This window comes from Arachis stenosperma, chromosome 1 (genome assembly GCF_014773155.1).
Source record: "Arachis stenosperma cultivar V10309 chromosome 1, arast.V10309.gnm1.PFL2, whole genome shotgun sequence".
Classification (NCBI taxonomy): Eukaryota; Viridiplantae; Streptophyta; class Magnoliopsida; order Fabales; family Fabaceae; genus Arachis; species Arachis stenosperma.
This window is the reverse complement of record NC_080377.1, coordinates 12,151,260-12,220,571: the sequence shown is the minus strand read 5'-3', so window position 1 is coordinate 12,220,571 and position 69,312 is coordinate 12,151,260. Positions and strand designations below refer to the sequence as shown.

The 69,312-nt window shown below is 35.6% G+C and overlaps 8 protein-coding genes and 1 non-coding gene across 12 annotated transcripts; 3 read left to right on the top strand and 6 right to left on the bottom strand.

The window, feature by feature from the left end:
• Positions 1-25,373: 25,373 nt before the first annotated feature.
• On the bottom strand, positions 25,374-28,211 carry LOC130982652 (GDSL esterase/lipase At1g20120-like). The gene is made up of 5 exons (XM_057906733.1): positions 27,935-28,211; positions 27,525-27,655; positions 26,647-26,880; positions 25,902-26,157; positions 25,374-25,567 (listed from the first exon to the last, which is right to left on the bottom strand). The coding sequence occupies exons 1-5, from the start codon at positions 28,209-28,211 to the stop codon at positions 25,374-25,376; spliced, it is 1,092 nt and encodes a 363-aa protein (XP_057762716.1).
• Positions 28,212-34,846: 6,635 nt separating this feature from the next.
• On the bottom strand, positions 34,847-38,793 carry LOC130975327 (GDSL esterase/lipase EXL3-like). Its single transcript, XM_057900140.1, has 5 exons — positions 38,487-38,793; positions 38,246-38,376; positions 37,864-38,097; positions 36,481-36,736; positions 34,847-35,040 (listed from the first exon to the last, which is right to left on the bottom strand). The coding sequence occupies exons 1-5, from the start codon at positions 38,791-38,793 to the stop codon at positions 34,847-34,849; spliced, it is 1,122 nt and encodes a 373-aa protein (XP_057756123.1).
• A 2,271-nt stretch (positions 38,794-41,064) lies between these two features.
• On the top strand, positions 41,065-44,707 carry LOC130969659 (rac-like GTP-binding protein RHO1). Of its 2 annotated transcripts, none has more exons than XM_057895507.1 (8): positions 41,065-41,298; positions 41,551-41,829; positions 42,507-42,594; positions 42,693-42,802; positions 42,966-43,029; positions 43,863-43,927; positions 44,027-44,092; positions 44,367-44,707. In XM_057895507.1, the coding sequence occupies exons 2-8, from the start codon at positions 41,731-41,733 to the stop codon at positions 44,466-44,468; spliced, it is 594 nt and encodes a 197-aa protein (XP_057751490.1). In that variant the 5' UTR covers positions 41,065-41,298; positions 41,551-41,730; the 3' UTR covers positions 44,469-44,707. The 2 variants fall into 2 exon arrangements, with proteins under 2 accessions (XP_057751490.1, XP_057751481.1); XM_057895498.1 differs by having other exon boundaries at positions 41,083-41,214.
• Positions 44,708-45,693: 986 nt separating this feature from the next.
• On the top strand, positions 45,694-50,032 carry LOC130939879 (cell cycle checkpoint protein RAD17). Of its 2 annotated transcripts, none has more exons than XM_057867948.1 (12): positions 45,694-46,103; positions 46,395-46,452; positions 46,699-46,784; positions 46,865-46,912; positions 47,300-47,356; positions 47,656-47,758; positions 48,011-48,321; positions 48,402-48,756; positions 48,838-48,963; positions 49,094-49,292; positions 49,377-49,437; positions 49,635-50,032. In XM_057867948.1, the coding sequence occupies exons 1-12, from the start codon at positions 45,903-45,905 to the stop codon at positions 49,845-49,847; spliced, it is 1,818 nt and encodes a 605-aa protein (XP_057723931.1). In that variant the 5' UTR covers positions 45,694-45,902; the 3' UTR covers positions 49,848-50,032. The 2 variants fall into 2 exon arrangements, with proteins under 2 accessions (XP_057723931.1, XP_057723935.1); XM_057867952.1 differs by having other exon boundaries at positions 45,934-46,103; positions 46,395-46,442.
• A 98-nt stretch (positions 50,033-50,130) lies between these two features.
• Positions 50,131-52,578, bottom strand: LOC130938406 (protein POLLENLESS 3-LIKE 2). The gene is made up of 4 exons (XM_057867153.1): positions 52,309-52,578; positions 51,979-52,191; positions 51,689-51,844; positions 50,131-51,460 (listed from the first exon to the last, which is right to left on the bottom strand). Exons 1-4 carry the CDS (start codon positions 52,474-52,476, stop codon positions 50,489-50,491), a joined length of 1,509 nt encoding a protein of 502 aa, XP_057723136.1. The 5' UTR covers positions 52,477-52,578; the 3' UTR covers positions 50,131-50,488.
• Positions 52,579-54,524: 1,946 nt separating this feature from the next.
• On the bottom strand, positions 54,525-56,261 carry LOC130960796 (uncharacterized). The gene is made up of 3 exons (XM_057886261.1): positions 56,171-56,261; positions 54,993-55,106; positions 54,525-54,903 (listed from the first exon to the last, which is right to left on the bottom strand). Exons 1-3 carry the CDS (start codon positions 56,186-56,188, stop codon positions 54,772-54,774), a joined length of 264 nt encoding a protein of 87 aa, XP_057742244.1. The 5' UTR covers positions 56,189-56,261; the 3' UTR covers positions 54,525-54,771.
• A 56-nt stretch (positions 56,262-56,317) lies between these two features.
• On the top strand, positions 56,318-56,391 carry TRNAI-AAU (transfer RNA isoleucine (anticodon AAU)). Its single transcript has one exon. It is a non-coding gene; the product is annotated as a tRNA-Ile (tRNA).
• Positions 56,392-56,922: 531 nt separating this feature from the next.
• On the bottom strand, positions 56,923-59,661 carry LOC130941553 (proteasome subunit alpha type-7). The gene is made up of 3 exons (XM_057870108.1): positions 59,391-59,661; positions 58,207-58,621; positions 56,923-57,243 (listed from the first exon to the last, which is right to left on the bottom strand). Exons 1-3 carry the CDS (start codon positions 59,561-59,563, stop codon positions 57,082-57,084), a joined length of 750 nt encoding a protein of 249 aa, XP_057726091.1. The 5' UTR covers positions 59,564-59,661; the 3' UTR covers positions 56,923-57,081.
• An 861-nt stretch (positions 59,662-60,522) lies between these two features.
• Positions 60,523-67,520, bottom strand: LOC130973689 (histidine kinase 1-like). Of its 2 annotated transcripts, none has more exons than XM_057898319.1 (13): positions 67,100-67,520; positions 66,433-66,675; positions 65,119-65,925; positions 64,770-65,017; positions 64,495-64,654; positions 64,263-64,389; positions 64,066-64,155; positions 63,706-63,900; positions 63,464-63,533; positions 63,214-63,256; positions 62,841-62,981; positions 61,622-62,734; positions 60,523-60,885 (listed from the first exon to the last, which is right to left on the bottom strand). In XM_057898319.1, exons 1-13 carry the CDS (start codon positions 67,289-67,291, stop codon positions 60,667-60,669), a joined length of 3,648 nt encoding a protein of 1,215 aa, XP_057754302.1. In that variant the 5' UTR covers positions 67,292-67,520; the 3' UTR covers positions 60,523-60,666. The 2 variants fall into 2 exon arrangements, with proteins under 2 accessions (XP_057754302.1, XP_057754311.1); XM_057898328.1 differs by having other exon boundaries at positions 65,119-65,922; positions 67,100-67,519.
• Between the last annotated feature and the right edge of the window lie 1,792 nt (positions 67,521-69,312).

Sequence of the window (69,312 nt, the reverse complement as noted above, 5' to 3'; positions counted from 1 at the left end):
TCTCAATTACCTATGTCTAGCCAAGAGTACTTTTTCCCTTATTTTATTAGTTCTTGTTATTTTACTTTCTTGTCATTTAATTTCTCTTGCCATTTATTTTCTTGCAAAAATATAAAATCAAACCCCCCTTGCATTTTCATAGCCAATAATTAAGCATTTCATTGCAATTCCTTGTGAGACGACCCGGAGTTTAAATACTCCGGTTAATTTTCATTGGGGTTTGTACATGTGACAACTCAAATTTTTGATGTGGGAATTGTTTGTTGGTTTAGAACTATACTTGCAACGAGAATTCATTCATTAGCGGAATTCTAGACTACACAAAAGTTCTATTATCAGTGGTGCTCAAAGCGTTTGGCGTACTTTGCATTTGATCTTGACTCTAAATGTTTTGTCTCAAGGATTACTTGATACAAGAACACCACAAGCATGTCACTAGGGAAACAACTCTTTGAGCTTTTAATCATGTCTGACCTCCCTAGTCATTGATGCTCAGAGCCTTGGACCTTGTTTTTATTTTTCTTTTGTTGTTTCTTTTGCTGCAAGGATCAAACTTTCATTAATTTCAGAGAAATCATAATAATTCTCTAAATTCTTGTTCTTTATACATCAACATTCTTTGATTCAAATTTAAATATGCACTGTTCATATCATGCATTTAGAATTACAAAAAATACCACCACATCTAAGTAAATAAGACTATTCTTCAATATAAAATCACTTTCTCTTGCAATACATCACTTCTGTATTTTTTATTTGAATTCAAGCTCAGTAAGTAATACATGAGACATCTTTTCGGAATTAAAGCAATTAAGAGAAAACTAAACTAGACCTAGGATTCTAACTAATAAAGGATCATGCAACAAGCAAAGCAAAATAGCAGAAAACCAGAACATAATATAGTAAAAGCGGGAAGGAATATAGAATGAAAGGAACACAATCACCTTAGTTATCCTAGTGGTCGTTTTATTCTTCAGGTTGTGCTCCTTCGTGAAGATGATTCACCTCCCTTTTGGTGCCATAAAAAATAAACAGAAAACCCATAAGCAAAGCGTCAACACCAAACTTAAAGGTTTGCTTGTCCTCAAGCAAAGAAGAACTGAAAACAAAAACAAATAGTAAGATGAAAGAAGAATAAAAGGATAAAAGAACAAGAGAGAATTAGGATTGGGAGAGAGAGAAAGAAAATTAAAACTGGGTGGCGAACTAGTGTAATTATGCGACGTAGGCGACGCGTACGCGTTGGTCGCAAATTTTCTTTATGACGTGTCAACGTCAGGCACGCGTCCGCGTACCCTAGGTTTTGCGTGATTCACGCGAAGGCAGCCGCGTACACGCACAACTCTCTGTTCGCGTGGCTTGGGCCCCAATATTTTCATACGACGCGTGGATGGCCATTTGTGCAGATGACGCGCACGCGTCAGGGATGCATACGCGTGAATAAGTTTTGTGCTTCTAGCACACTTCCAGCCCTAAGCCAGCACAACTCTCTGCCAAAACACTTATTTACGTCAATTTTTAAGGTCACGCATACGCGTCGATAACGCGTACGCGTGGAGTGCCAAAATCACGAATGACGCGCACGCGTGGGGTACGTATACGCGTGGGCTTGTTTGTGCAAAAGGCATCATTCCTGTGCCACTCCCGCGCAACTCTCAGTTCATTTTTATTTTTCATGCACACCCATCTGATGTGTACGCGTCAGCGACCCTTGCGCGTCGGGTGATTTTTTTTGTGTCAGGCTCCTGTTCTAAGATAGCTGCATGATCTGAAAAATAGTAAAATTAATAAAAATCAAATAAGGAAGAAAACTACTATTACGAAAAATAGCTAAGGATACGAATTTATCGGGTTACCTCCCGACAAGCGCTTCTTTAGCATCACTAGCTTGACGGTCAGTTCTGCTAGTTCAGCAGATGAGTGGACCTCTGGCGATCAATTTCGCCTCTACGATAGTGCTTCAGCCTCTGGCCATTCACTGTAAATTTTCTGTCAGAATTCTCTTCCTGTATTTTGACATGACCATGTGGTGAAGCTTTGGTAACCACAAACGGTCCTAACCACCAGGATTTCAACTTCCCGGGAAAGAATTTGAGCCTTGAATTATACAGAAGCACTCTTTTTCCTGGTTCAAAGACTCTGATAGCAATCTTCTTCTCATGCAGTAGCTTGGTCCTCTCCTTATAGAGTTTGGCATTCTGATAAGCTGAATATCTGAATTCATCAATCTCATTCAACTGAAGCATTCGCTTAATTCTTGCAGCTTCTGAATTAAGATTCAGATACCTGATTGCCCAGTAAGCTTTGTGCTCCAGCTCAACTGGCAGGTGACAGGCTTTGTCATAGACCAACTGATAAGGGGACACGCTGATAGGAGTCTTGTACGCTATTCGGTATGCCCAGAGAGCATCGTCAAGCTTCCTAGACCAGTCCTTCCTTGAAATACTGACGGTCTTCTCTAAAATCCTCTTAAGTTTCCGATTGGAAACTTCAACCTATCCACTTGTCTGAGGGTGATAAGGGGTTGCCACTTTATGACGGACTTCATATCTCTACAGAAGAGAGTCCAGCTGTTTGTTACAAAAGTGACTTCCTCCATCACTAATGAGTGTCCTTGGGACACCAAACCGGCTAAAGATATATCTCTGAAAGAAGCTCATTACCACCTTGGTATCATTGGTGGGTAGAGCCACAACTTCCACCCACTTGAACATATAATCAACTACCACTAGAATATAGTTCTTTGAATGTGAGGGTGGGAAAGGTCCCATAAAATCAATACTCCACACATCAAACAACTCAACCTCAAGGATCTCCTGCTGTGGAATTTCATGGTTGGGAGGGAGATTTGTGGCTTTTTTACATCTGTCACAGTGTTTCACAAATGCTTTTGAGTCTCTGAAGAGAGTCGGCCAGTAAAACCCGCTCTGAAGGACCTTTGTAGCTGTCCTTTCACCACCAAAGTGGCCTCCATACTCAGAACCATGACAGTGCCAAAGAATCTGCTATTTTTCTTCATCTGGGACACATCTCTGGATGATTCCATCTAAACACCTTTTAAAAAGGTATGGTTCCTCCCAAATGTAGTACTTTGCATCAGTCAATAGCTTCTTCACTTGTTGCCTATTGTACTCCCTTGGGATAAAATTCATGGCCTTATAATTTGCAATGTCTGCAAACCATGGAGCCTGCTGAATGAGGAACAATTGCTCATCCAGAAATGTCTCAGTCACAGCTGTGGGTGGTTGTACTCCTACTTCATGCTCAATTCTGGAAAGATGGTCAGCTACTTGATTCTCTGACCATTTCCTGTCTTTTATCTCAATATCAAACTCCTGAAAGAGCAACACCCATCTGATTAATCTTGGTTTAGAATCCTATTTGGTTAGAAGGTACTTCAAAGCAGCATGATCAGTATAAATAATAACCTTAGAACCAAGTAAATAGGACCTAAACTTATCAACAGCATACACAATAGCTAATAATTCCTTTTCTGTAGTTGTGTAATTCTTTTGGGCATCATTTAACACACGACTGGCATAGTAAATGACATGTACAAGCTTACCATGCCTCTGTCCTAAAACAGCTCCTATGGCAAAGTTACTAGCATCACACATTAATTCAAATGATAGATCCCAGTCAAGGGGAGCTATAATGGGAGCAGAGATAAGGTTTGCTTTCAGAGTTTCAAAAGCATGCAAATAATCAGAATAAAAGACAAAAGGAACATCAGCAATCAACAGATTGCTTAGAGGTTTAGCAATTTTAGAAAAATCCTTTATAAATCTTCTATAAAATCCTTCATGACCTAAGAAACTCCTGACTGCCTTAACATTAGTTGGTGGTGGTAATTTTTCTATTACCTCCACCTTTGCTCTATCAACCTCAATTCCCTTACTTGAAATCCGGTATCCAAGAACAATACCTTCTGTAACCATAAAATGACATTTTTCCCAATTTAAAACAAGGTTTGATTCTTGACACCATTTCAAGACAAGAGATAAATGCTTAAGGCAGGATTCAAAAGAATTACCAAAAATAGAAAAGTCATCCATAAATACCTCAATAAACTTTTCAACCATATCAGAAAAAATTGAAAGCATACACCTCTGAAAAGTTGCTAGAGCATTGCAAAGTCCATAAGGCATTCTTCTGTAGGCAAATACTCCAAAGGGGCATGTGAATGCTGTATTCTCTTGATCTTGAAGGTCCACTGCATTTTGGTTATATCCAGAGTATCCATCTAGAAAGCAATAAAATGCATGACCAGCTAACCTCTCAAGCATCTGATCAATGAAAGGCAAGGGGAAGTGATCCTTCCTTGTAGCAGTGTTGAGCCTCTTGTAGTCCATGCACATTCTGCATCCTGTGATTGTCCTTGTAGGAATAAGCTCATTCTTTTCATTCTTGATCATTGTCATCCCCCCTTTCTTGGGAACTACCTGCACAGGACTTACCCAAGTACTATCAGAAATAGGGTAAATAATACATGCTTCCCATAATTTCATTACCTCTTTTTGGACCACATCTTTCATGGTTGGATTGAGTCTCCTTTGTGGTTGCACAACTGGTTTAGCATCATCTTCAAGAAGGATCTTGTGCATACACTTGGTTGGACTAATCCCCTTCAAGTCACTAATGGTCCACCCAAGAGCTATTTTATGGCTCTTGAGCACTGAAACAAGCGCCTCTTCCTCTTCAGGCTTCAGGGAAGAGCTAGTAATCACTAGATATGAATCATTTTCACCCAAGAACATGTATTTCAGAGAAGGAGGTAAAGGTTTTAGCTCAAGCTTGGGGGCTTCCTCCTCTGCTTTAGGCATGTAAACCATAGCCTTCTGGGGTGATGAATCATCAACTTCAACTAATTCATACTCAGAAATAGGATCCAGAATGTCATCAGGTACCTCAGCTTTCAATACCTCTTGAACAAGTGGTTCAATAACATCTATTTTCATGCACCCTTCAGAATTATTAGGGTGTTTGAGAGCCTCAAAAACATTTAGGACCGCCTATTCTTCGTTAACCCTCAGGGTTAATTCACCCTTTTTCACATCAATCAGAGCTCTACCTGTAGCTAAAAAGGGTCTACCAAGTATAATAGAGGATTTTACCTCCTCTTCCATGTCTAATATAATAAAATCAAACGGGAAAATAAATGGTCCTACTTTAACAAGTAAATCCTCAACAACATCCACAGGTAATTTAACAGAAAGATCAGCAAGTTCAAGAGAAATACGAGTGGGTTTTACCTCCTCAATTTGAAGCTTTTTCATCACTGAAAGTGGCATTAGATTGATGCTAGCTCCAAGATCATATAAAGCTCTCTGAATGGTGACATCTCCAATGGTGCCAGGAATTATAAAGCTTCCTGGATCTGGCATCTTCTCAGGAAAGTTGTGTTGAATAATGGCACTGCATTCATTAGTTAACACCACTATTTCTTGTTCCTTCCAATTCCTCTTGTGGGTCAACAATTCTTTCATAAATTTAGCATAGAGAGGCATCTGCTCAAGAGCCTCTGCAAAAGGAATGTTGATCTGTAGCTTCTTGAAGACATCTAAAAATTTAGAAAACTGCTTTTCTTTGGAAGCCTTCTGAACCCTTTGAGGATATGGCATTTTTAGCTTGTATTCAGGAGCCTTTGGCAAGGTAGGATAAGTGTTAAGAGAATCAGGGAATGGGTTGTCTGCACGCTTAGAGGGGCGCGCTCTACTTCTTCCTTCTTCTCCTCTGGAGCTTCTTTTTCAACTAGTTCTTCATGTCCTTGGTCTCAGGGCCAGCTACTTTACCACTTCTCAACTGAATAACCTTGTAATCTTCTCTTGGGTTCACCACTGTATCACCTGGTAATGTACTTGTAGACCTCTCAGGTATTTGCTTGCTCAGCTGGCCCATTTGTACTTTCAAATTTCTAATGGAGGCTCTGGTTTCCTGCATAAAACTCCTCATCATCTCCCAATCAGAATCTTCTTGGGATTTAGAGTTAGCCTGCTGAGGTGGTTATTGCTGCTGAGACTGAAATTAACGGTTATTGTAATTGTTCTGTTAGAAGCCGCCCTGAGAATTATTGTTGAAATTCTGAGGTCTCTGAGGTTGGTCTCTCCACCCAAAATTTGGGTGATTTCTCCATCCTTGATTATATGTCTGAGAATAGGGGTCATTATTGGGATTTCTAGAACCACTCCCCATGTAATTGACCTGTTTAAAAGAGGATTGAGCATAATCATAATTATCATTTTGCATTAAAATTCCTACCATGTCATAGGAGACCTCTTGAGGTGGATTTTGGATGTTGATAGCTGAGACTTGCATGTCACCCATGTGTTGAGTAAGTAGACTTATTTGCTGAGACATAAGCTTGTTCTGAGCAAGAATAGCATTAAGAGCTTCTACTTCCATGACACCCTTCTTCTGAGGAGCCTCAGAGTTCACAGAATTCCTGTTAGAGGAGTATAAATATTGGTTGCTAGCAACCAATTCAATAAGCTCAATAGTCTCCTCCGGTGTGTTCTTCTTATGCAATGAACCTCCTGCAGAATTATCTAAGGACATCTTGGACATTTCACCCAAGCCTTCATAAAAGATATCTAGTTGAGTCTATTTGGTGAACATGTCAAGAGGGCATTGCCTAGTCAGTAGCTTGTATCTTTTTCAAGCTTCATACAGAGTTCCACCATCCTTTTGTCTGAAGGTTTGAACCTCTACCCTAAGCTTAGTCAGCTTCTTTGGTGGGAAAAATTTAGTAAGAAACACAGTAACAACCTTGTTCCAAGTATCCAAACTCTCCTTGGGTTGGGAATCTAGCCATAGCTTTGCTCTATCCCTCAGAGCAAACGGGAAGAGCATGAGTTTGTATACCTCTGGGTTCACTCCATTTTTCTTCACAGTATCACAAATCTGCAGAAAACTAGAGATAAATTGATTTGGGTCTTTGTGGGGAAGACTATGATACTGGCAGTTTTGTTGCACCAGGGTGACCAGTTGTGGCTTCAACTCAAAGTTGTTTGCAGCTATAGGAGGCACCACAATGCTTTTTCTATAAAGATCCACAGTAGGAGCAGAGTAAGAGCCAAGTACCCTCATTTGTTGGTCATTCCCATTCGGATTTGCCACATTGGCATTAGCAGCATCATTAGGATCCATAGTGGATTCTACAGTCTTGTAAATTCTTGCCTGTTGTAAATATCACCTGAAAGTCCTTTCAGGTTCAGGATCAAAGTCTAAGAGATGTTCTTTGTCTCTATTCCTGTGCATAAACAAACAAAAGACAAGAAAAAATTGGAACTCTCTACGTCAGAGTGCAGAGAATTCCCAGTGAGGTAACTTGAACTAGGAAACACCAAACTTAATTTCAGCAATTACCAAAAATATTAGTGATATTAAATTTTTTTTCAAAAATATTTAAAGCAAAATTTAAATAAAATTAAAAATAAAATGCCTAATCTAAGCAATCAAACAACTAATAGTTGTTAATCACTATCAATCCCCGGCAACGGCGCCAAAAACTTGGTGTGGTAATTTACAACCCACAAACTAACCGGCAAGTGCACTAGGTCGTACCAAGTAATACCTCAGGTGAGTGAGGGTCGATCGTACGAAGATTAATGGATCAAGCAACAATAATTGAGTGATAGACTTAGTCAGGCAAACAGAAAGTAATGTTTGGGCAATATAAAAGACATTAAACAATATAAAGAATATTGAAGGAAGGCAAGTAAATAAATTGGGAAGACTGGAGAAAATAGTTAAGGTTTCAGAGTTATCTATTTTTCCGGATTAACTTTTCTTACTAACTACTTTAATCATGTAGGATTTAATTTATGGCAAACTATATGTGACTAGACCCTAATTCCTTAGACCTTTCATTCTAGTCTCCTCTAAAATTCATCAACAGCCAATTCCTTGGTCAATTAACTTCAATTAGAGGGTGAAGTTCAAATTCCAGTTTATATGCCACAGAAATCCTAATTATCCAAAAATAAGAGGATTATATGTCACGTATCCTGTTAAATCCAGATAATTAGAATTTAGGAGAATGTGTTTTCAAGTTGTTGTTCAAGTAAAGAGCTTTTCCAGGTTATACAAGAACTCAAATAGAAAGAGGGTCATACTTCCGTTCCACCCAAATTCATAAGATGAAGAGCGAAAACAATTTTTAAATTATAAATCCATACATGAATTAAAATAGAAAAAGCAATAAAATCAATCCATACAAATAGACAGAACTCCTAACCTTAACAATAGAGGATTAGTTACTCATCGTTCAGAGAAGAAAATAAGGATTCTGATAAAATGTATTTTGGTAGTCTGGAATTGAATGAAAAGTTCAATGTTGCATATCCTTTTATATCTAATCCTAATAAATTTAAAATCTATCTTCTAAAACTAAAATAATATCTTTTCCTCAAAATAATATTTGAATTTAAATTAGAATTAATTAACAAGTCTTCAGTTGATGGGTGGGGACCACTCGTTTTGTCCATTCTGCAGCTTCTAATATGTGTTTTCTAGGCTAAAAACTGAGTCAAAACAGCCCAGAAATCGCCCCCAGCGTTTTTCTGTGTTTTCTGCACGTGGCGTATGTCACGCGTACGCGTCGCTGGTCTTCTTCGCGTGTCACGTGCACGCGTCAGTCACGCACACGCGTCGCTGAGTAAATGTTCAAATCACGCGTACGCGTCAGTCACGCCCACGCATCGCCATGGAAAGCTCCAAATCACGCGCACGCGTCAGTCACGTGTACGCGTCGCTCCTTGCTGTCATCTCCTTTTGTTCTTGTGCTGCAAAAACTCCATCAAATCCAGCCGAATGCTACCTAAAATAAACAAAATTGCAAAAGACTCAAAGTAGCATCCATATTGGCTAAAAGATAATTAATTCTTTATTAAACTCAACAACTTAGATGCAAATTCACTAGGAAATAATAGAAAAGATGCTCACGCATCAGTAGTAAACTGGGCTAGGAAGGCACGGGTGATATCTGAGAACACCGCCATCGAACCTTGCAGGAGGCTGTTGAACCACCGAATTGCGAGCCCCGTGGTGCACGAAATTGTGATCTCTAACAATGGCACTCAACTTGGTATGCGCATTTATAACTCAGCACTTTCTTCACAACTTCGCATCACTAACCAGCAAGTGTACTGGGTCGTCCAAGTAATAAACCTTACGTGAGTAAGGGTCGATCCCACAGAGATTGTTGGTATAAAGCAAGCTGTGGTCATCTTGTAGATCTCAGTCAGGCGGATTCAAATGGTTACAATGGTTTTCAAATATAAAAATAAATAAAGCGTAAAATAAAGATAAAGATACTTATGTAAATCCTTGATGGGAATTTCAGATAAGTGTATGGAGATCCTTTGTCCCTTCTGAATCTCTGCTTTCCTACTGCCTTCATCCAATCCTTCATACTCCTTTCTATGGCAAGCTGTATGTAGGGCATCACCGTTGTCAATGGCTACTTCCCATCCTCTCAGTGAAAATGGTCCAAATACTGTCACAGCACGACTAATCATCTGTCAGTTCTCGATCATGTCGGAATAGAATCTATTTATTCTTTTGCGTCTGTGGTGCACGAAATTGCAATCACACTTTTGCAATCCCGTACAACTAACCAGCAAGTGCACTGGGTCGTCCAAGTAATACCTTGCGTGAGCAAGGGTCGATCCCACGGAGATTGTCGGCTTGAAGCAAGCTATGGTTATCATGTACTTCTTAGTCAGGATATCAGAAATTATCAGGATTGATTGCGAAAAGCAAAAGAACATGAAATAAGTACTTGTTATGCAGTAATGGAGAATAGGTTGAGGTTTTGGAGATGCTCCATCTTCTGAATCTCTGCTTTCCTACTGTCTTCTTCACCAAACACGCAAGGCTCCTTCCATGGCAAGCTGTATGTAGGGTTTCACCGTTGTCAGTGGCTACCTCCCATCCTCTCAGTGGAAATGTTCAACGCACCCTGTCACGGCACGGCTATCCATCTGTCGGTTCTCAATCAGGCCGGAATAGAATCCAGTGATTCTTTTGCGTCTGTCACTAACGCCCCGCCTTCAGGAGTTTGAAGCTCGTCACAGTCATTCAATCATTGAATCCTACTCAAAATACCACAGACAAGGTTTAGACCTTCCGGATTCTCTTGAATGCCGCCATCAGTTCTAGCTTATACCACGAAGATTCCGATTAAAGATCCAAGAGATATCTACTTAATCTAAGGTAGAACGGAGGTGGTTGTCAGGCACACGTTCATAGGTGAGAATGATGATGAGTGTCACGGATCATCACATTCATCCGGGTTAAGAAAAGTGATATCTTAGAATGGAAGCAAGCATTGAATAAGAAACAGTAGTAATTGCATTAATCCATCAAGACACCAGAGCTCCTCACCCCCAACCATGGGTTTAGAGACTCATGCCGTGGAAGGTACACAAAGAAAACGTGTAAAGTGTCATGAGGTACTGATACAATGTCAAAAGATCCTATTAATAGTAAGCTAGTAACCTAGGGTATACAAAAATGAGTAAATGACGTAAAAATCCACTTCTGGGTCCACTTGGTGTGTGCTTGGGCTGAGCAATGAAGCATTTTCGTGTAGAGACCTTTTCTGGAGTTAAATGCCAGCTTTTATGCCAGTTTGGGCGTTTAACTCCAAGTTTTATGCCAGTTCCAGCGTTAAACGCTGGAATTTCTGAGGCTGATTTGCCACGCCGGTTTGGGCCATCAAATCTTGGGCAAAGTATGGACTATCACATATTGCTGGAAAGCCCAGGATGTCTACTTTCCAACGCCGTTGAGAGCGCGCCAATTGGGCTTCTGTAGCTCCAGAAAATCCACTTCGAATGCAGGGAGGTCAGAATCCAATAGCATCTGCAGTCCTTTTCAGTCTCTGAATCAGATTTTTGCTCAGGACCCTCAATTTCAGCCAGAAAATACCCGAAATCACAGAAAAACACACAAACTCATAGTAAAGTCCAAAAAAGTGAATTTTAACTAAAAACTAATAAAAATATACTCAAAACTAACTAGATTATACTAAAAACATACTAAAAATAATGCCAAAAAGCGTACAAATTATCCGCTCATCACAACACCAAACTTAAATTGTTGCTTGTCCCCAAGCAACTGAAAATCAAAATAGGATAAAAAGAAGAGAATATACTATAGACTCCAAAATATCAAGGAAACTTAGCTCCAATCAGATGAGCGGGACTAGTAGCTTTTTGCCTCCGAACAGTTTTGGCATCTCACTCTATCCCTTGAAGTTCAGAATGATTGGCATCTATAAGAACTCAGGACTCAGATAGTGTTATTGATTCTCCTAGTTAAGTATAATGATTCTTGAACATAGCTAGTGTATGAGTCTTGGCTGTGGCCCAAAGCACTCTGTCTTCCAGTATTACCACCGGATACATACATGCCACAGACACATAAATGGGTGAACCTTTTCAGATTGTGACTCAGCTTTGCTAGAGTCCCCAATTAGAGGTGTCCAGGGTTCTTAAGCACACTCTTTTTGCCTTGGTTCACAACTTTATTTCTCTTTTTTTTTTTCGAAATTTTTTTTTGTATTCACTGCTTTTTCTTGCTTCAAGAATCACCTTGATGATTTTTCAGATCCTCAATAACAGTTCTCCTTTTCCATCATTCTTTCAAGAGCCAACAGTTTTAACATTCTCAAAACAACAAATTCAAGAGACATATGCACTGTTCAAGCATTCATTCAGAAAACAAAAAGTATTGTCACCACATCAAACTAATTCAACTAGTTTCAAGGATAAATTTCGAAATCCTGTACTTCTTGTTCTTTTGTGATTAAAGCATTTTTCATTTAAGAGAGGTGATGGATTCATAGGACATTCATAGCTTTAAGGCATAAAGTTTTAAATTTTATTAATTATGAATTAAGAACAAGACTCAAAGATAGATATAAGATGAGACTAAAAAAAAGATAAAAATAGAAAACAAAATAAATAAAAAAAACGCAGAAAATAGGCTCCTAATGATAGAGGTTTTCACAGAGTTAGAACTCAACAACCTTGATTTTGAGAAGTGGATGCTCCCTCAGCTTGAGAGGAGAGCTTTTGGCGTTTCATCTCTTGGAGTTCACGCCCCTGCTTCTCTTGTTCCTTCAGCAATTTGCAGAGCATGCAGTTCTGATTCTGCTGTTCTTCTTTTAGTTGCTCCATAGTCTCTTGCAGCTTGGTGATAGATGCTTCTAGGCTGGCCCAGTAGCCAATTTCAGGGAATTCAGGGAGGAACTCCTGCGCCCTCCTCTTGATAGAGTTGTCTTGCATTTGTCCTTCCATTGACTTCTTGGTGATTGGATGTTCAATGGGTATGAACTCATCTACTCCCATCTTTACCCCAGCCTCTTTACAGAGCAAGGAGATTAAGCTTGGATAAGCCAATTTGGCTTCAGTGGAATTCTTATTTGCAATTGTGTAGATCTCACAAGCAATCACATGATGAACCTCCACTTCTTTTCCAAGCATAATGCAATGAATCATCACTGCTCTCTTGATAGTGACCTCAGAACGGTTGCTAGTGTGGCAGTATGAACGCCCAATAAAGTCTAGCCAACCTCTTGCAATTGGTTTGAGGTCTCCCCTCTTGAGTTGGTTTGGGACACCCTTAGAATTGGTTATCCATTTAGTTCCAGGGAGGCATATGTCCTCTAGAACTTGATCCAACCCTTTATCTGCTCTCACCATCCTCCTATTAAAGGATTCAGGATCATCTTGCAGTTGAGGTAATTTGAGGATTTCTCTTATTTTGTCCAGATGAAAGTACATAACTTTCCCTCTGACCATGGTTCTGTAGGTATGGTAAGCAGTTCCAGTCATTCTCTGCTTATCTGTTAGCCACAGATTTGAGTAGAATTCCTGAACCATGTTCCTTCCAACCTTTATTTCAGGATTGGTTAGAACTTCCCATCCTCTGTTTCGAATTTGCTCTTGGATCCCCGGATATTCATCTTCTTTCAGATCAAATTTAACTTCCGGGATCACTGACCTCAGACCCATTATTTTATGATAATGGTCTTCATGTTCTTTAGTTAAGAACTTCTCTTGATTCCAAAGATTCTTTGGATTATTCTCTTTCTTTCCTCTTAAATTGGTTTGTTTTCCCTTAGGAGCCATGATCTTGATGAATCTTGGCTTAGTGATCACGGAAAAGCACACCAAACTTAGAGGTTTGCTTGTCCTCAAGCAAAAGAAAGGAGAGAAGAGAGAGAGAGGAAGAGGAAATTCGAATGGTGTGGTGGAATGAGGGGGGACAAACGTGTATTTATAAGGTGGGGAGGGGAGATTTCGAAAAGAAAAAAAAAGTTTGAAAGGAGGTTTGAGAAGATATGGAAAGAAATTGAAAAAAAGGGTGAGTTTTTGAACAATATTTGGAATTGATTTGAAATAGATTTGAAGAATGGTTTTGATTTTTGAAGATTTGAAAGTGAATGATGAATGGTTGAAGTGTGATTTTGTAGAAAAGTATGGGTAAGAAAAGGAAAGTTTGAAAAAATTTGGTTTAAAAACAAAATTGTGGTCCCCCCACCTTTCTGGCGTTAAACGCCCAGAATGACACCCATTCTGGCGTTTAACGCCCATTTGTTGCCCCTTTTGGGCGTTTAACGCCCAGCTAGGTGCCCTGGCTGGCGTTAAACGCCAGAATTCCTTTATTACTGGGCGTTTTTCTAAACGCCCAGGATGCTGCACACCTGGCGTTAAACGCCCAGAATGGTGCCCATTCTGGCGTTTAATGCCCAAAATGGCACCTTTACTGGCGTTAAACGCCCAGAATGGTGCCCATTCTGGCGTTTAACGCCCAAAATGCCCCTTACTGGCGTTTTTTCGCCAGTAAGCTCTTTTTCTCTGCTTTTTGAGCTGAATCCTTCTGTAACTCTGTGAATTCCTTCATTTTTGATACTTGCCTTTGTAAAAACAAATCATATAACCTCCTAATGACTGGGTTGCCTCCCAGCAAGCGCTTCTTTACTGTCTTTAGCTGGACCTTTACTGAGAATCACTCAAGTCTCAGTTTTGAGCATTCCTGCTCAAAATTGCTTTCAAGATAATGCTTGATTCTCTGTCCATTAACAATGAACCTTTTGTCAGAATCAATATCTTGAAGCTCAACATATCCATATGGTGAAACTCCTGTAATCACATACGGACCCCTCCACCGGGATTTGAGTTTTCCTGGGAACAGTCTGAGCCTAGAGTTGAAGAGTAGGACTTTTTGTCCTGGCTCAAAGACTCTGGTTGACAACTTCTTGTCATGCCATTTCTTTGCCTTTTCCTTATAAATTTTTGCATTTTCAAAGGCATTGAGTCTGAACTCCTCTAGCTCATTTAGCTGGAGCAGTCTCTTTTCACCAGCTAACTGTGCATCCATGTTTAGGAATCTGGTTGCCCAGTAGGCTTTATGTTCCAGTTCCACGGGCAGATGACAGGCCTTCCCATACACCAGTTGGTATGGAGAGGTTCCTATAGGAGTCTTGAATGTTGTTCTGTATGCCCACAGAGCATCATCCAAGCTCTTTGCCCAATCCTTTCTTCGGGCTATCACAGTCCGTTCCAGGATTCTCTTTAGCTCTCTGTTAGAGACTTCAGCTTGCCCATTTGTCTGTGGATGATACGGAGTTGCCACTTTGTGGCTAATTCCATATCTAACCATAGCAGAGTATAGCTGTCTATTGCAGAAATGAGTGCCCCCGTCACTGATTAGTACTCTGGGAACACCAAACCTGCTGAAGATGTGTTTCTGGAGGAATTTCAGCACGGTCTTGGTATCATTAGTGGGTGTAGCAATTGCTTCTACCCACTTAGATACATAGTCCACTGCCACCAGAATGTAAGTGTTTGAGTATGATGGTGGGAATGGACCCATGAAGTCAATTCCCCATACATCAAACAATTCTATCTCTAATATCCCTTGTTGAGGCATGGCATATCCGTGAGGCAAGTTACCAGCTCTTTGGCAACTGTCACAGTTACGCACAAACTCTCGGGAATCTTTATAGAGAGTATGCCAGTAGAAGCCACATTGGAGGACTTTAGTGGCTGTTCGCTCACTTCCAAAATGTCCTCCATACTGTAATCCATGGCAATGCCATAGGATCCTTTGTGCTTCTTCTCTGGGTACACATCTGCGGATCACTCCGTCTGCACATCTCTTAAAGAGATATGGCTCATCCCATAGGTAGTACTTGGCATCTGAAATTAATTTCTTTCTTTGCACTCTGCTGTACTCCTGGGGTATGAACCTCACAGCTTTATAGTTTGCAATATCTGCAAACCATGGAGCTTCCTGAATGGCAAAGAGTTGCTCATCAGGGAAAGTCTCAGAGATCTCAGTAGAAGGGAGGGACGCCCCAGCTACTGGTTCTATTCGGGACAGATGATCAGCTACCTGGTTCTCTGTCCCTTTTCTGTCTCTTATTTCTATGTCAAACTCTTGCAGAAGTAACACCCATCTTATTAGCCTGGGTTTTGAATCCTGCTTTGTGAGTAAGTATTTAAGAGCAGCATGGTCAGTGTACACAATCACTTTGGATCCCACTAGGTAGGATCTAAACTTGTCAATGGCATAGACCACTACAAGTAATTCTTTTTCTGTGGTCGTGTAATTCTTCTGTGCGTCATTTAGAACACGGCTGGCATAATAAATGACGTGTAGAAGCTTGTTATGCCTCTGTCCCAACACTGCACCAATGGCATGGTCACTGGTATCACACATTAATTCAAATGGCAATGCCCAATCTGGTGCAGAGATGACTGGTGCTGTGACCAGCTTAGCTTTCAGGGTCTCAAACGCCTGCTGACATTGTGTGTCAAACACAAATGGCGTGTCAGCAGCTAGCAGGTTACTCAAAGGTTTTGCAATTTTCGAAAAATCCTTTATGAACCTTCTGTAGAATCCTGCATGCCCCAGAAAGCTTCTGATTGCCTTAACATTGGCAGGTGGTGGTAATTTTTCAATTACTTCTACCTTTGCCTTATCCACCTCTATTCCCCTGCTTGAAATTTTGTGCCCAAGGACAATTCCTTCAGTCACCATAAAGTGACATTTCTCCCAGTTTAAAACCAGGTTAGTCTCTTGGCACCTTTTCAGGACAAGTGCTAGGTGATTAAGACAGGAGCTGAATGAGTCTCCATATACTGAGAAGTCATCCATGAAGACTTCCAGAAATTTCTCTACCATATCTGAGAAGATAGAGAGCATGCACCTCTGAAAGGTTGCAGGTGCATTGCACAGACCAAAAGGCATCCTTCTGTAGGCAAACACGCCAGAAGGGCAAGTAAATGCTGTTTTCTCTTGGTCCTGAGGATCTACTGCAATTTGGTTGTAACCTGAATAGCCATCCAAAAAGCAGTAATAATCATGACCAGCTAGTCTTTCTAGCATTTGGTCTATGAATGGTAAAGGAAAATGATCCTTCCTGGTGGCTGTATTGAGCCTTCTGTAGTCAATACACATACGCCACCCTGTGACTGTTCTTGTAGGAACCAGTTCATTTTTTTCATTATGAACCACTGTCATGCCTCCCTTTTTGGGGACAACTTGGACAGGGCTCACCCAGGGGCTATCAGAAATAGGATAAATAATCCCAGCCTCTAGTAATTTAGTGACCTCTTTCTGCACCACCTCCTTCATGGCTGGATTTAGCCTCCTCTGTGGTTGGACCACTGGTTTGGCATTATCCTCCAACAGGATCTTGTGCATGCATCTAGCTGGGCTAATGCCCTTAAGATCACTTATGGACCACCCAAGAGCTGTCTTGTGTGTCCTTAGCACTTGAATCAGTGCTTCCTCTTCCTGTGGATTTAAAGCAGAGCTTATAATCACTGGAAAAGTGTCACCCTTTCCCAGAAATGCATATTTCAGGGATGGTGGTAGTGGTTTGAGTTCAGGTTTGGGGGGCTTATCCTCCTCCTGAGGAATTTTCGAAAATTCCTTTGTTTCCTGTGGTTCTTCTTGATCAGGTTGAGCATCCTTGAAGATGTCTTCAAGCTCTGATTCTAAGCTTTCAGTCATATTGATCTCTTCCACCAAAGAGTCAATAATGTCTGCGCCCATGCAGTCATTTGGTGTGTCTGGATGCTGCATAGTTTTCACAGCATTCAACTTGAACTCATCCTCATTGACTCTTAGGGTCACTTCCCCTTTTTGTACATCAATGAGAGTCCGTCCAGTTGCTAGGAATGGTCTTCCTAGAATGAGAGTTGCACTCTTGTGCTCCTCCATTTCCAGCACCACAAAGTCAGTTGGAAAGGCAAATGGCCCAACCTTGACAATCATATCCTCTATTATGCCTGATGGATGTTTAATAGAGCCATCAGCAAGTTGGAGGCATATCCTGGTTGGTTTGACTTCTCCAGCCAACCCAAGCTTTCTGATAGTGGATGCAGGTATTAGATTGATGCTTGCTCCAAGATCACACAGGGTTGTCTTGGTGCAAGCGCCTTCTAATGTGCATGGTATCATAAAGCTTCCAGGATCTTGAAGCTTTTCTGGTAAGCTTTTCAAAATGACTGCACTGCATTCCTCAGTGAGAAACACTTTTTCAGTTTCTCTCCAATCCTTCTTATGACTTAAGATCTCTTTCATGAACTTAGCATAAGAAGGTATTTGCTCAAGTGCCTCTGCAAACGGAATCTTTATTTCAAGAGTCCTTAGATAGTCTGCAAAGCGGGCAAATTGCTTATCCTGTTCCGCTTGGCAGAGTTTTTGAGGATAAGGCATCTTGGCTTTATAGTCTTCAACCTTAGATGCTGCAGGTTTATTCCTTACAGAAGTGGTTGAAGAAGCCTTGTTAGAGGGATTACTGTCAGCACTCTCAGGTGTCTGATCTTCCCTTGGCGTTTGAACGCCAGGAATGGGTGAAGATTGGGCGTTAAACGCCAACTTCTCTCCCTTTTCTGGCGTTTGAACGCCAGAACTGGGCAGGGAATGGGCGTTTAACGCCAGCTTTCCTTCCCCTTCTGGCGTTTGAACGCCACTAGCATTCCTCTCTGGGCTCTTACTGTCCTCAGAGGGATTTTGGATAGTGGTTTGGTTATCCTCTGTCAATTGTTCCTTGTTTGGCTTTTTGCTCTTTTGAGCAGTGGTATTCAGTGTCTTCCCACTCCTTAGTTAAACTGCTTGACATTCCTCTGTTATCTGTTTAGATATTTGCTGTTTTGCTTGATTCAACTGCAGTTCTATGTTCTTGTTAGCAACTTTAGTTTCATAGAGCATCTCTTTAAATTCTGCTAACTGTTCTGTCATCAGGAGCAATTGCTGATTAAGCTCAATCATCTGTTCTTGAGGATTAGGGTCAGTGACTACTGTCATGACTTCCTCTTCTAGAGAGAACTCATTGCTAGAGTACAAATATTGGTTTCTAGCAACAGTGTCTATAAGCTCTTGAGCTTCTTCAATTGTCTTCCTCATGTGTATAGATCCACCAGCTGAGTGGTCTAAAGACATCTGAGCTTTTTCTGTAAGCCCATAGTAGAAGATGTCTAACTGTACCCACTCTGAAAACATTTCAGAGGGGCATTTTCTTAGCATACCTCTATACCTCTCCCAGGCATTATAAAGGGATTCATTATCCTCTTGTTTAAAGCCTTGGATGTCCAGCCTTAGCTGTGTCATCCTCTTTGGAGGGTAAAAATGATTCAGGAATTTGTCTGATAACTGTTTCCATGTCTTTATGCTTGCTGTAGGTTGGTTATTCAACCACCTTTTAGCTTGATCTTTTACAGCAAATGGAAACAGCAATAGTCTGTAGACATCCTGATCCACCTCTTTATCATATACTGTGTCAGCAATTTGTAAGAACTGTGCCAGAAACTCAGTAGGCTCTTCCTGAGGAAGGCCAAAATACTGGCAATTTTGCTGCACTATGATAATGAGTTGAGGATTTAGCTCAAAGCTGCTTGCTTTGATGGGAGGCGTGCAGATGCTACTCCCATATGCAGTTGTAATGGGGTTAGCATATGACCCCAGAGTCCTTCTGGACTGATCAATCCCACTTAGGTCCATAATGGATTGCAAATAGATATATTTTGTTTTTTTTTTTTTGAAGAATTAAACGAAAAAATAAAATAAAATAAAGGGAAATTAAGATAAAAATTCGAAAATCAAAAAGAAAATAAGATCAAAGCAAATTGAGAACTGAATCAATTAGTTAGACAAAAAGATTTTGAAAAGAGCAATTAAAAAGATATGATTGAAAAATTTTTATGAAAAAGATTTGATTTTTGAAAAGAGGAAAGAGAAAAACACAAAAAGACACCAAACTTAAAATTTTTAGAAAATCAAACACTAATTTTCGAAAATTTTTTAAGAGAAAAACACAAAGAGGACACCAAACTTAGAACTTTTACGGATCAAGAAGGGATTAAGGACATGCAAAATCGAAAATTAAAAGAAAAACAAAAGCATGCAATTGACACCAAACTTAAAATATGAAACTAGACTCAACTAAAAGACTCTAAACTAATAAAAACAAAACAGTCCTAATCTAAGCAACAAGATAAGCCGTCAGTTGTCCAAACTCGAACAATCCCCGGCAACGGCGCCAAAAACTTGGTGCACGAAATTGCAATCACACTTTTGCAATCCCGCACAACTAACCAGCAAGTGCACTGGGTCGTCCAAGTAATACCTTGCGTGAGCAAGGGTCGATCCCACGGAGATTGTCGGCTTGAAGCAAGCTATGGTTATCATGTACTTCTTAGTCAGGATATCAGAAATTATCAGGATTGATTGCGAAAAGCAAAAGAACATGAAATAAGTACTTGTTATGCAGTAATGGAGAATAGGTTGAGGTTTTGGAGATGCTCCATCTTCTGAATCTCTGCTTTCCTACTGTCTTCTTCACCAAACACGCAAGGCTCCTTCCATGGCAAGCTGTATGTAGGGTTTCACCGTTGTCAGTGGCTACCTCCCATCCTCTCAGTGGAAATGTTCAACGCACCCTGTCACGGCACGGCTATCCATCTGTCGGTTCTTAATCAGGCCGGAATAGAATCCAGTTATTCTTTTGCGTCTGTCACTAACGCCCCGCCTTCAGGAGTTTGAAGCTCGTCACAGTCATTCAATCATTGAATCCTACTCAGAATACCACAGACAAGGTTTAGACCTTCCGGATTCTCTTGAATGCCGCCATCAGTTCTAGCTTATACCACGAAGATTCCGATTAAAGAATCCAAGAGATATCTACTTAATCTAAGGTAGAACGGAGGTGGTTGTCAGGCACACGTTCATAGGTGAGAATGATGATGAGTGTCACGGATCATCACATTCATCCGGGTTAAGAAAAAGTGATATCTTAGAATGGAAGCAAGCATGATTGAATAAGAAACAGTAGTAATTGCATTAATCCATCAAGACACAGCAGAGCTCCTCACCCCCAACCATGGGGTTTAGAGACTCATGCCGTGGAAGGTACACAAAGAAAACGTGTAAAGTGTCATGAGGTACTGATACAATGTCAAAAGATCCTATTAATAGTAAGCTAGTAACCTAGGGTATACAGAAATGAGTAAATGACGTAAAAATCCACTTCTGGGTCCACTTGGTGTGTGCTTGGGCTGAGCAATGAAGTATTTTCGTGTAGAGACCTTTTCTGGAGTTAAACGCCAGCTTTTATGCCAGTTTGGGCGTTTAACTCCAAGTTTTATGCCAGTTCCAGCGTTAAACGCTGGAATTTCTGAGGCTGATTTGCCACGCCGGTTTGGGCCATCAAATCTTGGGCAAAGTATGGACTATCATATATTGCTGGAAAGCCCAGGATGTCTACTTTCCAACGCCGTTGAGAGCGCGCCAATTGGGCTTCTGTAGCTCCAGAAAATCGACTTCGAATGCAGGGAGGTCAGAATCCAACAGCATCTGCAGTCCTTTTCAGTCTCTGAATCAGATTTTTGCTCAGGACCCTCAATTTCAGCCAGAAAATACCTGAAATCACAGAAAAACACACAAACTCATAGTAAAGTCCAGAAAAGTGAATTTTAACTAAAAACTAATAAAAATATACTCAAAACTAACTAGATTATACTAAAAACATACTAAAAACAATGCCAAAAAGCGTACAAATTATCCGCTCATCAGTCTGCCACTACGCCCAACAATCGCGAGTTTGAAGCTCGTCACAGTCATTCAATCCCTGAATCCTACTCGGAATACCACAGACAATGTTTAGACTTTTTGGATTCTCAAGAATGGCCGCCAAAGGGTTCTAGCTTATACCACGAAGATCCTGGTTAAGGAATCCAAGAGATACACGCTCGTTCTAAGGTAGAACAGAAGTGGTTGTCAGTCACGCGTTCATAGGTGAGAATGATGATGAGTGTCACAGATCATCACATTCATCGTGTTGAAGTGCAACGAATATCTTAGAATAAGAATAAGCTGAATTGAATAGAATATAGTAATACTTTACATTAAAACTTGAGGTACAGCAGAGCTCCACACCTTAATCTATGGTGTGTAGAAACTCCACCGTTGAAAATACATAAGTAATGAAGGTCCAGGCATGGCCGAGAGGCCAACCTCCAAAACATGATCAATAGTCTCCTAAGATGAACAATTGATTAAAATTGAGACCAAAGATGTCTAACACAATAATAAAATGTTCTATTTATACTTAGACTAGCTACTAGGGTTTACAGAAATAAGTCTAAGTGCAGAAATCCACTTCCAGGGCCCACTTGGTGTGTGCTTGGGCTGAGCTTGAGCTTTACACGTGCAGAGGCTTCTCTTGGAGTTAAACGCCAAGTTGTAACGTATTTTTGGCGTTTAACTCTGGTTTGTGACGTGTTTCTGGCGTTTTACTCCAGAATACAGCATGGAACTGGCATTGAATGCCAGTTTGCATCGTCTAAACTTGAATAAAGTGTAGACTATTATATTTTTTTGGAAAGCTCTAGATGTCTACTTTCCAACGCCGTTAAGAGCGCACCATTTAGAGTTCTGTAGCTCCAGAAAATCCATTTCGAGTGTAGGGAGGTCAGAATCCAACAGCATTAGCAGTCCTTTGTCAGCCTCCTATCAGATTTTTGCTCAGGTCCCTCAATTTCAGCCAGAAAATACCTGAAATCACAGAAAAACACACAAACTCATAGTAAAGTCTAGAAATATGAATTTTGCATAAAAACTAATGAAAAATCCCTAAAAGTAGCTAGATTCTACTAGAAACTACCTAAAAACAATGCCAAAAAGCGTATAAATTATCCGCTCATCACCCCGCCAAAGTGACCGGGAAGGCGTGACATCTCACTTCGTCGCCTACCCTTTCTAAATTCATCCTGGCCTCGAAGGCCGTCAGATGCTCTTGTGGGTAATGGGCCCCATCATACCTCATGTTCGTTGGCTTATCGAAGTGTTTCGGTAGCCGGACCTCGAGGATAGAATTATGGAAAGGAGTTGCTCCCATAATCACGGGACATCGAGTTCTCCTTGGTCTTTCTCTGTTTCCTTCTCGATTCTCCTCTGCGGCTTGTTTCCTCGCGGATCGGGTGTAAATCACGGGATCACGCCGTCTTCTTGGCATCTCCCTGCTTTCCTCTTGATAACTGTCTGATTCCGACCGGGGGCTCGGTGTGCGTCTGGAGCGGCTTCTTCGAGAGCTTCTACCCCTTCTTTGAGGAGATCGGGAAGGATTTTGTTCGGGAGTGGGTTGGCGATGTCCCCTGCTCACTATCTCGAGTTCCAGGTTTTGCACCCTGTGTTGTAGTTTCTGCATTATTCTGGCACTCTCACTACCAGTTCCTCCAAAATGGCGTCTCTCCTGGGAGTGCGAAGACAGCTCGGGTTCCCGTAGAGGAGACCTCGTACGTTCGCAGGAGGAAGCCACGGAGGTGGCCCTACCGCTTCGGGTTGCCATTTCTCCCCTATGCTTAGCTCTGTCGCCTGCTTCCACAGGACCCATCAGAGGCCGAAATTCCCCACAGACGACGCCAATGTACGGTGCTCGGGTACCGGACGGTTTGATGATGTTTTCTGGGTGTGACAATGGGTTCCAACCTCGATCCGGACCTGGGCCGTGAGAAGCGCGAGCAGACAACTCCACGAGCTCTTCGAGAGATATGGGGGTGCCACCTGCAAGGATACTCTGACGCTCAAGTCAATAAAGGTGCAGGTGATAGGAGGGTTTGGAATCTCGTGACATACCTTGGGGGAGGGGTAGGGCCCTCCCCATTTATACCCTGTCAGTGGGTGGGCCCCTCGAGGGAGACCCACCTTCCTGAAACTTTCCTAATCCCCAACTGTCAATAGCTGGCTCCTAGGAGGTGAGGCGTCCGGGTCAGGGTCCGGGCAAGTGGTGCCTCGCTGACCTTTTTGGGTCGGGTCGAATCGGGTAATGGGCCGAACCGGTTATGAGGCCAGTCGGGTCGGGCCGCAATAAATTACAATATAGATATTATCCTACATATACACTTTGAATGTAAATTTGGTATTGAAATTTGATAAAGTTATTACATGAATTATTACTATTGAATTGATGATGCACTTATTGATTTGTTTGACAACTTTTAACTTGATAAGAATTTGTATGTCAAAATATTTTGGAGGGTTCTATGACAGAAACTGCAGCTAGTAGCAGTAAGTACTAGACTTGGTGCACCTTGTCAGTATATAATTGCATTTTTCAGGATCATTTGAGATGAAATGGTTCCTGTCTTTTTCATGTCCACAAAATTAGTGCAACATGTCTGTTTCAAAACTCACACGAAGGAAAACAACCTAAGTGTGATTTTTGTCGGTTATTTTAACTTTTCTGGATTAGATAACCTTCCGCGTATATTGTTATAAATAATGAAGTTTGAATGTTTGATATTTATAATTAATTATCATTGTGTTTGAGTATAATTTTGTCACTATTATTAAGGTGGATTTATTTTAACTAAGAGTTTACTAATTATATAATTGTCTCTTGTGGGGCTATAGATGCTTTACTTACTCACTGATTTGCAAAACTCACTCTGTTGTTCATTTGTTTTTTTTTAATATGGGCATTGATCCTAATCCAACTTCATCAGTTCCGTTCTAGTTTTATTTGTGTTGGTGAACCCTTTTACTGTTTAAGGACGATATTTTATGTAAATAGTTTTAAACCTTTTTAAACTTATTAAACTACTCCATGTGACACAGGCAGGATTCGACGTTGGTTACTTGAGTATGTTGCTTGTAAATATCCTAAGATATAAAACTAATAGACTATACTTTGTTGTAAATATTTAAGTCGAATTTTATATAAATGTGTTGAGTATGTTATGAGATTGAAAATGTGTTGTCTCTTAGTATAATTGGAAATTTTATTTGTTCTATTTTCTGTAATATCGATTTCTGAGACTTATTTAAAAAGATTTTTCTAAGCGCAGTCACGGTCAGATTGGGTCGTGACATTTAATTAATGCAGTGAGCATGCAGAAATCTAATACTTTATTGAATTATATTTATTAGTTGATATAATGTAATCTGTGTAATTTGGTAACAATAATTAAGTAGAAACTAATTACTAAATGAGGCATCAATGTTGAGTCGAGGACTTGTGGAGGCCAATGAACATATTTGGAAAGCAAAAGTTGATGCTGAAGTGCAGCAAGTTTTTGGAAAATTTTCTAATGTCTTTGAGAAACCAAAACAATCACCACCACAACAGGCAATGGACCACTCTATCTTGTTGTTGTCAGGGGCAACACCTATGAGTATTCGACTATACAAGTATCAACACTTCCAGAAGGAAGCAAGAGATGGAGAGGTTAGTTACTGAGATGTTGAAAACTGGGATTATCTGGGACAGTTAGAGTGCTCTCTCCAGCCCCGTCTTGCTAGTTAAGAAGAAGGAGGGTGGATGGAGGTTTTGTGCAGATTACAGGATTCTAGATACCATTATAGTGAAAGATAAATTTTTTATTTGAAAATAGAGAAAATACTGGATGAACTACATAATGTAGTGTTCTTTTCAAAAACATTGGATGAGCTACATGGATAAGTTGTTGATTCTTTAATTATTAACAAATAATATATTACCATCGGATTTATTTCGAAAAATTCGATAGTAAAAAACACTCAAAAATCTAATTTATAGCGCCAAAATTATCATTGAAAATTTTTTGACAATAACAACCTCTAGAGCTTTGTCAACTAAAAATTTATATTCGCTGATAAATAATTATTTGCGAGGTTTTTATCATCTGATTTTGTTGTCACTAAATTCAATAGTAAATAATTTAGCAGCAAATTTTTTGGTTATTTTGCCAATAAATCTCACGTTTTTTTTTTTGTAGTGTTTAATTCATTGCAATAATCAAATCTTAGGTTCTAACTAGTTTGGTACAATAACATGTATCATTCATTGGACAAATTAATATGGAAATTCAATTTTAGACAAATTGATCAATGGTCTTTTTTATCAAATCTGAGGTAAGAATGCCGTAAGTTCTCTCAGTAGGGTGATAACTATCCCAGAACACATATTTGGATGCATCTTTGCATATTTTCAATGAGAAAGTGCTACAAAATGGGCCAAGTTCCATACTTGCAATGCCACAGCATGCTCTATCCACGCTCTCAAATCCTGTTCCACAGTCACCTAACCAATTAGTATATGTATAAAAATTTCACTAATACCAAAAAAAATAAAATATGTATAAAATTTCACATAGAATATGAATGTGAAATTTTTTTTAGTATATTAGACCTATAATTTCATTTATTTAAAAGTTTTAAATTATGTCCTTAACTTGTATAATTATTTTCAATATGTGTAACTACTCTTATATAGAGTTTTAGAAATGATAATACCATTCGAATCACATTATAATATTTTTTACTTTAAATCAATCACGTTTAAAATTATCATTTCTAGTCTTATAGTTAAAATATTGTTTATATATGTATAGAAAACTGACCAAATTGATTGGGGTGTTGAATGAGCATATTGAGTGAATTATGGACATCAAGGTATACAATTCTGGAACCAGAGAGGGTCTTCTTGAGAGCCATAAGTGATTGATTGAGCATGGTATTGTAGACTTGTGCTGCCTTTGTTACTGGTTCCACACAATTCCTTTTTATGCCTCCTCTCACTGTTCTTTGCATTGGGATGCATCCTAATGCTGATAAGCTCACTGTTCCAATCCTTCTTGCTCCCAATCGATATAGTTCCTTTTATTCATTCAATTCATCATCATCATATAATATTTGTTTGCATCTAACAATTCAACTTTTTCAATAGTTAAATGACTGATTATGGTAAAGTAGTGTTATTGATAAAGGAACATGAGACATATTAATATTATATATGTTCCTTGTATTAAATTAAACAGTTAAATGACTGATTAATCCGATTAAACCGATAGTCTATCTAATCAGAACCATAATAATATCACACACAATTCAATACTACTTGATTTTATATTAAACAAAAACACTTGTTAATAATCCGAAATTCATATTCATACAAACCACTAAATATTTTCTAGCATTATTCTTGCATTTGAAAATTTTAGGCCAAATTAAAACTACAAACCACTAATTTCATAAGTGAGAATAAAACTCTTATCTTATTTAACCAACGATTCGAGCTATAATTAAGTATTATTCAAAGGTCTTATAATATTCAATTGCATATATAATAATTAAGTATTTACATACCAATATAAATCTTGTTGTTAATCTGATAAGCCTTCTTGTATATTGTCTGACATTGTAATGGACTTTCCTATATGGTGTGAGAAAATATGTTCCTGCAATATCATTGCTTCCCATGCTGATGAGAACTATGCTCTTTTCAAGAATGTAAGCTGTTCTTTCTTCTCCCACAGCACCCTTAAGTTTTCCAATGTATTCTTTGAACATGTCTAATTGATCCTCTGTTGACAACACTGACTGATATATATAACAAAATCATAAATAGAAAAGAAAACTGTTAGAGGATCTTGTAACACATACATAGTCTTAGGAGTAATTAAGGTTTTGAATGAGCACTTATAGTTTAAAACTTTATAATCAAATTTATTATATAGAGTATAATAAATTTTAAATAACTCATATATATATATATATAATTTAAGATTTAATTATCTTGTTTACTTTTATAATTTTACAAAATTTATAATTAGATTTTTATAATTTTTTTTAATTAAGTCTTTACACTAATTTAAATTTTATAATTAGGTTTTTACTAGTATAAAAAATATTAAAATTAACATTTTTTTTTTTACAAATTGAAAGTATCCACGATTAAAAACCTAATTAGATTTTTGACCACATGTCTTTTAAAAAGAATATTATGTTAACTTTAATGTTTTTAATACAAAAATAACCTAATTACAAAATTAAAAATAGTATACGGACATAATTAAAAAGGATAAAATATAAGGACTTAATTGCGAATTTGGTAAAACTATAAAGACCAATCGAGTAATTAACCCATAATTTAAATATTTCGAGTTAACTAAGTGTTTATATTTTATGATACTTTTTCAACTATGTTCTTAGAGACAATAATGGAGGAGTAAAGTGAACATTACAGCTAATTCAACTGTGAGAGGATCATATCCTGAACCAGCAGAGGCAAAGCTCACCCCACTTAAGAGATCTTCAATCTCCAAATCTGGATCAAGATAAGGTGGCAAGGAATCCTTAATTCCAAGTATTTCAACTGAAAAAAAAAAAAGAAAAAAAATCCAAATATTTTAGTACAAGTTTTTTCCTATTTGTGAATTCATAATAAGTATTTTATCAAAATGACAAATATTACCAACAGAAAACTTATTCTGAAGAGTAAGATAGATATGAATAAAAAATAGTCTATTAAAATGTACTATTATTTTAACTAAAAAATCATATCAAAATCTTTTAAGGTGGTATGAAATAAAGAAACAGAGTGAATATTTAACTGGCCATTGGAATAAGGCATTATTAGTTAATAATTAATTACCATAAAAATCTGAAGGAATTCTGCCATTGCAAAACCTTCCGGTGGATTCTTCTCCAAAGAAATCTCTGCCATAAGGTTTAAAATTGGACCTCAAAGCTGTTAGAATGTAATTGTTGTTTCCAGTATCCAAGATTGAATCACCAAAAGCTATAACAGCAGGAAATGAATAGTTCATATATGTAGGTTGTTGTGACGATTTTGCTACTGTCACAACAAATAATAAATAAAACAAAACTAGAAGAGGAGAAACATAATTCAAGGTTGAAAGCTTCATCATGTGATCATATGTGATTTAAATTTCACTCTTTTGGTTCCCCCTTTTTGGAATATAAATTTATATTTAGAGAATATTTGTTGAGTCAATCATCATGTATTGAAACATTCTCTTTAAGAAAAAACTATTCATATTATAGTAATATAAAAATATTATTTGTACGCTAAAATCAGATGTAACAATTAGTTATTATTATATATTTTTATATAAATATATATAATTTAATTTATTTTTAATATGTGTTTTATATTGATTAAATTACACAGTTAGTCCTTACACTTTCAGTGAAATTACAAATTAGTCCCTACAGTTTAAAAGTTTGTAATTGGGTCCCTAAAGTAAATTAAAATTTGTAATTGGATCCCTATCGTTCAAACTCCATTTGATTTAACGGAATATTCGACAGCATATTCGCCCTTGAGCATGTGAGTTGCACATGCAGAAGCTGGACTGAGAAAAGACTCGTTATTTCTTAGTTCCAATTTTTTGTAATGACCAAAAACCCCACTGAGACCCTTCATTATCGTTACGCTTCATCTCCAGTAGAATTTGTCTCTGCTCATGCTTCCCTTCCATCGTTGGAATTGATCGTCGAGTGTGGTTCGGACTGTGTGGAGTTGCTTTATGGTTGACATTGTTGGCAGCTGAAGAGTGAAGTGTGCAAGAGAGCAACACTAAATCAGGTAAGAGTTCATAACCCTCACTCCCTTCACAGCTGTGAGTTGAATGTTATGGTTTGATTTGTTTTTTTTTTTTTTTCAGTGGAGGTTAGAGTATCTAATGTAGTTAGGGTTTTTCTGATGAATTTATTGTTGTTTGTTTTTTTATAGTCATGGGAGATTCTGTGTTTACCTTTGATCTCTACCATGGTGGTCGGATGGTTAGCATGAAAGGAGGGAAAGAATACCTTGGTGGGACAGTAGTGGAAGGGTTGCAGTTTGATTTAGATGAGTGGTCATTACAAGAAATTGTTGCAGCGCTAAAAGAAGTTGGATACACAGGCAATGCTAAATTCTGGTGGAACGAACCTGGAGTTGCATTGAAAGATGGTCTTAGGGAGTTGAAGTCTGATGGAGATGCAATGAGAATGGGTAAGTATGTAGTGGAATAAGAGATTAAACACTGCTATGTGTATGCGGTTAGTGGATGTAGACAAGGAAATGGGGTTGAGATAACCTCAAATGATGAGGACTATATACCCTCTGATGGTGAGTACAGTGGTAATGATTTAGTTGAAGTAGAAGTGGTAAGTCAATCAGAGTCTTCAAGTGAGGATAACAGATTTGATGACAGTGCTGACGATGGTGATCATGAGGATCATTTTGGCTTTAATATTGAAGAAGAAAACCAACAAGGTCAGCATCCAAATGCCTTCGGAGGTAACATTGGCTCATTAGGAACAGATGATAATAATGTTGATGTGGGAGTTGGTGTTGAAAATAACACAGGAGGGGTGACTGAAGATGGAGCAGAAATCGATGTTGGAGATATTTCTTCGGGTTATGATATAGAGTCATTGGACAGCTATGATGGAGATTCTGATGAGCCCATAAGAAGAAAGATGTATCCTAGATATAATGAAGCTGACATGAGTGTTGATTATGAGTTTCGGCTGGGGCCTGAGTTTAAATCTATTGCTGAGTTTAAGGAGGCTATTAAGGAACATGCATTGTTGAATGGGAGGGACATTAGATATGTCAAGAACGATCAGGTTAGATGCAGAGTCAAATGTAAGGGTTTACGGAGAGTGTCCATGGATGGCATTTACAAGTAAAGTAGGAAAATCTGGCTGTGTTAGGCTGAAGACATTGAAGAGTAAGCACACTTGTGGGAGGAACTATAGTGGCCGTCTTGCGTCCAGCAATTGGATTGCTAAGAAAATTACTAATAACATAAGTAGAGGAGAAGATATGAAGCTGGGGACTGTAATTCAAACAATTCAAGATAAATACATGGCAAATATATCTGTGTGGAAGGCTTACTGGGCAAGAAGAAAGGCAAGAAAAGTAGTGCATGGGAAGGCAATGTAGCAATATGGGAAGATCAGAGACTACTGTGCAGAGGTCTTAAGAGCAAACCCAGGATCGACATTGAAGCTGAAGTTGGAGAGACCCTGTCCAACAATCCTACCAAGGTTTGTACGATTGTACATGTGTCTCGATGCTGTGAAGAAAGGATTCCTGGCTGCTTGTAGGCCTATTATTGGACTCGATGGTTGCCATCTGAAGGGTGATCATGGACAACAATTGTTGGTTGCTGTGGGCAGAGATCCTAATGATAACTATTTTTCCCTAGCAGTTGCAGCAGTAGAGGCAGAGACTAAGGATTCATGGGCCTGGTTCTTGGAGTTGCTACTTCAAGACATTAGAGACTTCACAAATAAGAAATGGGTCTTTATGTCAGACCAGCAAAAGGCAAGATATTAATTTTAGTTTTCTATATACTCATTTTTTATAATTTTCTGTGAATTTCATTCTTACTTCAGCTGACCATTGATCACTTGGCAGGGGCTACTTCAAGTATTTCATGAAATGCTTTCGGGAGTGGAGCATCGGTTTTACCTTCGACATCTCTATGCCAACTGTAACAAGGCTTTTGGTGGGGGAATAGTTTTAAGGGACTTGATACTTTCTACTGCTAAAGCAACTTATGTTGAGGAGTGGAATAGAAAGATAGATCGTTTGAAAGAGGTAAATAAAGAGTGTTATGACAAGTTGGCAGCCCTGGATCCTAAGGTATGGACTAAATCTCACTTGACTCCATATGCCAAAAGTGATATGCTAATGAACAACATATCTAAGGCTTTTAATGGACGAATATTGGAAGCTCGCAACAAGCCTATTTTGACCATGTTTGAGTGGATTAGATGTTATTGGATGGGGAGATTTGCTGAGAAGAAGAAAAAGAGAGCTAAGTTCATGGGAAAAATACTGCCCAAGTCTAGAAAGAGGTTAGACATCATATGTAGAAGGTCTATGGAATGGCAACCTAGGTGGGCTAGGGATTTAAAATATGAGATTTCACATAAAAATAGGATAATTCAAGAGAGGTTTGTTGTAGATTTGCTAGCCGGTTCATGTAGTTGAAGGTTCTGGGGGCTGGCTGGCATGCCTTGTATGTATGCTTGTTCTGCAATATTCATGAAAGGAGACAACCCTGAGGACTACTGCAGTAACTATTACACACCAGCAGCATATCTGGCATGCTATGAGACAACACTCAATCCAATTAATGGTGAAAATCTGTGGCCAAAGGTCGAACTTGAGACAATTAGACCTCTAATTTTTAGAGTCAAGCTTGGAAAACCTAGGAGAGTAAGAATTAGAGAGCACGATGAGGATAGATCACAAACAAAACTAAGGAGGAGTGGAACATCAGTTACCTGCAGCAACTGTGGCCAATATGGACACAATAGGAGACATTGTCCCAATCCAGACATAACAGGTATCTGTATTTATATCTTGGCTTCCTCATATTTTGGTAGTTTTGTACTCTATCACTAAGTCTGTGTGTTCTTGTCTTCAGGAAACAACTCTGGATCTGAAACTGTTGCTCCTCATGGTAGTGCCCCTGCTACTACTCCTGCTGAAACTTCCACCACTAGATCTGCTAATGTTAGCCAAAGAGGAAGGAGAAGGGGACATGGCAGAGGAGGATCCAGACCTGAAAAATCTACATCGGCTACTCCTGCTGCTGCTGTTTTTCAGCCTGCACCATTTGCATCAGCTACAACTACTCCACCAGTGACTGCACCGACTCCACCACTGCCTCCACCAGTGACTGCACCAACTCCACCAATGACTGCACCAGCTCCACCACTACCTCCACCAGATCTAAGAAATTTCACAGCTCCACCAGTGCCTCTTCCAGCAGATCCACCACAACCTGCACCAACTCCAACAAGGTCCACAGCTCCACCACTGCCTAAGACAAAAAATTTTAGTGTAAGGCGCAGTGAAAGACTTAAGATAGGTGTGAGAAAGGCAAAAGCTGGACCAATTGAAATCGTAAACCTCACAGCAGATTAGTTTTTTTAAGTAATTAGGACTTAGTGGTATTAGTTTTTTGGTTGTGGCTGTGAACTTTATTATATCCTATGTCCATGTACTGTCAGTGGCTTATGAACCACTTTTCTTTTGTTTTGTTGCTTTTGTTATATTGGGCATGTGGCTAGATGTTTTGGAGGGACCACTTTGACTATTAATTAATATGAATTTTAACTACTTTACTCTATATTATGTCTACTAGAGCTTTCTGCTATGGGACCAAATGAATGCAAATAATTTTTCAGAATCACTTGTCATTGATAAAAAAAGATGATTACATTAAGCACTAAACACTATTCAAATACACAGCAGATACACTTTTTCTCCTATCTCATCAAACTTAGTTAAACCAATACACTGCAAATATTACAACCAACACACAACTTAATATCATCTTCTGCAATTGTTTTTGCTTTTTCATGTCACTTTCCACTTTGCCAATTTGTTGTTGGAGCAATATAAAATCAGAATGCAATCTTCCTAACCTTGCTTCCATGCGTCCTATCTCTATATTTAATCTATCTATCTTTATTTCTTGTGCCTTTAGTAGTGCAGCATTCATAGATTCATCCAACCTTATAAAATTTCCACCATGTTTTGAGCATCCCTCCATTTGATTTCTGTGTTGGGTGCATTGAGATTGAGCCCCAGCCATGTCTTCTTCATCAATCCATTCAAAAAACTTGCATCTTCTGCTGGGACAGGATATAAATCTTCTATTTGGATTCATCACAGTAGTGGAAATTCGGAGTGTCAGCAGATCTCCACAAAAGCAGTGAGTCATCCTCCCCTTTCCCATCACCTCTTCCTCTCTATCAATCTACTCAAAAAATTACACTTTGGTAATTTACAACAAGCAACAAATCTCCTACCTGGACTGTTCATAGACGACAAAGAGAGCACCACCATCTCTTCCCCACAGAAGCATCGATGTCTTCTCTTGTTCATACTCCTAGATGTTGAGCTTCCTTCGGACAATTGGGTTGAGTCCGTTACAGCTCGAAAAAAACCTTCAACCCTAACAAAGGGACACAGATACTAGAGGAGCGCTGTGAGAGATCGTTATCTTCTCTTGCACTGTGACTCTTTAGAACGTTGTGAGAGATAAGGGCATTCTGGTAAAATAACAACATTTAACGTCTCTATTCACACTAAACGTTAGTGGGGACCCAATTACAAATTTTAATTTACTTCAAGGACCCAATTACAAGCTTTTAAACTGTATGAACCAACTTGCAATTTCACTGAAAGTGTAGGAACTAACTGTGTAATTTAACCTTTTATATTTTAATACATATTTTATACCAGTGACTAATTTTGTTGATAATAATGATGTTAATTCTCTGATGGAAAAAATGTAACATTAATGTTAAGCATATATGTTAATTAATTATAATTATTAACAAATATTTGAGAGCTCTAGGTGTTACTTGTAAGTAAATGAAAATTAAAATAGATAGCAATTTAAAAAAATTTGTGAAAACCTTATTAAAGTGTGAAAGTAATTTTTTTTCTTCCTTGAATATAAGTCAAACCTTAAATTTGCATTATAAGGTTACTAATTCTACCTTCTATCTCATTGGTGAACAAAATTCATGGTATGATATAGTTATATTACACACTCATTTGGAGATCTTTGTTCTTCACGTAAGATAGGTCATACATATGTTGTGTTTCCCTAAATACATTCTCCCATTGATTGGAAAAGGAAAACCAATAAAAATAGGTCAAAAATTGAGGTCATGCATTTGATGCTTGGAGACAATCACCACTAATGATGGGAAAGCAAATTTTGATACTACAAGAATGCACACAGAAAACTTTAGAAAATAAACTAAGGAGAAGTTTAGTTTTTTGTGAAAAAAAAAACACTCAATAATTTTTTTATCCCTACAAAAATGTATGAATTTGTTTGTTATGTTGTTAGAAAATTTAAATAGAACTACCATTACTATTAGAATTTAATTAATTTTAAGCACCGCCAATATTACGTAATTTTATATGTGTATTCAATCACATAATATCATATTAGCAAAAATAAATTCTTTTTATATCGACTGTGAATGATATATAATTCAAAAAAATAGATATAATTACACAATTACGTAAAACGTTTTACACTAACACTGCATCAAAATTAAACTCTTACTATATTCTATTCACAAGTCTTAAATTGAAAACCTCATTTAAACTAAGATAATATTAAAAAGTATATGATCCACTTGAATCAACACAACAATGGTTTTAATTAATTAATGCATGCAACAAGATAAATAAAATTAGCAAAACATATAAAGCCATAGATTGATCAGTATTAATTAAAATTACATATTATTCATCATAACATCAAAATCACTCACTCTTCACATGAACACGAAAAATTAAAAGCAAGCAATTCTTCCCATTATATATTATTACACTTATAATAATGTTCTCCTAATTAAGTATCATTGACCCTTAATTACTACTAAAATTGAGGACTTATGAAGTAATATATATAATGGCCCAATAAAACACAACACTATGGCATGCATGAGAATTAAGAATAGTAGAATATATAATAATCATAATTAATTTTTATAATAATTGTGGTCAAAAGAAGTCTTTGATTTTGTGATCAAGAATCAAAGAACTAAGCACAAAATAAGCCTTTTGAGTAGGATGATAACTATCCCAGAAAATGTAATCAGAGTCGTTGGAACATGTGTTAAGGCTGTAACGGTTGCACAATATGCTCACTTCTATGTTCCCTGTGCCACAGCATCCTTTCTCTACCTCGGCAAAACCTATGAGCCATCAAAACTAAAATTATTATCCAAAAAGGTAATAATAATTTATTACAAGTTACAAGAAACTTATTCAAAATAGACCTTATTTTTCTTAGATGCTCCTTGTAAAATAAGTACGATACTTTTTCTAATTAAATAATTTTAAATTTCTATTTGTTTATTTTGATATCAATAGTAGTTTAGTTTTAGAAGGATAACTTGCTAATAAATAGGTTAATTATTTTTTTGGGAAAGATTATAAGAAAAATAAAATTCCAAAATTTACTAATTTATATGTTACTTTTAATAGTATGTTATTTTTTAAAGAGCACTATATTTTTTATTTTTTCTAAAGTGCATTAGTATTCACTATTTAATAGACTTGGTAAAATACATAGTACGTACTTTTATATGTAACAATTTTTTATGTAGTTAAAAAAAGTTAAAATTGATTTTTTAATAGGAATACTCTACAAATATGTAAAAGGTTGTTTTTAATAAAAATATATAGATTCAGAGAAAGCTAAAACAAATGAACCTTTAATTTATTTATACAAAAGTTGATACATCATTTTGCTCATTAAAAGTATTGAAATAATGTATTTCATATATATTGGAATTAAATTTTTGTTACTTTCATGCATACCTACCTACAAAATGAAATATCATATAAATAAAGGGAATTAATTGATTGATAATGGAAACCTTTAAATATTATATGACTTATCAATGAACAACAACAATGTGCTATTTTTTCTTTATTATTTATTAATACACAAGTGTTATTCTACAAAAGTAATGTCACATATCATGTACAAAGAGTATTAATTTCTCCTCGGCCATGTCTCAACTATATTTTTCCATTTAAGTTGGTAGTTGAGGGTATTCTCATGCTAATTATTTGTGAGTCACATGGAAAGTGCATGAAGGAGCAACTAAGAGTAACACATATATCCCCAACAATTATATGAACATGGAACAACTAAAATTACAACTTAATTTTAGTTTAAGTTGTGCTTTAAATAACAATTAAATTAAACTATGTTTATGTTAATTCATATAATAACCAATTTCATTCGATTCGACACTGCAACAAAAGTAGCAATAATAACTACAGCTTATTAGTAGCGGTTTTGACAATAGTCACAATATGCTATCTTTTTGTAGTATATGAATCGATCATTTTGTCTAAAGTGAAGACTCACATGCAGATGTTTTCATGTGAAGTTAATAGTTAAAAATTATTAAAAAATAATTTAGTCAAATTTATTAAATCATTTTACGATTCTCAAATATCAACATTATATAAAAATATCTGCATGTGAATTTTTTTTCATTGTTTAATAATAAGTGAGGATATATTTGTTTAATGCCTCATAATATGTAGCTTTTTATTAAAAAAATAAAAATACTTGAATGAAATTGTGACCAATTAATTAGTAGTATATATATGATTACCATATTTTGTAGGGTTTTGAAGCATATCAAGGAATGGATTGTAGGAATCAAGATAGACAAATCTAGCATCTGGAAACTTCTTTTGAAGTGCATCCATTTGGTTGGAGAGCTTTGAGTTAAAGAGTATTGCTGCTTGGTTTGTAGAATATGAACATGCTCTAAGGATGCCTCCACTAATTGTTCTTTGTGAGGGCACACAACCTATAACTGGTACACCAAACACTCCGATCCTTCTTGCTCCTAATCCATAAAGTTCCTATAATATCACAATATCAAGCTTCATATATATTAAAAAGAAATTTCTCTAAAAAAAATATTATAATAATAATAAAAGAAAGATATATATAATAAAATTTATTAAAAAATAAAAAATTGTTTTGAGGTGAATACTCACATACAGTTGTTTTCATGTAAAATTGATAATTGAGAGAGGTAATAATTTAGTCAAACATATCAAATTATCTAATAAATCTAAACTATCAACTTCATATGAAAATAACTGCATGTGAGTTTTTATATTCTTTTGATACTCTTCAATTTATTTATAAGGATATGAGAAACTTCATATATTTAATAGTTATCATTTAATTGTAAGTTTTTAGTGTAATTAAGAAAATATTTTAAAATTTAGTGCAATTTTTTTAACCTTGAATTACTAATAAATAAAAATATTCTTAATTTTAATTTATGGTAAGTATAGGATAAATCTCTAAACTTAAAATGTCCATAAAATTTAGACAAAATAACAAAATTATTCTTGTTTGGTACGGTGATTTTGCCAGATATGTGGACAGCAGAGAAATTCAAACAATAATTAAATTCATGTTTCATATATAAATAGCATAGTAGTTCTATGTTTGTTTATTCATATTCCAAATTTGTTCATTTCATATTTGAAAAAAGAAAAGGAATTTTAGCTAGCAATGTATTGGAACTAAGACTCATACATATAAACAGTTTAAAGAAGATGCAACTGCCACACTGCTAGACCTAATTTTGACAAATTACATATATAGTATGAAATAGTAACATAACCTAAGATTGGAAAAAAATTACAACTATAATTTAGCATTGCATTTATAAGGTAACTAATAACTTTGGAATGAGCAATATTCAAGCACATGCATTGGTATTTTCAGCATAAAAAAAAATTCGTAAAACAAAAAATTTTAGCCAAAAACCGTTAAAATTAATTATTTTTTACTTTATTTAATGTATCCTAGTAAATAAATGTTAAATAAAACAAGTTTAAACTATCTAAACTTTTTTTTTCTTCCTAACATACCGATTCAGCATAATATATAGTTTGATAATTAATTATCTTGTTACTACATAAATTAAATTAAATGTGGGCATGTCTTAAATAATTAAATCAAACCATACCTGAAAGAAATTTGAGGCTTCAGAAGCCATAAAATCTGTGTATGATGGAATATCATACTGAATTTTTCTAAATGGTGTCTGAACATAAGTGTTCGCAATGTCATCACTTCCTATGCAAATTATGTATATACTCTTTGACACTATCATTGATGTTCTGTTTTCTCCAACTGCTTCCTTAATCTTGTTTATGTACTCCTTAAACATGTTTAGTTGTTCTGTTAATGATATCACAGACTTACAATAAAAAGGACACAAAGTAAACAAGAGTTAGGTTTCATATATATCATATGCTTAAGAAAATTAAATTATTCAGAAAATGATAGATATTGTAGAATAATGAAAATAGGGTGTTTATATAAAGTTGCATAAATAATCTATTTACCATTAATTTGGATGTTAGAGGATCATATCCGGCACCGCCGGAGGCGAAGCTTACACCGGTGAGGAGATCTTCAAGTTGCAAATTCGGATCAAGGTAAGGTGGTAAAAGTTTCTTGACTCCGAATCTTGCAGCTGAAAAATTAAAATTAATATTAAAAAAATTAAACATATTATTTTGTTAGGTTTTATGTATTCATAATTATAAAATATACATAATTATAGATTTAAAGATAATTTCTTACCAATGATATCTGATGGAACTAATCCGTTGCTGAATCTTCCAGTTGGATAATTTCCATCACCAAAATCTCGTCCGTATGGTGAGAAATCACACTTGACAATAGTACTGATATAATTGTTGTTGCCGGAATCAACTATGGAATCTCCAAACACAATCACTGCTGGCACAGTTTCATTGTTTGGTAGATTTTCAGCAGAAACATGTTGGAATAATATGATGATGGCAATGATGAGAATGGAAGAACAACACCACAGAATTGCTTGAGACAATTGAAAAAGAAGCTTTTGCAAGAGTAGTGATGGCTTCATTTTTTTTTTATGATATTAGTTTCTTACCTTTCTTTTTCAAGAAGTCTTGTATATATATAAGAGATGTTATATTGTATCCAAGTTTTCTAAGAAATTAAATTTATTGTTACTTAATTGTTTATTGAAAAATGCCATCATAATTATATAATAAAAAATAACTTGAATAAGAAATAATAATAATATAATAAGTAAAAAAGTATTGATATGAATTTTTTATCTTGATTTTTTCAAATAACAAAACTTAATATATATATATGGGACGAATTGGTATCTAATTTTCTTTTTTTTTAAATATATTTTTTAGAGTTAAGATCTCTTAGGTAAAAATTATAAGCCACATATCATCGTAACAAATTCATTTTATTATTATTTTTATACATATTTGATAAATAAAAAAATAAATTATTAATAGACACAATAGTTACACTAATATATATAATTAAAACAAATGTGACTTGAATGCAAATACCTAGTATATATTGATATGGATAAAGTAGGTATATATATACATAACCAATTAATACCTTATAAAGTATCCTTTTCATCATTGGGCAAATGCAAATATATACCAGACTCATACACAAAGCTATTATAAGTAATTGAAGGAAAGAAGACACTCCATGCATCCAATAGATGAGTCTTGTAAGTTAAGCATGCACATCATCACTAATATTAATTTATTTATTTTGCTGATTCTATCAATTTTGATTTCATATATATATTATTTTTGAATACCAAGAAACTTTTCTAAATAAAAAAGGAAGTGTATGATAAATGATACTGCAATACTTGCATTGTGCCGGTAGTTAATGTTTAAAATTAATTTTACATTATTATTGAGTGAATTTCAATGCAAGAATATATTACAGTAAAATAATATATGATACTACCATATAATAATACGAAAATGTTTGATAATAAAAAAAAATCAGTCAAAAATAATCATAACTTGCCTTATTACAACAATTAATGAATATTAAATAAGATAATTTCTGACTATTTTTTTGTCTCCCTAACACTACCCATAATAATACACATTATTAATATAAGATCACCAATCATCTTCTCCCTCACGTGATTAAAAGCATTATTATGTTTGGTTTAAAATATACAAAACCTATATTTGCATTTTTGGTTATTGACAAAAATAACTTATTTCGATCATCATCAAAATTCAATAACCAGCAACCGTGTTTTTATATGCGAATTAATTAAACTGAAAAATAAAGACAAAAAACACTGTCATATTATTAACAAAATTCATATACAAATTAAGGATCTCTTTTACCCTTTACTATCTATACAAGTTTTGGCATAAGCATATAATACATCAAGTAATCCAAATTAGTCACAAAATTTTCATGGGCCATCAATTTATAATTTTATATCATGGTTGAGCTTCCTTACTCGTTGGAACATATTTAATACATAATACGCTTATTTTTAACGTAACATGCATATAATAATGTAACTATCAATATATAATTGACAAAAGTAATGATGCAATGCCATAACGTAGACTTCTGCTGGAAGCTCATTTTATGATCATTATTACTTCATCAACTTCTTATTTATGTTATTATTATTATGAGTTTAATTTTAATGTAATGTAAAATATTATTATGAGTATAATTTTTATTATAACACATTAACACAACACAATTAATATTTTCTTAACTTTTTGTCCTTTTGGTGGGGTCTTTCCCTCATTTTTTTTTTGCTAAATTTTGTGCAAAAGCCCACCATCGTTAAAAAGGTAAAAACGATATTAAAAAGAAATAAGCAAATACATTGTTTGTAATTGTGAGTATCAAAATGGTTCATGGAATTTAAATTGTACTAATTATATCCTGAAATTCATAAAAATATACCATGCATGTTAGTCATTGATTCTTTTTCTGTTAGTAATATACTAACTTGATTTTGATGATGATATAGCTTGATTCTATTATATGTGGTCAAATTATGATCTTGCACATACATGTACTAATAATTTATGTATGTCATTAAAATACGTCAGTATATTATTAATAGAAAATGAATTAAGAACTAACCTAGTATATTTTTGTTAATTTTCAAAATATAATTAGTAAATTAAGTTTTTAGAACGATTTTAGACGCAGACGCCCATTTGAGGACTACTCTAAGATTCTGTTTGTGTCAAGTTCCAAATATTATCGACAGCAATCCTATTTTACTTGCAATTTAAAATTTTTTCCTAACACATTTTATAAAAAAATTTATCGGAAATATAGAAAAAAGAAAAGAAAAAAAAAACCAACAAATGAAAACGAGAGAGAGAGAGAGAGAGAGAGAGAGAGAGAGGGGGGGGGTTAAACGAGTTTATTGGCGAAGCGAAGATTGGTTCGCTCAACGAACGCTTCAACGGCAAAATTTCCCGGGCGAAAAAAAGAGGAGGGGGTTCGTGTCTCTCTCTTTGATCTCGTTCTCGCAACAATTCCCTTCATTCCCCTCTCACGCATAGTTTTCCATCTCCACCATAAGGTTTAGGGTTTCTTAATTTCCATTTTCCTCTTTCAAATTCCCCCTAATTTCTCATTTCGTTACAATTTCAGTTTTTTTTTTTGTCCTTTTTGAAAGTTCATTTTGATTGCCATCCTCTTGCATTTTCCGGTTGAGCTTGTTCCCAATTTGATTTGTCCATTTTTCAAAATTCCACCTTTTCCCCCCTTTTTGTTCTTGATTGTTGATGGACATTTCTGGATTTTTTTGTTTTTCTTCTTTTGGATGGTACAGACGGTGATTAATTGAAGCGTGAGGAAGTTTCAGCAAGTGGAGGAGAGAGAGAGAGACAGAGAGAAGAAAAAGGGGTGGTGTTGTTTGTGTGTTGTAGAGTGATTCAGAAAAAAGGGGTCCTCAGGTGAAAGATCTGAGGCTTTTAGGTTTTTGAGGGTGTAATCGAAGAAGAAGAAGAAGATGAGCGCTTCAAAGTTCATCAAGTGCGTTACTGTTGGGGATGGAGCTGTGGGCAAAACTTGCTTGCTAATATCCTACACCAGCAACACCTTCCCCACCGTAATTTCTCTTCCTTTCTCACTTTTTTCTGTTTTAATTTTTGCCTTTTTTTTAATGTATCTGCTGTAAAAATATTTAATTTTTTTCCCTTTTTGAAGTGAGAATGTCATTGAAAAGTGGATCCCCCCCCCCCCCCTTTTTTTTTCCGGGATGTTGTGATGATTGTCAAAATTTTGTTTCTCAACTCAAATTGTGAAATGTTACTAAATAAGAATGATGAGTGACCTCAGGATTCAAAGTGTTCAAGGAAATTTGGAGTATGCCTTTTCTAAGGAGGCAGTGATTTTGAGTTAGGACTGGTTAATTTGGGAAGTTGGGTTGGCAAACAATTAATGAGATGAAATGAATGGAAATGTCTCTTACTTTAAGGGTAAAAAATATGTACACAAATGTATATCTCTCCATTTCATGGTGGGGGAGTAATGGAAGATGTCTAATATGTGTAGTAAATGAAATGAAATTGGTTTCCTTGAGAGAGTTTTAATGATTATACATAGGTGAAGAAATCAATGTTTGCCATTCCTGTCTGGATTGTTCTGCATATAATGATTTGTTCTTCTTTGAATTTTTTATTGTATTGTAACCTTGTAATGTGATATATCATTTAGTTTACTTGTACTTATTGAAAAAAAGAGAGATGGTTATAATTTTTCTATCTCCCTTTTGCTTGGAAACAGGATTATGTGCCAACTGTTTTTGACAATTTCAGTGCAAATGTTGTTGTCAATGGAGCCACAGTTAATCTCGGTTTGTGGGACACTGCAGGTAACCCTACATATTTACCCTTCTTTTTGGTTTTTTATTGTGTTGTTTTGTGGAAGATATTTCTTTTTGGATTTTTATTGTGTTGTTTTGTGGAACAGGGCAAGAGGATTATAACAGACTACGACCTTTGAGTTATCGTGGTGCCGATGTTTTCATATTGGCTTTCTCTCTCATAAGCAAGGCCAGTTATGAAAATGTTTCCAAAAAGGTACTTAGCCTATTGTGTTCCTATAATCCTAGTTTTGCGATAGTTTAAATTGTTCTTTTGCATAAGCCCTTTTGATATGTATAGAGCTTTCTATACGAGCTATAATGAACAATCTTTACTAAAAGTTTCTGATGAATTGAATATGTGTTGTTTGGTTTTCCAGTGGATCCCAGAATTGAAACATTATGCACCTGGTGTCCCCATCATTTTGGTTGGCACAAAGCTTGGTAAGTTTCTTGCTGTCTATTGTGTACCTCATATTTGTGATATCATGCATTTTGTCCTTACTTTCTTCTAGCACATTAACCGATGTTGATAATCATTTCGGGTTATAAAATGGTAGACTTAATTTTGTGGATTCACTGTTTTCAAGAAAAAGGTGGAGGATTGTTACCCCAAATTTGCTCTTATGGGCCTCTTTTGGTAGTTATGGTCATATTGTTTGTTTCTAATTGGGCATCGTGCTATAACTTTTCAGACTTGTTTCTATGGTCTGGTATGTTTTGCTGGAGTGAGTTCATGAATACTTTACATTGACCGGTTTGAAACCTAACAGTTGCTGGGAGGGTCTCATATGATCATATCTTCTTTAAACTTCATATCGATGGTCTTAGCAGCAAACTTTTTTATAACGTTTAAACTTTTTAAAAAATTATTACATACTCAATAAGTCTATATGATGATTGTGTTTAGTTCTGTTTTCAACAATTGCCTGTTATATTAACGACCAGATTGAAGGCACTGGTTGAGTCTAGTGCAGTTTTCATGCTTGACTTCGTATTGGATGAGCTGTGAGATGAAAATGTTCTAATATCCGGCATTAATTTATTGTGTTGTTCATAATATAGTTGTTTGAACTTTTGGATACATTCGCAAATCAGTGTATCTAGATGCAACTTATATTTTAACACATTGATTTATCAATATGGAAATGAGGGTTTTATATTTACAAACAATCTAGTAACGATTGTTTTAAGTCTTCCTGATCTGAGCATGTTCTATATAATGTTCTCTCAGCTAAGATGTGCCCCTTATTGTTGTGTTATTTGAAATAAAACAGATCTTCGGGATGACAAGCAGTTCTTCATTGACCATCCTGGTGCCGTACCCATCACTAATGCTCAGGTGAACACTGTTTCTGGCTCCCCTCTAATTGTTCTAAACTCCTATGACACGTTCGTCATTAAAAATCTGAAATTTGCATTTCCTTCCTTGCTTTTAAAGGGAGAAGAGCTCAGGAAGCTTATCAATGCACCAGCTTACATTGAATGCAGTTCAAAATCTCAGCAGGTGCATACTCTAATCCTTGTTCTTTGGTTGACGGATTATATCGGTTAAATATTTCTAGATGTTCTTACAGTTTTTAGGATCCTATATTGTATAAAACTTTTTAATCAAGCATTTCTCATTTACATCAATATAGTTTGCACAGTACAGGAACTTAATTGAAAGTTTTTGTACAATACAAAGACTTAGTTAAAAACACTAATTATAAGAACCTAATTAGATGGTACTTTGTAGAGCATAATGGTTATTCTAAAATCGATTTTCACGGTTAATGCAGAACGTGAAGGCGGTCTTTGATGCGGCTATTCGAGTTGTTCTTCAACCTCCTAAGCAGAAGAAAAAGAAGGGTAAAGCACAGAAGGCCTGTTCAATATTGTAATTCGACTAGGGTTCTAAAAAGAAAGATCCGTATATGTCTCCTACTTGTATTTCCTTGTCTCCTCTTCCCTTCTTCCTTTTCTTCATTCCCCTTTGCAGTTGAAGAAGTTGGTGTCTATGTGAGTTTATTATCTGTCATATATTCCAAAAGAAGAAAAAAAAAACTTCCTTGAAGCTTAAGGTTGTTGATGCATTGCATTAGTGGAGTTAATTGTGAAAAACTTATTGTCAAAAGTTGCATTTCATGGTTCCAACTTCCAACCCCTTTATTAATGTTTTATGTATTAATATTAATATAAATCTATAAATTAGGATAACCACCTTGTTTGCTTGAGGATACAGAAATATAAATTATTGGTGCATGAATCTCTAATGCTTCCTTAGGTGTCATTTGGTTGTTTTGGAGTTAGTGGGAGCAGTTTTATTTGCTTTCATGCGATAATTTTTTACTTTAAGGCAAAACAAAAAGACCCTAAAGTATAATATTATAGCTTTTTTTGGACGTGATATTTCATATTACAGATTAATTTTAATGTATTTACAGTGAAAAATGTTTTTATAGCTGTTTAATCATATTTGTTATTTTGAATAATTATTCACGCTTAAAAGATAGTTATTTTTTATGATATGGTATTATGTAATTAGATATTCATGTAAATTTTTTTTATTCTAACGGTGCACCAACATTAAATTCATAATATTATAATAACTTAAAAATGATACTAATAAAGCGTTTTATGAAGTACCAACTACCAAGCCTTTAGCTATGCTTGTGAAGCATATCATTATTTTTTCAGCTTTTTATCTGAACTAACCCATAATAATGTTTGTCCAATTGGTCACTACAAACCTAACCCCACTAGATCGTTGCTCTTCAACGTCTGAGGTCAAGTTTTTCATGTAAAACATTTATATCAAAATACAATTAAAAGTGTTATTATGAACTTAATACTAGGTTGGTTTAGTGATAGATAAACTTATTCCCATTACATTTGTCTATTTCGAGCCAAAAAAAAAAATACACGAATTCATACTTTCATATTTTGGTCAAAAGTAAGACACTAAGACTTAATGGTGTTACTAAAAAAAGAAAACAAAAAAGGGCCAGATATGGGCCAAGACGAGAGATCATAAGGCCCATAATGATGATGGGCCCACCAACCCCGAAGGCATGTTCCCAAAAAATCAGAGAAGCAGATACCCGCGTAATTTCGAAACCTCCGCACTTCATCTTTCTCACAATGCTAAAATGGTTCCCAATTTCGCTTTACCATCATCACCATGAGCAGCAGAGTCTCTTAGTTAATCCTAAACCGCGAACTCACAATCCTTGATCGAGTTTGTTAGTTCGTTCCTTAGTTAGTTATTGTTCAATCAATCAATTAGTTAGTTAGTTAGTTAGTTGTAGGGTTTTTACTTCCTTCAGCAGCTGCTCATGGCAAAACGAAACGGCTTCGTTGTGATCTCTTCCGACGATGAAGGAGGATCCGAGAATCGCTCTTTGAAAGGGAGTAGAACCAGAAGCAGCAGCAGAAACTGTAAGAGGCCGAAGTCGAGTTCGAGTTCAACAAGCTCACGTGGAAAGAAGAGGGCTAGAGATTCTGCTTCTCGTTCTCGCCTCTCTAAGCTCCATGAGGTATCCATTTTTTTTATTTGTTTTTTTCTTCAAAGTTTTGCCAATATTTGTCGAAAATGCTAGGTTAGGTTTGTGGACTTCAATTTAAAATTGTTAACTATTGTTTTCTATTTTTTGTGGTGTTTTTGATACTGTAGTGTGAGTTTGGTATTTTTCTGTTAACATGATAATGCTTGATTGAATGTTAATGTAAAGAATGTATTCTGTTTTAAAGTGCCAAAACGAGTTGCATTTCTTTTGGAGGTGTGTTATTTGACTAAATGAGGATGTGGTGAATTGAATTTATTGCAGATCAGCTTATTTGAAGATGACTTCAATGATGTGTTCACAGGGTCAAAGGTATCTGCTGGTATGCTTTCTCTTTGTTCATGTTTCAACACAGGACTTCGTATTTTTATGATGAAGCTGAGAACTTAATTTTGGAATACTGGAAACTCTTTAAGACAGGCATGAGTCAAAGTTCATTGACTTGGAGAAAAAATTTGATTTAATGAATTTAAAAGTTTCTAGTTCACAATCCTATAGTCGTGGAAACTTTTTTGTTTTCTGAATCTGTTGTATTCCCCTCTCTCATGAGTCATAACTTTTGCATCAGGTACTAGGAGGAGCATTGGAGAGGAGCTGTGGGTTGATAAATACAAGCCCCTCTCTGTGGAAGAACTTGCTGTTCACAAGAAAAAGGTCAAGACACTGATCCTTAAGTTATTAATTTTGGTGATATAAATGGCGTCTTAATTTGCTCTTTCTGCTTTGTTTTACAGGTTGATGAGGTTAAGATGTGGTTTGATGAAAGGGTGAATCCTTCAAAGGTACATTTAGCAAAAGAGGTTTTAGGATTTTAACTGATGTTTGTATTTTGTTCTCGGATTATAGAATTTGGGTGATTATAAGGAGGACTGATGTTAGTGCCTTGTTTGCAGATTATACAATTTGGGTGGTTAAAAGGAGGATTTTTACTTATTAGAAAAAGGGTCACTTGTTGGCTTTTAGTTATTTTGAGTCACTTTTTCAGTGTTTCTCCATATGAAGTGTTTACACTTGGAGTTTAAATTTCTATAGAAATGCTTTCCCCAGAATTTCATTATACTAATAAACAGTGAATTAAAATTTTTCTGATCCTTAGATACGTAGTGTGTTGTTTGTCTTTTCATATTGTGTTTTTTTTATCCCCCTCCTTTCTTTTTGTAAACCTACAGGATGTCATCGGAAGTAATGTTCTTGTCATCACTGGACAGGCGGGAGTTGGAAAATCCGTATGTACTCTTCCATTCTCTTGTTAACACCTTTACCCTCCTGCCTTTTTTTGTAGACACAACCCGACTCTGGGCAATCTAGATTTGTTGAAATCTGGTGCATGCTAATGTGGCTTGGAATCAAAATTGACTTCTTTTATCAGCATTTTGATTTTTTTCTTATTTGGATTTTCTTCTTTATTTTAGCTACGTATATATGCACATGTTAGTTCAATTATTACTGAATTTCTGCATGTCAGAATTATGAACTTTCCTATGAATTCTACATTGACATTGGAAATTTTATTCTTGTTATGTAGGCTACTATTCATGTAATTGCATCTCACCTGGGCGCAGTAGTATGTGGATGGGACACACCTACACCTGTACTTTGGCAAGAGCATCTTTACAATTCTGGCGCAGGTGGGTCAAGCTAGTCTACACTTGATAAGTTAGTACGAGAAGAACTTAATTCAATTCTTTTCTGCTTTAGCCTCTCTGATTCTAAACCATGAGGTTCCTTGTGTTAGTGTATGTTCAAAATCAAATGACAGTGTGCATTTGGTTTACAGTCCAAATAGAAAATGCTTACATTAAATTTTGGAGAAAGGAAAGAGCTCTAATCAGTTGTACCTAATTACATATTTTCCCCATAATTTTATTTTCTATCGTCAGGAGTAAAATACACATCCAAGTTGGAAGAATTTGAAACTTTTGTTGAGAGAATACGGAAATATGGAGTAATGTCAGCTTCCCTTACAAGCGAGTCAAAGCCATCTGTCATACTTTTAATAGATGACCTTCCCTTGACAAATGGGAAAGCTGCTTTCGGAAGGCTTAAAGATTGCTTGCACCTTTTAGTGCGCTCAGCTCAGGTACCCACAGCAATATTGTTCACCGACTATGGCATTACTGATTCAGCAGATCCCAATGCACGAAACCTGCATGAACTTCAGCTATCTCTAGAGAGTTCTGGGGCTTGTAAGGTTACTTCCTTGAAAGATTCTCTTGCATTTTTTGACTTCTTGTTAAGAGAATTCTAACCCAACTTTTGGGAAACTTTCAGGTGGCATTCAATCCAATCACTACTAATTCTATTAAGAAGGTTCTCTTTAGAATATGCCAAATGGAGCAGTGTGATATTCCTGCTGACCATGTTGATCTAATAGCAAAAGCCAGTGAAGGTGACATCAGACATGCAATTACTTCGTTACAGTTTTTCTGTCTGAAACCAAATCAAGTCCCTTCCTTTTCTCAATCTGCTGATGCTCTTGGTCCATTACAAGATCACAGTAATACATCTGAAGGATTAGAGGATGGATATTCATTGAATTTTGGCAGAGATGAGACACTTAATTTATTTCATGCCTTGGGGAAGTTTCTACACAATAAGAGGGAGGCTGGTGCTGCAGTAAACTATGGTACTATAATTTGGTGAAAATTGACACTCATATTTTCTTTGGATTGCAGCTTATTCACATAAAGTTTTTTTTATTTTGTAGACCAACATGGCTTTCATATACAAGAAAGATTTTCAAGATTACCTTTAAAAATGGATGTCCCAGAGAAGATTCTTTCTCAAGCCCATGTACAGCCGGGACAGGTTGCTGATTTTCTGCATGAAAATGGTATTTTTCCTGGCCACTTTTTGTTGATGTCCTTTGTGAAAACTTTATAATGAAGATGTTTTATTCCATTATTTATTTTCAGAACCAAAGCCAGTAAGTTTTATTTTTCCCACATTCTGATTTCTTGCAGTTCTGGAGTTTCTGGATGCTGAAGCAATAGATGATGCATGTACCGTGTCTACATATCTAGGTGATGCAGACATCCTTCTTTCTAAACTTCGGGGAGCGCTATCTAGTTATAATGAAGCAGAGAGCATGCTGCAGTCAGCTGCTGCATCAATTGCTGTGCGCGGGGTTCTGTTTGGAAATTCTCATGTAGTATCATCTAGGTTAGGATATCACTTATATGGATGCGTCTGTTGTGTGAGCAAAATATCTGTTTCTTTCATGTTTAATATTGTTGACTTTTACAGGTGGCACGCAATTCGTAGACCAAATCTCTGGAAGGTTGAGAAATCATCACTTTACAACAAGGTGTTTGATTGTGGCCTTTCTTTCTGTAAATTTTAACATCTTCCAATTTCCAATATTGGAGGAGCTCATTTAAAATATGCTACCTGTTCATTTAATTTGAGAGAGAAAAGTAATTTAGAGAGCAGAAATAGAGTATAGTAGTTTGTGTTTTTCATCACACTAAAAAATTGTCTTCTGTTCATGATCTTCCATTGCAGGATGAGTTGTTTAGGTTGAGAGACTCTGATTGGAAATTGAGTTCTTATAATACATCTGTTATGGCCATGGAGTACATGCCTATGCAAAAACTGCTTGGAGATAGGGCATGTTATCAGGATTCAGTGCAGGACTTGGATATGGAAGATGCTGATTTTGACAAAATGAATTTAGATGCCCAAGAAGATGATGATGATGACATAGAAGATTGGTAGAGATTCTACTATGGGGAATGATAAGTTTTGTGAGTAGTTTTTGTTATCACTGATGTAACAACATACGTGTCAAGGTGGTAAAGTGTTAGTCCAATTTCCTTGATTAAATTTTCGGTCTGGGAAAAAAGAGTGATCCCATTGTAAATATCAACTTTTATTTTATCAGTGTTTTTATTATATCCAAGTTCATGGAACAAAATGTTCTATCATTTGTTTTCTATTTCTCAAAGCTCAGAAAGGAAAGGCCATAGAAGAAAAATTGCAACATCCTCAAACTCCACTATTTCTCATTCAACTATTTGGCGTGAATAGAACAAACTAGCAAAGCTACAGAATAATCAAATTAATTTGATTTCAAGATGTATCAACTCAAAATCGGCTTATTACAAAGTCAATGTGCCTGAATTTTACAAGGCATAACAAATAAGTAATAGACAAAGTAACTAATGCAAAAATAGTCTACATGCAGCTACTCCTATTCGTAGAACTGCTATAAAAATGTAGCATAAATGCATAATACACTTCATCTTCCTCTAGCATGAAATGAAGTTACTTAAAAAATGGAGACCAAGTTCATCTCCAACCTAAAAAAAATCTATGTTATTTAGGTAATTAAATTATTAAATCAAATTGGTTGATTTTCAGGCCCTAGGACTCAAAGATAATGTAATATCTTGAAAAACCTTAAGCCTCTTGTCAATCTTGTTCTGGAAAATCCCGGTGCTATTTGTGTCATTTGATGTTGTTGTATGAGACTCATTTGGGGGTCCAAGAATTGCAGAAAGAATAGCATCTTCAAAGTCCTTGTTGTTGGGTAACAAGTCTGTTAACTTGTTCTTCTCATCATTATTGTCCTCTAATGATAGCCTCCTTCTTGTTTTGTTCTCTGGAACCTCAATTTCCCTATGCAACTTGTTGTTATTGAGCTCTCCCACATCATTCAACACCCTCATGGATCCTGCAGCATTTCCAGACCTTGTTCTCTTAAGGGTCTCCGAGAAAGGATTCTCAATAGGTGGCTGTGGCATAGGCTCCTTGAAAGACAAAGAAGATTTTGATACATAAAATGGTGGGGCTGCAACATTGAGTGAATTATTCCCCAACATGGCACTAACAAGTTTGGTACTTTTCTGCATTGGTGGTGGTGCTGGATTTATTGTTGTTATGTTGGAATTGATGTTTTCATCGGCAAATTCATCCTGTGCTGCTGCCTTATTGTTCATCATTGATGATGGCATCATGCTTGTATGATGATCCTTACAAGGCTGAGGCTGCCAAATTGATGACGAACCCAAGAAAGCCTCAAAGAGTCTCTTCTGTTCAATCCTATCACCATTTCCTTTGCTCATCATCTCGGATTCGAGGTCTTTGAGCATTTGCTGTGCCCTTTCATAGGCCTTGAGATGGGAATCTGAGCCTCTTGGGCCGTCCGGGACAGCCGGTTTCACTCTAAAGAGGGTCTCTTTCGCCTCGCTTATCCTCCCTTGCTTCATCAGACAGATGCCTAGATTGCACATCTTGTTGTTGTCTGGAGCAATTGATAGCGCACGCCGATAGGCCTCTTCTGCTTCTACATAGTTGTTCTGCTGCATCAATGCCCATCCCAAGTTCCCCTACACATTCACAACAACAAATTCAGCTCAGTTTCATGTAATTTGTGATGGAAAAATTCACTTAATCACAATGCATATCAAATAGAGATAAAACAGAAAAAAAAAAAGAAAAAGAAAACAAAGTATTCCCAAGTTAAATGATCACAAGGACACATGAATATAAGAATCAAAATAAATAAATGACACAAGTTAAAATTGAGACTCTGAAGTTTACAATTTTCTTCATACCAGTAACCTTGTGGCTTCTTGTTCCACAGATACTTGAAACTTTTTCCCTTGAGATCTCGCAGTCTTTGTACGCTTGCCATTGAAAGCCAAACCTTGTTGAATCAAGAACAGCTTGTGCTTCAATAGACCAATTTGATCATCAAGTCTACCACATCTCTGTGAAGAAAACAAGATTCCACATTGAGTTTTTCAGCATTGCTAGTGAACAATGTTGAAGGACTAACACTTAAGAAACTAGAAACAATTAAATACATTGGATGCATCATCATCATCATCTTAATAATAATTACCTTGTAAAGATCCAAGAGGATGTTATCAAGGGATTCTTGTGCTTGATCAGAGCATCTACTTCGAAGAGATTTAATGGCTTCGATGGCTTCTTCGGCCCGGTTCTGCTGCTTCATCACAATTGCCATGTCTTTCAAAGCACTATCTACTCTATCTCCGGCATTAATGGCTGCCCAAAACAGTGGAATTGCTCTCTCTGGATCCTTATCCACTAACTGAAACAAAGGAAAAGAAAAAGAATTAGATAAAAAAAAATCATAATTAGTTAAATTAGTTTGGAGCATTTTATGAATCAAACACCAAGAAAGAAGCAAGTTAACCAAGATCCAAACCTGAACATTTTTTGCTCTAACATAGGGACTATCACCAACGGGAACCTTGTGAGTGACGTGGAAGGATTCGGAGCGTGTTCTTGGAACCCCGAGAGGCTTCGCCGGTGACGAAGGTGCAGACTTTGTTGGTCTGAATCCTGGGGGAGCATTCCACATATCTTGCAACATTATTATCAAAAGTGAAAGGCAAAAAAGATAAATTCTTTTCTTCTTTTTGTTTCTGTTGAGAGAAGATAGAGTAGAACAGTGTTGAAAATGAAGAAGCAGAAGAATGAGTGATTAGAAGAAGAAAAAGCAGAGAGAAGAGAGTGTGGGATTGTTCATGCGGATGAGTTCAGGTTTTTAAGTTTTTGAAAAATGGGTAGCCGTTAGAAAGTAGCCGTTGAAAGATGTAATATTAGATTAGCGGTGTTAACGTGTTCGGGTTCCTCATACCATAAATAAAACACTAATACGGGTCATTTCTTAAAAGAAAAAAAAAATGAAAACTTTGCATAATTTTTTTTCTTCCAATATGGGAAAAGTTGCATAGTTTTTTAATCAATTTAATAAAAATAATGTTGTCTTAATTTCTAAAACGTACATTTGTTTTTTGTTATTAAAATGAGAATATATTGGTGCATTTATATTTGATTATTGTAATTAACATTCTTAGATTAATATTTTCATTACTTTTATTTAATTATTCATAAGGTTTTTTTGGGCACATGAAATATTTTTGGTTGTTCACTATATAGTTTTCAAGTATATTTTTATTTTATTCATTCCAATATGGCATAAAAAGAAATTATAACAATATTTAATTATTTATTGAGATAAGTAAATAATTTTGGTTATTCATATTTTTAATAAAAATTTGACATCCTATATAATAGCCTATGTAATATCATATATCATTGTCGAATTTTTTTATGTATTTGGTTAATTATATAAATAGTAAATGACATATTCTTCTCATACTCACTTAGAGGTTACGAGTTCGAGTCTTCCTATTTTTGGTAAAAAAAAAATGATATAATCTTCCCATACTTACCTAGAGGTTGCGGGTTCGAGTCTCTCTATCTTTAAAAAAAATGAATACTAAAAAAACTTTATGATAAAAAAAATAAATTAAGAAATAATTTAATTGTTATAAACTAACAATATAAATAAATACTTGCAATTTGTCAGACTTTTGAAATATACATGGTTTAGTTGGATACTTTTTTTAATTTCACCAATACATAATTATGTCCTAGTTTTTTCTTCTTCTTTATATTGATAGTATATACAAACAAAATCCTATTATTATTATTAAATAGAAAAATAACTTTTAGCATGCATCTTAAAAATTTTGTTTCGGTTTGAATTTTTTTTTCTTAGATTTACTATTATAAGTTGTTTATACCTTCTGAGAAAAAAAACCCTAAAGAGAAGAGGGTAAATCCGCCGGCCCGACCCGTGTAACCCGCTAAAAAAGGCGGGTTGGGATGAAAAATTAGGACCGCCAAAAAATAAAAGCCCGCTTAACCCACACCACTTAAACTGCGAGCTTTGACGGACTTCGGTGGGACGGGCTTAGTTTTTTTTTTTGGTAAGGGGGTATTTTTGTAATTTTTTTGCCAAAATACAACTTCTCGCAACCAAACTTACAAGAGTATAAAGATAAAAATTGAGTATTTTGGATTATGTTTATATTACTTTGGAGATAATATTTATAATTATATTTTGGATTATATTTATTTTGCTTTGTAGACAATATTTATAAGTATGTTTTGGATGAAAACTTGGTTTATAATTATGTTTATTAGATATTTATAATTATAAAGACTTTAATATTTGTGAATATAAAAAATATAATTTTTTGTGCCTTTAGAAATTATAAATTTATTAATATGATTGTGAAATTATATATATTATTTAGTAGATAATAGTAAAAAAAAAAAAAGAAAGGAGTTTTGATAGGTTTAGCCCGCCAGCCCGCAATTAAGTGGGGTGGGTGGAATTTTAGGATCGCCTCATTAAGCGGGGCAAGGCGGACCAACCTGCCAAAAAGCAGACTTCTGGCGGGGCGGGCTTCCCCACTTGCCACCCCTAGTATTTATAATGACAGTAACATAATTTTATGAGGAAAAAAACTTCAAAATTTTTATAGAAAACCCATTAAACAAAAGTTATTTGTAAGGTAACACTTTTTCGTGATCAACCTTGTGCTTAAGAAGAAAATGGATAATATATTGTCCAAGAAACAAAACATTTATTACACTTCTATAGAAACTACGAGACACTACACAAAAGGATAACATAACTTGTGTACCAATGCAAAGATGCAGAACAGTGCTTCTAAGGAACCACATCTGAACAACATCAACAAAGGAAATCTTGTCACATAAAGTGAGATCAACTACATAGATCAAATCAGATATAGGACATGAAAAGTTGTCATAATTCCACTTCTTAAACAATAACTATGACAATTAGCAACTACAGTGCGCGGAAACTGTCAACTTTATCGAGTCTAGCTGTTCCTGAACTTGATGACTCCCCCATTGCATCAGGAGAGGCTGCAACCTGCGTTGATTCTCTATTTAACGAAGTTGGCATACCCGAAATCTCCTGAAAGTGATAAATGACATTTATGGAAGGATGGAAAGCATAGATAACTAAACAAGTGTTACAACAGGCACAGGGATGTTGTTTCATACCTTCATCAAATGTAACCTCAAATCACAGGGTCGAACCTGGTTTCCAATGGATGCCATCACGAATTTCGAATATTGAAACAATACATCAGCAGCAGCTTGCTTTTTCTCTTCCACCTGAAAAACAAAATTCAGTTCAGTTCTTTCACAAAAATTGTTCAAAGTGAATGCAATTACTCGCTCCACAGACTGCGACCGATAAGATGGAAACCCGAAGGGGAAGGAGAAAGAAACCAATGCTTTTTCCCCAAAATCACAGGCTATTTTGAATTCCAGGTATTGGAGTTGTTGCAAATGCTCAAAACCAAAACTTCTCTATCAATTCATACATTTAAGGTATATTATTTTATTTGACATGTAAGAACAGAAGCATCACTTTTTTCCTACTATTTATCTCCCAAGCTTTCAAAAAAGATAGCTTTCCATGGCAACAACAAACACTAAAGCAAGAATTAGAATCGAAAAAGCAAATCCCGAGTCAAACATCATACAAGATTCTGAGTTAATGCTTACTGAAATTCAGGGGAACTTAACTATCTTGCCATCATATGTATGATCAGGTAAGAGATAGCATAGCTTCAACCCAAACACCAACCAGAATCAGAATCAGAATAAGTCACATCAACACTTAGCTTCAAACAATGATTCTCATTTCCAAAAATTGTAACTGAAATAAATTATCCATATGCTTATCTTCCCATCCTTATGAACTACCATCAAGAATCACAATTAAAATGTGTTTGAGACTTTGAGGTGCAAGTGTGCAACCTCTTACAAACATAAATTATATGGAAAATTCTAGGAGGTTTACTATCTTCCATGAATGAACCCAAAACTCTAACCCTAGCAAAATTAATGAAATTCTCTCAAGAGTTATCATTCAGCTGGAAAAGGAAAAGAGCAAAGACAAGCATAAACTAACAGATTCATAGGCTCAAAGCGAACAATTGATCCAAAACATTCAGAACCATAACCAAAAATGATGCGAGAAACTGAAAATTAACGGTATTCACAGGAAATGGTATCAACGAAATCGACAGAATATATTGAATCAAAGAAAACAAATACGAAATTAGGGGTTTTTACTTTTGAAAGCATTTAAAAATAGGAAATTTCGAATTTTTACTTTAACTATATCTTGAGTGAATTTAGGGGAAAAGGAAAAAAGAACAACAGAGAACCTCGTAATCTTCGATCATGGCGAGCGTATGTATGGCAAAATCTGAAGATGTTTCTTCCTCCTGATGCTGTCGATGAAGGTCTTCAATTATATTCTTGTGGATATTGTATTTGTATTGATAAAACAATAACTAGCTCTAATATCAACTGGCCTATTAGCTCAGTTGGTTAGAGCGTCGTGCTAATAACGCGAAGGTCGCAGGTTCGAGACCTGCATGGGCCAATTTATCATTTTAACCTACTTTTTACAATTTTGCCACCTCCGGTCCAGTTTTTCCCCCTTCCTATAACTATCAGAATGATATTACTCCCTATTTTAACTCGCTTACTTCATTGATTGTAATCATAAAAAGGCAATGAAGTAAAACTGCTACACTGGGTATTCAGTAACGAAGACAAACTACTACAACTGAATTTCCAAGAAAGAATGTACGAAGGATATTCAAGACCAAATGGATAAAATTAGAGGCTAATAATCTAATTTAGTTAATGCATTAAAGCTCTTGATTACTCTTATATTCTGGTTAATATTAACTTTTACTAAATATTCTTGTATACCATAACTCAAACTGTTGATATACTAGTTGCTAGTTCCTGTCAGATCATGGTTCAACACAAAACTCAATTTGTGACGGTATAAATTAAATTCTATATGATTTGACCCACAAATAATAAAGCACTCATTTTGTGTTGGACCAATAGCACCTACAAGAACAATTCACGAGAAACATTGAAAAGGAAAAACACAAGTAAATAAATGTCTCCTCAAACGATCTTTCTTTGCAGCCTCAACAGCTGTTTTTCTTTCGTTTCAATATTAGCCACAGTGGCTTTAATTTTTGCTTCACTAAAGTAGGGCCAACACCTAGTAAGAACATTGATCGCATGATACAAAACAAAAGAAACAGAAAATTCATGTCTCCTTAGGAGGAGCTTTCTTTGCGGCCTCAGCTGCTGCTTTCTCGGCTTCAATCTCGGCCACAATAGCATCGATTTCGGCTTCCTCAAGTTGACGCAAGCCTTGCTCTTTCGTCATCACAGCAACTTCAATGTTCTTGCCTCCGCTCTCAACGACCTTATTTCATACACCAAGAAGGAAAAGTCATATGTGAAACAGTCATTATTGATTTATCCAGTTCCATATAAGATGAATTACTAGCTCACACAAGCACCGTAATCATTCAAAACACATAAAAGAATCACTTATGACGATTCTATTGTTAGGTCGTGTCAAGCCAGTGTACAACTATCAGATTTATCAGGTTTGATTGTAAATTTGTCAAACAATATATGAAGAATCTGGCAGATGATTAAAGTAATAATGTGACTCCCTCTTGCAATCATGTACTATACACATCCTAATATAATTGCTTAAAAGTTCTGGGCTGTGTAGCAGCATAACAATTAAGGAACCCCTCACATAAATATTTTGCCTTTTAAGAACAAATTATCAGACAAGTGCTTGCTTTAGTCAATATATTATCAACCCACTAAATGATATTAGTGGATTTTTAAAGAATTCTTAAGTATTCAGTCGAACAAAACAAACAATTAACTGGAAATGGATAATGATGAAACTTTTGAGGCTAATACTACTTACCATCATCAACACTTATAACAAGCTGAAGTAAGGAAATACTAGATTGGATGTCTGAAATGATTTCATGATACTCACAAAATTGTTTTTAATAAAACAACAGAAAAATAAAACTATTTACATGAATAAATTGCTAGATTATGTACCACATAGTTTTGCCAGAACTGCATCAAGAGCAAAGACTTGAAAGATTGGTACATTTTATGTAAGCAGAAAGGTTAGGCATGATTTCTGTATTGGAAGAATGAATGTAAACTCATAATTGAAGAAACCCTTTTAAATTCAAAGCATCAAAAGATAGACACATGCAAAGAACAAAGGAGGAGAGTTCCCTTTAGCATTTGAAAGAAGAAAAACCTTCAAAATGTTGCAGCAAGAAACCTAGATACATAATAAATTCAAGTATGCTTCCATCAAGACGAAAAGAACAAATGAGCTCACCTCAAGCAATGCTCGGATAGCTAATTTTATGGTTTCCTGGCCAGAAACTTCCTTGTAGTTCTTCTCTAGGAACTCCCGGATCGAATTTGAGTTTCTACCGGTTGCATTGGCTTTCCAAGCTGAGAATGTGCCAGAAGGATCCGTTTGATACAGGGATGGTGTACCAGTGTATGGATCAAAGCCAACAATCAAGGTTGAAAGGCCAAAGGGCCGAACACCACCACTTTGTGTGTACTTCTGCTGAAGACCTGCAATGTAACGAGTTATGTACTCTACCGTCACTGGATCCTCGACAGTAAGCCTATGGCTTTGACATTCAACTCTTGCCCTGTTTATAAGGACACGTGCATCAGCTTTTAGTCCTGCACAAGCAAGAGCAATGTGATCGTCCAGATTGACAATCTTCCTCACCGTTCTGCAAAAAGTATAACGCAATATAATGGTGAGACAAGTAAACACCATACTATGTCCTATATTGCTATGTATAGCACACAACAGAAACGGCAAAACTCAATTCTTTCAGTGCTTCTAAAGAGGAGCTAACAATTCTTGCAAAGCATTGAGCGTTGTGGAAAAAGCATCTTAAAGGCCTTCCTGAAACTAAGAAATTACTTCACATCAAAATAGTCCAAACACTACCGAAGGGATCCAATATTCTCAAACCTAGTCATTAGTGATCAAATTATATGCTAACCAAGCAACAGAAAGGTTTCAAATGGAGCATTATACAACAAAATCAACCTATATATGTTCTATATCATACTTCAAAGCTAAACAACATTTCTCTGCAAAATCATCCCAAAAATATCTACATTCTAGTGAGCATCCAAGTAAAATCAGCATATCAACACTGAAGTCCACATAGAATGCCTAATTAGAGAAAGTTCCAAATAAACATAAACCCTAGAAGCCATTCTCGATACCAAAGGGATCTATCATCTATCTACCCTACAAAAATATACTCAGCAAGATCACACTCCAGAAAGCCTAACCACAATAATTATCATAATAACAATTAGAAATACATTAGAAAAATTGAATCACAGAACTAGTAATTGGGGAGTGGAGGGTCCGAAAGATCACCATTTCAGGCAAAGTAAGAAAATTTCGGAAAGGGATTTTATGAAAAGTCGCAAACTTTGGGAACATAAGTTTAAAATATAGGATTAGGGTTATGGTGTTACCTGGAGTCTTGGAGCTTGGCAGTGGATTTCTTCTCGACGCCGAGCACGACGTTGTCGGTGCCACGGACTCCGACGGCGGCGTTGCCCTTGCGGACGGCCTCGAGAGCGTATTCGACCTGGAAGAGGTGGCCGTCCGGCGAGAAGACGGTGATAGCTCTATCGTACCTGGCCATGGGTGGTGGTGTGATTCAAATCTGTGTTGTTTAGTCAAAAAGGTTTCTTCTTTCTTTGCTTTGTTTTGTGTTTTAATTTGTTGATTCTTCTGTTTGAGTGTGATGATGCAGTAGCAGCTGCTTAGGGAACAAGTATACTATAACACTATTATTCTTATTGGGCTTTTTGGTCCTTCATTGGGCCTTCAATTTTTGGTATTGTGGGTCTTCATCTTTGCTTGCCAATTCCCCAACCACTGGTTCAATACTATTAACAAATTTTCTGTAACTAACTTGAGTTGGTCACTCATCTGTTTAAATAAGTATCAACAAAAAAAATATTTAGTTTGTATTTTTTATTTTTAGTATTTTTTTATAGAATTTTATTTTTTTATTTTATAAAATTTTTAAAAATAAAAAATACTAAATATGATAACAGAAAATAAAAATACAAATCAAATAATAACTAGTTCATTGAACTGAAAAAAAAAAAGTTTAACTAATTTAACTATGGTGTGTGGTGTGGCAAAACTTATTTTATTCACTAATTATGTGGTTGGGAATTCGATTATTACTTATAGAAATAAAAAATATCTATGATAAATTATTTACTTAAAAGTTTTTACATTCATTGAGATTATATATGAGTCATTTATCAAAGTCCACCTTTCATTGTTAATGAAAATTGAGCTCATATTCTTGTAAAATATAAGATCATTATTACAAACCTTGTTAAGCATATATGGTAATTCATTTGTAATGGTTTCCTTTTTATTCTATTCTTCAAGAGTATTTAGTTTTTTTTCTCTTATTTAAAAAAAATCGCCCAAGAAGAAATGTGAAAATATGAAGAACAAAAACAATAAGAAGATTAAAAAAAAGAGAGAAAAAAACAAAGAAAAGAAGGCCTTATCTGAATAATGGAAGAAGCAAAGAGCAACATTTACAACTGAATCAATTAAGGTAAATATGTTGACCAAGTCCAAAAAAAAAAAAAAAAAGGTAAATATGTTGAGCTATATTTTTCTTATGTTAATATATATATGTAGTAAACTTGTATACATATATATTATTCTTTTTCTACTTGCCTATGGTGTCTAAAAAGAAGACACTAAATCTATAAGTCAGAATATTGTTCTTCTTGTGAGAGAAAGAATAGTGGATTCCATTAATTTGAAGTCAATTGGTTTGGTTAAATAAGCATCCATTCCAACTTCTAAGCATTTGGCTTCATCACATGACATTGCATGAGCAGTGAGAGCAACTATTGGAATGTGAACTCCACTTCCCACTTCTGATTTTCTTATTGCTTTTGTTGCTTCATATCCATCCATCTTTGGCATCTATTTTCATCACAAACACACAAACAAGAATTAGAAGCTAAACTCAAGTGTGACAGTTAACTATGATCTATATGGATGAAAACAACTACTTTACATGAGGCACTATTTGCCAGCAATATCTGGGATCTTGGTCATTTTAATTAATTTTCAACTAGTTCTCTGTAGTTTAATAGTTTGTAAATAAAACTCTATATTGTACAAATTTTTTAACCTAATTTAGGGTGAGTTTGGTTCGCGTTTTTATTTTCAATAATTTTTGTTTTTAGAATTTTGTAAAGAAAAAAAAAAGCATAATGTGAAAACAGAACCAAACGTACATCTAAAACTTTTTTAAAGAAGTGCTAGTTTCTATAATTTAGACTTTGAGAAGACAAATAGGTTTAGACTTTATAATTCGAAGAGACATAAGTCTTTAACTAATTAAAAATACAAAAACATTGCTCACTTTTTAAAATGTGAGACATTTAAATTTTTTCGTCCAAAATATATAAGGACAAATAGGTGCTCCAGAAAGACTTAGATATTTCGCGTTTTTAAAAAATGAGGAGTCGTTTTTGTATTTTCAATTAAACGAGGACTTATTTGTTTTTAAGATAAAAGGTCGGAAACCTATTTGTCGTTCTAACAAAGTTCCTATACTTTTGGTTTTTTTTTTTTGTATAATCATGAGGGAGCTTCTAAAACTTTTAAGATAAAATGAATACTAATATAGCTTTTTTCATTTTCTAGTTCATACCTGACAATCCATTAGGACCAAGTCATATGAAGGGAAACTGAGAATTTCAGTTTGAGAAGATGATGATCTTGTGTTCCTTTCATTCAAGTTTGAGTCTCTTCTAAAATCTTCAACACCAAGCAAGCCATTCAAAGCATCCACTGCTGCTTGTCCATCACCAACTGCTACAACACTTGCTCCCATCTTCTCAAGCATTATGGTTGCAACTCTTTGAATCACAGGTGTGTCTTCTGCAAGCAATATCCTTAACCCTTCAAGAGATTTCTTTCCATTTACCGGCCTAGCCGAGCCGCTGATGATCCTATGCTCTTCTTTGCCTCTGCTCTCAGAATCTTCACCTTGATGAGCTTCTCTTGGAAAATAGTCTTGTTCTGGAGACAATGATTTTGGAGAGTTTTGGTTATTTTGACATAACTCTTCCTTCTTTGGAGTGTTATTAGCTTCTGAATGTTCATCTGTTAATCCTATTAAGCAGTTGTTAATCCTATACAGTGATAATCTATGAAACTGCTCAACCTTCTCACTTTTAACAGGATTACAAGGACCTGATTCGGATATGTCCGAATCGTCCGAGCTAGCAGCATCACAATGAGTATAATCACTCTCATGAAGCTCATCCATGTTCTTCTTTTGCATCTCATGATTTCTCTCTTTTACAACTTCCTCCAAAATGTGAACAATTTTTGCTTTGTAAAGTGGTTTGTTAACTGTCATCATATATCCTTTTCTTCTAAGCTCCATTTTAATGGTGTTAGAGGTGTCATGGTTTAGAACCCATATAAATTTCGCTCTCCCCACATATCTGTGAAGAAAGTTAAGCTGCTCCTTCCATATATCTGTGCTCAAATCGAGTAGTCCTATGTCGACTGCGATGACAAAAACTGGATTTTTGATTTCTTGTATGCTAAGTAACTTGGACTTCAAACTCTCATGTATTGGATAGTGTAAATCAAAGTCATTGTTAATTCCTGCTGAATTTCTTGTATGGAAGAGTTCCCTTAGAATTTGTGTTAATCCATTCCATTCAGATGCCTCCATTGTGAACACCCCATTTTTCTGCAGCCATTTAGATGTGATTGATCTTCCCATGTTGCCGTGCAGTGCAAGCAATACCTGAATCAATGCATATTATTTCAGGACTTAGGCCGTGTTTGGTAAGCGTCTTAAGACAGAAATACAGAGACATTAAGACAAAGACAAGAGTGATAATTCTACTCACCACTAAGCCATTGTTTGCAATATCTACCAAACAATGTTGTTCTGTGGCATCCCCGGCCGTATCGAGGCGCAGGTATAATCTCATCAGTGTTCCGGGGCCTTCCTTTTTGACAACTTTGATTTCTCCACCCATCTTATTAACCTGCCACCCCAGAGCACTAAAGAGATCAAATGCATTTATATACAAATCTAGACATGAAAATCTGATTTTCTAAATAATGTTCTCTATATGCAAAGTAATGTTAAAGCTTAAAACATGCAACTGATATAAGCATATGCTTCATGCTAGCACAGGGTTTTTGTTGTTACAATCACATTAATGGTATTTGTACTTGAATTGTGAAAAAACATGACATATTAAGGGTCTAACTCACCAAGCTTCTGACAATGCAAAGACCAAGGCCAGTGCCTCCATGCCTGAAAATAAGTAAAGGTTCCATAACTACTTAGGCCTTCAGCCCATGTTATTTCAAAGGTTCTTTCTACTGTTGGATATATGTTCAAAATAATTTGAAGTTGAAAGTGCAATGACAACTCTAGATAATAGTAATAGATAAGATCATGTTCATTTGTTAGCTGAAAATAATTTTCTACAGATTTCATGTTAAAACTAAAATTACTTACAGTCTAGTAGTTGATGGATCTGCTTGCTCAAAGCTTTCAAACACAGAATCCCATTTACTTGGATCAATACCTATAAATGCATGAGATTCATATGAATAAGTTATATATAAACATGTCAAATAAATACAAACAGCCTAACCTGATAATTACATAAGGATTCCACAACTTGAACCCGTGATCTTGAGGTTTCACAGACACACACAGGCTAAATCTTTTTAAGACAAGTTTAGCAAGGTTCTTACCGCAGCCGGTGTCATCAACTTCAAACCATAGGATTGCTTTGTTATCCCTCTTAGAAGTCTTCTTTGCATGGTTCTCATGTTGCCTTGCTCTAGTCTTTTGTGCACATTGTAAATTCTTCTCTTCCATAAGATAATTTGCATTATCACTGCAGGGATTTGGATTCTCAAACCATCCTCTCAGAATAATGTGACCAGCTGAAACCGATTCAAAGGGTTAAGATTAGTAATCCTAGTTATTTATTTATTTATTTATTTTTTTGATTCATAGTGAAAGAACCAATATGACAAATCTTTATAAGATTTTCTTAACTTCACCAGCACTACTTGTGTAGAAAAACTAGTACATAAATTTTGGCTTACAAGGAGTAAATTTAATTGAGTTGTTGATCAAATTTGCAAAAATTTGGACTACTCTAGCAGAGTCGCCGCGAACTAGCTTCGGCATATCATCTGCAAAAAATTAAAATGTTGCATCAGAATCATTGTTGAAGAGATTTCTAGTCACCAAAATAAGAGTTTAGATTCATACTAAAAAATGATTCATATTATATACTAACCAGATAGATCTAAGACAGTCTCTACACTGTGATTCATGCATTGCACAGAAAACATATCCACTAGCCCTTCAAGTTCCCTTCCCAAGTCGAATTCAGCATCTTCTAGAACTAGCTTTCCTGATTCCACCTATATGCTATGAATCTTTAGAAAGTTTTTCCAAACAAGTAAGTGCATATTTTTTCAAGGAACTTATAATTGAATGTTCTTGAGCAAAATAATTAAATATGTCACCTTGCTGAGATCCAAGATGTTATTAAGAAGCCGGAGCAGCGCTGTCGAGCATTTTCTTATCTGAGTAACTGTTGCACACTGTTCGTTGGTTAGACAGTCGTCGGACATAAGAATGTCGAGTAGCCCAATTATTGCAGCCATAGGTGTCCTCAATTCATGGCTGCAATGAACCAAAAAGAAGGATCCTAATTACATGTTTGATAAAACAAAAGTAGATACCAAAATCTATACACAAGTTTAGCATAATCAATCATATTGAAACTGAGAAAATCAACCTCATGTTTGCAAGAAATTGGCTCTTATAATTGCTTGATGCCTCTGCCTTTCTTCTAGCTTCAAGCTGACTAATAAGTTCTGCTCTTAATTTCATTTCCTTTGAGACTCCATTTGTCAAAATCAAAATGCAAACCCATCCAATGACTATAATACACATTGATGCAGATATCAGAATCACCAAAGTCTTGAAGGCTCTTTTATCTTCTTGTCCTAATATATGCTTTCTTGGAATGATTATTACACCAACCTGCCACAAAGTTCAAGCAATTAATTTGAAATATAGTAGTAGTTGGTTATTCATAGTTTCTTCTTAAATTCTAAAGGCATTGTATTTGTATTCAACTGTACCATAGGAAGTCTCTTCAAGTTTAGGAAGAACGAATCGATGTAATATCTGTCGTGGCCTAGCCTGACATTCGCAACATGAACCTCATGGCTAGGAGGGAATTTGTTACCAGAACTTTTCTTCAAATACTCAGCTCCAAGCCTTATCACTTCATTTTCACAATCCACAGCCATCTTAAGCTTAGGAGGCTTTGTTGAATTTGTAAGAAGAGGCACATCAGTGGAAGTTGCAAGCAAGTAACCTTCTAGAGAAGTTAAATACATATGTCCACTATGCAACTCAACAAGCTCCTTCATTAACTGTCCTACACTATAAAGTGCAGTTGTTACTCCCACCACAGCCACAATACTCTTGTTAGAAGCATCCCAAACAGGCAATGCAGCCGAAAGCAAAGGCGAATCTGTGAACTTGCTCACGACAACACGCCATGAAGCCACCCCATCAGGGACCTGGGATAGGCCTGCTATGTGGATTGAGTCTTCTGGAGCAATCTGCATTGCTTTTCCAATCTTTTCGCCGGTGACAGGATCCAATGGCTGGCGATACCATACAGCAGACTTGTTGTCATGATCATTCCAAGATTCTTGTGAAGAAAGTGATGAATAATTAATGTCACTGTTATAGCTACTTGCACTTGCACCAATGGAATAATTGGCAAGATCAGAGTAAATGTAGAATGTGTTGTTATCTTTAAGGTCTCTATGGAATGCTTGAACAAAACCATTGTTGTATTTGACAGTGATTGAGTTAAGAGCTTTTCTACTAGCAAAAAGTGCCCATGTTACTGCTCTCATTGCTTCATACATCTGCTAAGAATTAAGAAAACAGAACAAATAAGCAAAATCCTAATAAAGTGATATTGTTACCAATAAAGAGATTAATTTTGATGCACAAACAGTGTAAAATATTTTACACATTTGTTCAATCATGTTCGTTCTTTCGGATAATCATTCACGCAATGAATGTAAAAGGTAGTTATTTTTATTGGTGTGTCCTTACGTGATTGAATGCACTGCATAAAACTGTTTTACACTAGCAATAAGGTTTAATTATTCTGCAGTCATTATAGTCCAGCCTAATTTCCAATTTGATCACTATAGTTTAACAATTTCTATCAAGTCCCTAGAGAAATTTACCATTACAAAAAAAAAATGGTTGAATTGAATAAATTGTTGTTTCACCTTACAAATTTAGATAAAGATCAATTGAATTATATGAAAGTTTGAAAACTCTGCAATAGTAAGGACTTGATTATACAACTTAATTCAAAATTGAGTGGAAAAACAATGAAGTTGTAACAAATTAAATTGATTAACCTCAACTTGGTTTTCTTGAGTGGTAAGATTGCCATGGCTTCTAATCACATACTGAGAAAGCTTGACCTGAGCCATTGTAATTTCAGAAGTAGAATTCAAAATGTTCCACATCCTCAAGATTGGGCGTTGTAGAAGCTCATAACGCAAGTCATAGGCTAAGCTATTAAGAGATTTTGTTGTATAAATCTTTGTGAAATGCCATGTTAGTATGGTAAGAAGACCAATCAAGATAGCTAGCATAACCTACATGTAGCAAAATCAGTGGTTAGAACTTAGAACAACAAAAATGATCATCTTGTTTTATGCACATTAAAGGATCAAATCTAACTAAGCTTTGTAATTAGCACTAAGAATTTCTCTCAGCAAATCATTCACATTGTAACTACTAACACGGGTTGGTCGAGTGGTAGACTAACTAGTCCACTTTCTGATAGTCTCGAGTTTGAGTCCTACATATAGATTCTCGAGACGAATTAGTCGAATTTCTGGTAATAAGATCAAAATACTAACATAGGCCGAAAAATTCTCCGGCCGAAAATTAGCCGGATTTCTGATAATATGATCCAAATACCGGTGGCAAAACCAAACAAAGTTTACACTTTACATTGTAACTAACATCTAAAACTTAAAAACAATCATATAAGTTAGAATTGAATTGATATTTTACCATGATTGCAAGGCGAACCACAAAGACACTATAGTATTTTGATAGGCACAGGATACTAGCATACTGAAATTCTTCCTTTTCCACATCCCTTTGGAGAATTCTTGAGCCAATTGGGGTGCTATTATTTTTCTTACAAGAAGTAGCAAAACCCCATAATCTACCAAAGACATGTCTGAACTTGGTAGTAGCCATTGTTGTTGTTGATCTTGATCCTTGTGAGCATATGTGGAACTACTTTAAGAAGATGAGTTTATAAAGTAGCTAGCTAGTAGCTAGATAGATAGATAGCAGCACATTGGATTCAAAGAATTCAAGGTTCCATTTTCAAACTTCAACTTGTTTTTCTGTTTGTGTTTGTGTTTGTTAAGATTATTAGAGATAAGTTCTTCACTGTTTAATAATGTGCTGCTTGTACTTTGTGTCATTTCCCACTCTTAGTGTAGAACTCTAAAAGAGTGTGTTATAATAATTTATTGTTATTTATTTCAATATTAGTTTTTGTGGACAGCATTCACACAATTGGGGAATTAAATTTAAATCACATACATGTAAGTGATCACTGGTAATTTCTCTGTTGAGTTATGATGAATTTAAATATCTGAACTTGTTATGAGTATACCACTACTGATGAAAATTGATAAAAAAATTTACTGTATTTCAGATTTACTTATTATTTGTCATTAATATATTACAACCATAATTATTACTAAAAATATTGTACTTTGAAAATTAATGATAGATAAGAAAATATTATTTATAGTTATTTATATTTTATTTTTAAATGTAAAAATAAGATTTAAAAAAATTGCTACTAAGTTTAGAATTTGGTCATAATACTTTTAAGGTGACTATTCTATAAAAATATTTTCGTATTAAAATAATAATTGAGAACTATTAAATAATTTAATATTAAATTACTACTTGACATATACATACTTGTATCTCAATTATCATTTTCATTTTTCAGAAGGAAACTAGTTATTTTTAAATCCTTAAAGAGTTGTTCTATTCCTTATGTGTTATCCTTGGTGACAATATTTTTTATGCCAAATTTGCCCTTATGCTATGTCCCCTTAGCTTGGCCCAAATCCACCGTTGGCGCCATTTGAACCACACTTAGGGCTATTGCAACGAAAAAAAGAAAGGGACCATGACCATGACCAATCATGATTCATTGATTCTTATGTTTGGGTTTGGATACTATGAATTTGTGCAATGTTGGTCCACAATCTTAACTTTTGTCTTCAATCATGCTGCTTCCTCCAACCAAGGAATAAAAGTCAAATAATCAAACATCTTTCTATGTTCTTTATACTTATATCTATGATTTTTAGTTTATTAAGTGTCACTAATAATAATCCTTTTTAAAAGGTTTTATGCGAATACTATATTGTTTTCATATTCTCATAACATGTATTAGGAGAAATTAGAGAAGAACTTGGTAGACAATAAATTGGTTTTCAACTATTAGATAGCCAACATTATTTATTCCGCACCTTCTATGGTTTCTAGAAGAGGAAAGTATTGTTTTTGTCTCTAATATTTGGGGTAAGTTTTAAAATTATCTTTAATATTTAAATCGTTCTATTTAAATTTCTAATATTTTAAAATTAGCTCAATACCATTAAGGATCTGTTAACAGAATTGACGGCGGGATAAAATTGAGACAATTTTAAAACATTAGAGACTTAAATAGGACGAAAACGTCGGGGACAAAAATGATACATAGAAATAAATTTTAATTTTATCCATCAATAATATTAATTTTTTACTGTACATAATTATTTAATTAATTTTTAATCACATCTAAGTAAATTACATTTAATCATATTACTTTCATTCTAAATAAATTTATTTTTTTATAATTTTACTCTTAAAAATTTTTACTCATCATAACATGTTCGTAGAATGACTAGTAAATAAACTTACAAAAAAATTAATTTCAATTTTTTTATGACAAATAATTACTTAATTTATTTTACAACATTTTAGACTATATTGATCCCTAAAAAATTTTAAATTTTACACTTTAATTTTTAATAAATTTTTATTCTCTATAGGTCCACAAAAATTATTTTCTTCAGACAAAATTATTCTTCTGTTGTTTTAAAAGAGGACTAATTTATCTTATAGTAATATTTTTTTATCTAATTGTCTTGTAATTATTTTTTAAGAATTTATTTAACGAGCATGTATAATAAAAATTTGATTGA

Bases quoted from the DNA above. Each gene is read 5' to 3' on its own strand.
- LOC130982652 (XM_057906733.1), bottom strand. From the start codon at position 28,211: ATGATGAAGCTTTCAACCTTGAATTATGTTTCTCCTCTTCTAGTTTTG. The intron at 27,656-27,934 runs GTAATTAATTAT...TTTTTTTTTCAG, and splicing joins AATTCCTTCAGATTTTTATG to TTGAAATACTTGGAATTAAG. The intron at 26,881-27,524 runs GTAATGTTCACT...TATATATATCAG, and splicing joins CTCTCACAGTTGAATTAGCT to TCAGTGTTGTCAACAGAGGA.
- LOC130975327 (XM_057900140.1), bottom strand. From the start codon at position 38,793: ATGAAGCCATCACTACTCTTGCAAAAGCTTCTTTTTCAATTGTCTCAA. The intron at 36,737-37,863 runs GTATGGTTTGAT...GTGATATTATAG, and splicing joins AAGCCTCAAATTTCTTTCAG to GAACTTTATGGATTAGGAGC. The intron at 35,041-36,480 runs GTAATCATATAT...GATGGCTCATAG, and splicing joins TCAAAACCCTACAAAATATG to GTTTTGCCGAGGTAGAGAAA.
- LOC130969659 (XM_057895507.1), top strand. From the start codon at position 41,731: ATGAGCGCTTCAAAGTTCATCAAGTGCGTTACTGTTGGGGATGGAGCT. The intron at 41,830-42,506 runs GTAATTTCTCTT...GCTTGGAAACAG, and splicing joins CCAGCAACACCTTCCCCACC to GATTATGTGCCAACTGTTTT. The intron at 42,803-42,965 runs GTACTTAGCCTA...TTGGTTTTCCAG, and splicing joins ATGAAAATGTTTCCAAAAAG to TGGATCCCAGAATTGAAACA.
- LOC130939879 (XM_057867948.1), top strand. From the start codon at position 45,903: ATGGCAAAACGAAACGGCTTCGTTGTGATCTCTTCCGACGATGAAGGA. The intron at 46,453-46,698 runs GTATGCTTTCTC...CTTTTGCATCAG, and splicing joins AGGGTCAAAGGTATCTGCTG to GTACTAGGAGGAGCATTGGA. The intron at 46,785-46,864 runs GTCAAGACACTG...TTTGTTTTACAG, and splicing joins TTGCTGTTCACAAGAAAAAG to GTTGATGAGGTTAAGATGTG.
- LOC130938406 (XM_057867153.1), bottom strand. From the start codon at position 52,476: ATGTTGCAAGATATGTGGAATGCTCCCCCAGGATTCAGACCAACAAAG. The intron at 52,192-52,308 runs GTTTGGATCTTG...CCTTTGTTTCAG, and splicing joins TTAGAGCAAAAAATGTTCAG to TTAGTGGATAAGGATCCAGA. The intron at 51,461-51,688 runs GTATGAAGAAAA...GTGAATGTGTAG, and splicing joins AAGAAGCCACAAGGTTACTG to GGGAACTTGGGATGGGCATT.
- LOC130960796 (XM_057886261.1), bottom strand. The intron at 54,904-54,992 runs GTATGAAACAAC...TATCACTTTCAG, and splicing joins TGAGGTTACATTTGATGAAG to GAGATTTCGGGTATGCCAAC.
- LOC130941553 (XM_057870108.1), bottom strand. From the start codon at position 59,563: ATGGCCAGGTACGATAGAGCTATCACCGTCTTCTCGCCGGACGGCCAC. The intron at 58,622-59,390 runs GTAACACCATAA...TACTTTTTGCAG, and splicing joins GCCAAGCTCCAAGACTCCAG to AACGGTGAGGAAGATTGTCA. The intron at 57,244-58,206 runs GTGAGCTCATTT...GTATGAAATAAG, and splicing joins CTATCCGAGCATTGCTTGAG to GTCGTTGAGAGCGGAGGCAA.
- LOC130973689 (XM_057898319.1), bottom strand. From the start codon at position 67,291: ATGGCTACTACCAAGTTCAGACATGTCTTTGGTAGATTATGGGGTTTT. The intron at 65,018-65,118 runs GTACAGTTGAAT...ACTTTGTGGCAG, and splicing joins ACTTGAAGAGACTTCCTATG to GTTGGTGTAATAATCATTCC. The intron at 62,982-63,213 runs GTGAGTTAGACC...CTGGGGTGGCAG, and splicing joins TTTGCATTGTCAGAAGCTTG to GTTAATAAGATGGGTGGAGA.